Source organism: Rhododendron vialii, chromosome 12a, assembly GCF_030253575.1.
Source record: "Rhododendron vialii isolate Sample 1 chromosome 12a, ASM3025357v1".
Classification (NCBI taxonomy): Eukaryota; Viridiplantae; Streptophyta; class Magnoliopsida; order Ericales; family Ericaceae; genus Rhododendron; species Rhododendron vialii.
In genome coordinates, this window is record NC_080568.1 from 10312967 (window position 1) to 10383161 (window position 70195).

The 70195-nt window shown below is 39.4% G+C and overlaps 8 protein-coding genes across 8 annotated transcripts; 6 read left to right on the forward strand and 2 right to left on the reverse strand.

The window, feature by feature from the left end:
- The first annotated feature begins 1368 nt into the window (after nucleotides 1-1368).
- On the forward strand, nucleotides 1369-9382 carry LOC131310991 (serine/threonine-protein kinase VIK-like). The gene is made up of 11 exons (XM_058338292.1): nucleotides 1369-1909; nucleotides 4034-4108; nucleotides 4877-4993; nucleotides 5740-5834; nucleotides 6314-6434; nucleotides 6521-6600; nucleotides 6743-6802; nucleotides 6990-7111; nucleotides 7223-7308; nucleotides 7390-7505; nucleotides 8774-9382. The coding sequence occupies exons 1-11, from the start codon at nucleotides 1607-1609 to the stop codon at nucleotides 8898-8900; spliced, it is 1302 nt and encodes a 433-aa protein (XP_058194275.1). The 5' UTR covers nucleotides 1369-1606; the 3' UTR covers nucleotides 8901-9382.
- Nucleotides 9383-13019: 3637 nt separating this feature from the next.
- On the reverse strand, nucleotides 13020-22165 carry LOC131311217 (transmembrane emp24 domain-containing protein p24delta9-like). Its single transcript, XM_058338569.1, has 4 exons — nucleotides 21792-22165; nucleotides 20485-20694; nucleotides 13502-13578; nucleotides 13020-13414 (listed from the first exon to the last, which is right to left on the reverse strand). The coding sequence occupies exons 1-4, from the start codon at nucleotides 22002-22004 to the stop codon at nucleotides 13270-13272; spliced, it is 645 nt and encodes a 214-aa protein (XP_058194552.1). The 5' UTR covers nucleotides 22005-22165; the 3' UTR covers nucleotides 13020-13269.
- A 1199-nt stretch (nucleotides 22166-23364) lies between these two features.
- On the forward strand, nucleotides 23365-24172 carry LOC131311697 (uncharacterized). Its single transcript, XM_058339242.1, has 2 exons — nucleotides 23365-23567; nucleotides 23995-24172. Exons 1-2 carry the CDS (start codon nucleotides 23415-23417, stop codon nucleotides 24148-24150), a joined length of 309 nt encoding a protein of 102 aa, XP_058195225.1. The 5' UTR covers nucleotides 23365-23414; the 3' UTR covers nucleotides 24151-24172.
- Nucleotides 24173-24611: 439 nt separating this feature from the next.
- Nucleotides 24612-25552, reverse strand: LOC131311148 (glutamate receptor 2.7-like). The gene is made up of 2 exons (XM_058338482.1): nucleotides 25282-25552; nucleotides 24612-25157 (listed from the first exon to the last, which is right to left on the reverse strand). The coding sequence occupies exons 1-2, from the start codon at nucleotides 25480-25482 to the stop codon at nucleotides 24729-24731; spliced, it is 630 nt and encodes a 209-aa protein (XP_058194465.1). The 5' UTR covers nucleotides 25483-25552; the 3' UTR covers nucleotides 24612-24728.
- Nucleotides 25553-31969: 6417 nt separating this feature from the next.
- LOC131311149 (glutathione S-transferase U17-like) lies at nucleotides 31970-33235 on the forward strand. Its single transcript, XM_058338483.1, has 2 exons — nucleotides 31970-32365; nucleotides 32729-33235. The coding sequence occupies exons 1-2, from the start codon at nucleotides 32054-32056 to the stop codon at nucleotides 33092-33094; spliced, it is 678 nt and encodes a 225-aa protein (XP_058194466.1). The 5' UTR covers nucleotides 31970-32053; the 3' UTR covers nucleotides 33095-33235.
- Nucleotides 33236-35153: 1918 nt separating this feature from the next.
- LOC131310965 (glutathione S-transferase U17-like) lies at nucleotides 35154-36468 on the forward strand. Its single transcript, XM_058338246.1, has 2 exons — nucleotides 35154-35522; nucleotides 35912-36468. The coding sequence occupies exons 1-2, from the start codon at nucleotides 35211-35213 to the stop codon at nucleotides 36278-36280; spliced, it is 681 nt and encodes a 226-aa protein (XP_058194229.1). The 5' UTR covers nucleotides 35154-35210; the 3' UTR covers nucleotides 36281-36468.
- Nucleotides 36469-41172: 4704 nt separating this feature from the next.
- Nucleotides 41173-42022, forward strand: LOC131309409 (uncharacterized). Its single transcript, XM_058336051.1, has 2 exons — nucleotides 41173-41701; nucleotides 41744-42022. The coding sequence occupies exons 1-2, from the start codon at nucleotides 41459-41461 to the stop codon at nucleotides 42020-42022; spliced, it is 522 nt and encodes a 173-aa protein (XP_058192034.1). The 5' UTR covers nucleotides 41173-41458.
- Nucleotides 42023-52515: 10493 nt separating this feature from the next.
- Nucleotides 52516-54114, forward strand: LOC131309410 (probable disease resistance RPP8-like protein 2). The gene is made up of 3 exons (XM_058336052.1): nucleotides 52516-52632; nucleotides 52680-53834; nucleotides 54055-54114. The coding sequence occupies exons 1-3, from the start codon at nucleotides 52516-52518 to the stop codon at nucleotides 54112-54114; spliced, it is 1332 nt and encodes a 443-aa protein (XP_058192035.1).
- Nucleotides 54115-70195: the final 16081 nt, after the last annotated feature.

Consider the following 70195-nt stretch of genomic DNA (forward strand, 5'->3'; position numbering starts at 1 on the left):
AAGTCATACTTGAACAAGTCACGATCGCCCTCGTGCTATGCTAGTATGCTGGACTTTTCCCTACAAACATTTGTTGGTGAGTGAAACTGATTCACGAACTATAGTTGAGGGGTCTAAAAGCAGGCTTTCATAGTTGGGTTATTTTCAAGGACACCCCTTCAACTATCACGTTTTGTCATCATGACCCCTTCGCGTTTAAAACTCATCAACCTCACCCCTTCAACTTTCATTTTCCATCAACTTCACCCCCTCCGCTCACATCTGTTAAAATTTTGGACGGAAATGAATAAAAAGACTAAATTACCCCTTTTATGTTAAATAAAATTAGTTTTTGGACTTGAATTTTTTTTTAACCCAATCTCCTCTTCTCTCTCGCCGAACTGGAAACCTCCCTGGACCTGACAGCTACTAGCGCCAACAACTACAACACGATCGGCTGGAGCTTCAATTTGAGGGACTCATGGAAATCATCCATCTCTAGCCTAACCTCCCTCTCCAGCCTTCGTGAACAACTCCCTGAAATCGCCCACGTCTACGAGTTCTCTGAGATTCGGGCCACCACCAACGACTTCTTATCGAAAAAAGTTTTCTTTTCTTCTTTGTCTGCGTCGTGGCGCTGCACGATACACGGGAACGACGTCGTTATGTTCTAGTAGAAGTTTCGACGCCAGATCAGTGCCGCCGATCTCCGCGACCTGCTCTCCTTGATCTGTAAGAACCACCACTCGAGTTTAATCAAATTACATGGCGCTTCTATTTCCAGAAACTACATCTACCTCGTCTACGACTGCGTGCACGGCGCCATCCTCGCCGACTGCATTTGAAACCCTAAAAACTCTAACTTCACCGTCCTCTCGAATTGGATGTCTAGGATCCAGATCGCGACAAACATTGCCCATGGCCTTGACTACATCCACCACAGCACGGCCGTGGCGAGATCGACGTCTGCGAGGGAGCGGAGGGCGGCGAGGACGTCGGGTGGCGTACCAAATCCCAACCAAACCTATTTTCCCCAAATCATCTAAACAAAAAAAAAACCTACGTCGTTGCCGCTGCCGCTTCCAGCCACCACGTAGGAGATGAGTTGGGGGAGGAGAGGAGATGAAAGATGGCCAAGGATATTTTAGGGTTAAAGTTCTTTTTTCCGTCCAAGTTACTTATTTTCCGTCCAAAATATTAACATTGCTTAACAGAATTGGACGGAAGGGGTGTAGTTGATGAGTTTTAATAGATGAGGGAGTGAGATTGATGAGTTTTAAACGTGAGGGAATCGTGTTGACAAAACGTGATAATTGAAGGGGTGTCCTTGGAAATAACCCTTCATAGTTGAAGGAATATACAGTTGGAAAATTGTGCAAATATTATATATACTATCTCGCTCTAGAGAGCGAGAGCGAGAGAGAGAGAGAGAGAGAGAGATTTTTTATTTTTTTGATCCGCAGAGAGAGAGAGGTTGATTTAAGTTGAAACAGAATAACGGACGCCCATTCAACTGGAACCAAAAACTCTCTGATCCTCTGAATCTAACACACAGAAAGCAATCGATTCATTAGATCGCATTCGTTCGATCAAATCACTTGTAGTTGGAGAGCGCTGTGGGTCCGCAATGAGCGGCAGCGAAGGGAGCTCGGCGCATTCGGCCAGCTCCGGCGGGGGCGCGGCGGCAGAGGAGAAGAAGAAAGTGAAGGCTAGGGTTAGCAAGACGTCGATGATACTGTGGCACGCCCACCAAAACGACGCCGTGGCCGTGCGGAGGTTGTTGGAGGAGGATGGGTCGCTGGTGCACGCTAGGGATTACGACAGCCGGACACCGCTCCACGTGGCGGCGCTCCACGGCTGGATCGATATCGCCAAGTGTTTGGTGGAGTTTGGAGCTGATATCAACGCCCAAGATCGTTGGAAGAACACGGTAATCCATAGACACGTGCGCGCGCACACAAACACAAACACACACACATATTGGCCAGCTTATGCACACCTCCGCTAGTCATGGGAGCAGTCTACTAGCGGCCCCAATAGCTCTTAGGAATGTTAAACGAATTAACCTACTCGAGTTTTTATCTCATATTTGCTCCTTAAAAGTTTGTTCAAGATCGGTTTGTGAGGTAAAAAAATTAAGCTTGAACATTTCTTTTTAAGCTTGAACATTTCTTTTGAAGTTCTTAAAGTTTAAGACCTGTTTCGAAGAAGCTACTACTCGGCCTTTTCGGCTTATAAGGAGGATAAAAATTCAAGCAAATCGCGTTCGTTTTTGGGCTTGGTTTGAGATCGGCTCGTTCTATAATCTAGTTAATCTGTTAAGTTATCAAATTAAAGTTTGACTCGTCTATCACCCTTAATAGCACTTGCAATTGGGCGATACGGTCCGTTTCTCCTAAAATGCGGACTACTCAGCTGCCGTTGGATTGTGTTTTGAATAGTTAGGATTTGCGGACAATCTATTCACGCGAATAGATTGTCCGCGAATCCTAACCATTCAAAACACAATCCAACGGCTAGAACGGTAGTCCGCATTTAAAGCTAAAATGCGGTGGTCCTCATGTGAAACGCTCCGTGTATGCATATATCTGCGGTACGTATAAATGTACTTGTAAAAATGGGGGACTGTATTCTTGGATTAACAAATGCGACGACTCTGTATGAGGACACGTATCGAGAAGGTCTGGTTGTTAATTCAGAGCTAATTGGCTGTTTTATGCTTCTAAAAGTGATAGCTTTACTTTTTTTCGCTATGCCAATCTGTAGAAAATTACATTCAAGGAGTTAGCGTTACAAACTTACAATAACAGGACTAATTGAAGTTCACAATAACAAAACCAAGCCCAATACTGATTAATGACCAAAGAAATAGCGCCATTTATACGGGAAAGCAATAGATTTGCAATAAAAGACTCCTATGCAGGAGAACTAAGAATTAATTCTTATCTTCTGCAATATTTAACCCCTTGACCTCACAGTAGACAGTGTACAAAGGTGGCAATTCATAAACAATTTGGTGTTGCGAAGTTAGTGAGTGTAACTTTACACAGAATTCACCCACCCACCCACCCTCACACGACCATATGATTTTTGATTGATTTTTGACAATCTAGTTGTACCGATTGACAAGCAGCCAAAGAGTGTAGTGCTTTTGAGCACTGGCAATCACTTATTGGAAGAGCTACTCAATAATGGGATATGATGCAGGTAGCCCCTAGGGGCTTGAAAAAACCAGGATTTTTGTGCTCTTCCCTTGTTAAGAGGCCCTCACAAAGAATTATGTGGCAATGATAATTTTGTTTTGTTACAAAATGGTGATTTCCTGGTAAGTTAGTCCATACGGTAGTTGCAGAAATGTCAAATCTGAACATAACTAGAAAAACTGGCACCTTGTTTATGACGAGGGTGCATCCTTATGTAGAGTGAGCTTTAGCTTGTGAAGTGAAACTATGCATGAAATGTCATATTCGTTGAGTTTGGATGGAGGACGAATATATCGGCATTGTTGGGCTTTGGGGAATGGTAGTGGTCTATGAACTCAACATGAAATCTGTTATGATGCTAGGCATGATTGTTTTACATTGTTGGAACTGCAATGGTTTGGTTTATCTTATATCCAATCAATCAATGAAATTTGGAAATGTTGAAATTTGGACTCCCATAATCTTTAACAAACTCTTTTCATGCTAGTATTGTCTCCATGAACATGCAAGTGATGCATGGTTTACCTTAATCCCAGTTTGATGTTATAAGGAAGTGCTTGGTATTACAGGATTTCCAAGTGCCTGAACCATTTTCTGATTGTTATATGTTTTTTGTTCTTTGCACAGAAAAAAGAAGCATCTTAGTTGTCTATCTTACTTTGTTACCATTTTCTGCTTTGTCGGGTGAATAACATTCTGAGCTTACTAGGATCAACTTTGAATTCTCAGCTCAGCTTTTCCATTAACATTGCAACATTCTACTTTTTCTATCAGTATTATAGTCATCCGGCTTTGTTACTTAAATTACACTGCCGAGTTTGCTTTCTGAAGTCTGTATTAGCTCATGACAGCCTCTAGCTGATGCAGAAGGAGCTAAAAAAGATGCTATGATTGAGTTGTTAAAGTCACATGGTGGTCTGTCCTACGTAAGTTCAATGCTTTTCTTTGCACTCAATGTATTACTTTTGATTGCTATTGTTTGTCGTGTAGTGCTTGTATTGTGTTTCTAGATTTTGGTTTGATAATTCTTCTTCGTCTTCACATACGAACGTGTAAAGTTACAAGTCCTATGGTTTCAGTCGTTCTCCCCCTTGTTATTCTTGATATGGTCGAAATAGCTGTTGATTGGATGGGTGTGGTACTGGTGAGAACTAATGGCTTTTGGAGACTTGGGGATCCGCACCTCAAATTTTGACCAAATAAGTGAGTTGACTAGACAATGTGGTTGGGATTGTTGCACAATTAACATTTTTTTTGTGCCCTTGGTTTTTAGATGTTAGATGAGGTAATTTTAGTTCTCTGAATGACAGGTACAACATTATCAGCCTAATTACATTTAGAATGTTAATTACATTTAGAATGTTTCAAGTTAAGACTCACGTGATTTCCTATGGCACATAAAATTATAACAAGAATACAGTTTTAATTTTCACTGTTTGTGAAGTGGGTTGCAAGTAAACCACAAGGTTAAACCTGGGAAGTCCATGAGACTGAAGTCCATGCAGGGTTCAATCAACATTGACTGACTTAAGTTATCCCTAGATGCAAACATACCAGAGATACTGCTCCAGTGCTTCTTTGTTTTCGCCTTATTAATTGTATAATTCAAGGTTACTTCGTGAAGATGCTAATATACCTTCTTGATTTTGGAAGTAATGCTCTTGGTGGTCTCTAAAGTCATAGGTTATGTGCAGGGCCAAAATGGAAGCCATTTTGAGCAAAAGCCTGTTCCACCTCCTCTACCAAATAAATGTGATTGGGAGATTGAGCCTTCTGAGCTCGACTTCTCAACTTCAAATATTATTGGGAAGGTATGGTTTTATCTGGACAGTTATTTACTTATTTTCTATAACAGGAATTACACTGACTGTAGCCCTAGACCCAAAGAAGTTAAAATTTCTGAAGATCCTTTATTTATGGCATTTGAAATATAAAACATGGAAGAATGTGTCTGAACTGGCCAGATTGTTGAAGAAATACTTTGAAGAATTATAGCCGTTTATATACTTTATTCATGCATAGTTTTGGAGTCTTCTTATGGTAATCTAACTTTGCTGTATGTTTCTGGAATTTGTTATGTTATACATTGAGACATAAGCATCAAGACTTTGGAGTTCCCACAACACTCCTTGTCCAAATGTTTGTTTGCGATACTATATGGTATGGATATGGATGGATGTCCATGATGAAATGTCTGCAAAAGGCCACACATTTGAATACACAACCACCAAACTTCTGGGAATCAGAAATATAGAAAAATGGGCAGTCGAGTTAATGTTGGTTTTGAGACTGCCAAAAGGATAGGAAAGACATTAGATTCCCAAATAAACTCCCCACTTCATATTCTGGAAAAACTTCATGAAATGGCATGTCGTCTAATTTCTATTTTTTTTCAATGCCTCATGCATGTGGGGTTTTGCATTCCTTTCAGTTAAGTTTTGTTGCACCTAGTTATTTGAACGACATTTACACTTTGACTGTCAGTGTCAAGGCTTTTAGCATACATCGATTTTTATCTTCATTACCTACTCTTATTGAATGGTGCTGATGCTGGTAGGGATCTTTTGGTGAGATTTTAAAAGCATATTGGCGTGGGACACCAGTAGCTGTCAAACGCATTCTTCCCAGTCTTTCCGATGATAGATTGGTGATGTAAATTCCTTAATCTTGTTTACTCAGCTCTTATTATTGGGTTTGAATCTTCCGAGTTTTTCTTAATGCTAATGTTTATGTACATGATATACCTAAAAAAAATGTGTTTAATTACACGAGTTTCGAGATCTGTGTTTTATTTGTTTTCTTAGTTCAGATTACCAATATTGCCGGTGTACCTTATTGTTAAGCTCTGGTAATTGTAAATGGAACCTGAACCCGAGGTACATTGTAGGAGGTGATATTTAAATTGTTTCTTTTTCAAAATGGCTATGTGCTCTTCTTACTACTTATATCAAGAATTATTCGCCAGAGATTATGCTTGACATTATGTGTTAACAGTGGATGTCACAGATACATGTTTTGATTCCAATAGATCAATTAGTTGTCGTCAATCTGCAGTTCTCAATATTTCCTGCAACGCAATTATCTTTTTTCCTTCAAATTGATTCCTTATGTTTTTTGATTCTTTGATTCAGTCAGGACTTTAGGCATGAAGTGAATTTGCTGGTGAAGCTTCGCCATCCTAATATAGTGCAATTCCTTGGAGCTGTAACTGAAAGAAAGCCTCTGATGTTAATTACTGAGTACTTACGGGGGGTAAATGAATGCAATTTTGTTTTTCTTTTTGTTACTTTTGTTATCAAGGAGATTGTATATTTAGTGATAGCATATTTTTCTCAAAGGGTGACCTTCATCAGTATCTAAAGGAAAAGGGTGCACTTAGTCCATCAACAGCTATCAACTTCGCATTAGACATTGCCAGGTACTTAATGTTGTTTTCTAGCATCAACTCCCATTAGGCAAAGCAAATGCAAGACAGCCTTCTAATTCTGATCAACTTTGTAGCAAAGTTTTTATTGAATTGGAATCCCATACTAATGGATACTTTTTAATTTATGGGCCAGAGGCATGACATATCTTCATAATGAGCCAAATGTCATAATTCATAGAGACCTAAAGCCAAGGTGAGTACATCTTTTTTCCAGATCTGTTTAAATGTAATCACATTTTCATACTGAAAATCTACTTCAATGCCTTCCACCAGTGTTTTCAACCTATCAATAAATCTTATTTGTCGAAAATGGAAAGATTACAATATCTTTTTTCTCTCGGTTTTGGGTAAGTGATGACCAAATGTGGCAATAATTTCAGGAATGTCCTTCTAGTCAACACAAATGCAGACCATTTAAAAGTTGGGGACTTTGGACTAAGCAAACTCATCAGGGTGCAAAATTCTCATGACGTGTACAAAATGACAGGCGAAACTGGAAGTTGTAAGTTATATACAAATATATAATACGAAAATGTCTTTGTTTTCGATGACATAGATTTTTAGAATGTTTCAAGACTCAAATTTTCCTATTGTTCATTGGATAAAACAATAGATCGGTATATGGCTCCTGAGGTTTTCAAGCATAGGAAGTATGACAAGAAGGTTGATGTTTTTTCTTTTGCAATGATACTATATGAGGTAATTTTTTTCCCTTAGAATTGTGAACAAGGTTTAGACTGGTTAAACCAAGATAAAGTTGGTGATGTTTAACTGGTGCAGATGCTTGAAGGTGACCCACCATTGTCACACTATGAACCTTATGAAGCAGCCAAACTCGTGGCAGAAGGACGCAGGCCTGCATTCAGGGTCAAGGGTTATATTTCTGAGTTGAGGGAGTAAGTCAACTGCAATTCCTAGTCTTTGAATATCTAACTAGACCATATGTACGGACCAGAAGCCCAATGTGTTCAAGTGGAAATCTCTACTCTGTTTATACTCTAGGACACATGACACAAATTGAGGAAGAAGGTTGATTGGTCATTCCCGGTGCACTTCAGTATTTCCCTTAAGTGGATGATTGAGGACAAAAGGAGTGAACTCAAGAAAAGATTGTCTTTGCAGCTATATTTGACAGCCTAGGACTAAAGATTCTGCTGTTTCTGACTCCCTTGAAAACCGGGGGACACGGCGGGGAAACATACGGGACACGGCTGGGGTAGATTTGTAATAATAATTAATTTTCCATGCATAAACATGTTATTAATAAAAAAAAAAAGGGTTTCAGTGTAATTAAATCTATCTAGACTATGCTAAAACATCGATAACACATCTCGAATCCAAAAAAGAGGGAAAAAATACAGGAAACCCTAGATCGATCATCGATCGATTGAAGCTCTCTCTCTCTCTCTTTCTCTCTCTCGTTATGTATAGCTGTTCATATCAGCATATATATATATCGATCCAAACATTTTTTACATAGAATAGTTCTTGTCAAGCTTTATGAAAAACTGTTTGAATCAAGCGCTTCCCGGTCATATTCTGAGCTGATTTCTAGCGGGTACCCATAAAATCACGTTCTTAACACATTGAACGGTTCGGATCATCAAAATTCGATCGGAAAAGGGGAGATCCTTGACTTAACTCAATAAGGGATCCGTTATTGGTAGGGCTGTATATCTTAGTATTTACATATATAGCAGTGTATATATCTCTGTATATACATGGCTTAAATTTATAAAAAAGATATTTTTACGTTTTAGTTTTAGCAATCTAAGCATGGAAAATATATTGTCTGTCCCTCGCCATGTCTGTGTCCCCATTTTTTTAGAATTTCCATGTCCTGTGTCCGTGCTACATAGTCTTCTTCTCTTTTGCATTTGCATTTTCTTACCCAAATCCTTGATCCAAATACAGCCTTAAGGTTTGGGGGTTGATGGGTTTAATTAGCTGCTGAAACCATATTAGCTGATATTATCTCAACTTGGCCTTGATTAAGAGTAAACTTAACTTCCCATCAATGCTTGTTGTGCAACATTTTCGATGCTTCGATTAAATCCTATTTTTCTTAGCTTAATCCAACATCTGAGTGTCCTTTGTTGCGATATGTATGATTAGACTGGGGTATTTAAGATGCTAATGTCTGTTGCTTTGTCTAATTTTTTAGGTTAACAGAGCAATGCTGGGCTGCAGACATGAACCAAAGACCTTCTTTCTTGGAAATTCTCAAGAGGCTTGAAAAGATAAAAGATGCAATATCGTCGGATCATCCCTGGCATATCTTTACATCATGACACGATAGAGCCAATGCATACTTTCAGAGGTTGAGATGATCCCTATACCCTTACATCTTATTACACAGATTAGGCCATGAGTGTGCTCAGCTCATACCGACTATTACTAGGGATCTCTTTTCCAAAGCGTTTTGAGACTATTTTTCAAAAATTGTTCATTCTCTAACCTGAATTCCCGCTTTCCTTTTAACTGTCAAAGAGTTTTAAACAAATGCTGACAAACGTGGCCAAGCGATTCTGTACTACCACTTATTAACTTGGCCAAGCGAAATCTGTACTACCACCATGGTTTCTCCTTCCACACTAGAATGTTCCCTAGTCTTGTTCTTCCTCTCGTAAACACCAAATCTGTTTGTTTCACAAAACAAACTTGGCAGAATTGAGTTTGTTGAGGAAATTTAATTCATGTGGTTGCTGTAAGTTGATATCTATGAGTTATACTGTATTGATTGTGAAATTCCAATCAAGATATTTACACTAAATTTTGCCTCGTGTTTCTCATCATTTGTTTTATGATTCTTTCCTCCCTTTCTTTAGTTTTGATAGATGATATTTTATCATTCGGCCTAACCAAGTTGTCATTCCAATTATTTGCATTTGCTATAACCGATAGCGTAGAAATTAGATTGGGACTGAACTGCAGGCCAACCTCCTTGTCGTTTCGTCTTCGTACATCAGTATAAATAAATGTTAACCGCACGATCAAGTCATGATTTTCCTTTGAAGAAGCATCAAAGTGCAAGTTATAACAAAGGGTTGGCAAGTAGTATAATTTTCTTGTTAGGTCAGCCACATATATAATCGAACCGGATGGTTTTCACAATTTTGTGATTCACTTATTTCGACAATCACAATCCCCTTAATTGAGGTGCATGGTAGGAATTGTGAAACATCATTTGGTTTCTCTCAGAGTGCAAAGGGCCAATCTATACCTAGGGTGTGTTTGGATTGTGAATTTGTTGAGGAATTACTAGCGGGATAAGGAAAAACAGGAACATACAATAAGCTACAGTTATGTGTATATCTCTTTGGCCCTGTTTGATAGGAGGGATTGGGGGTGGGATTGGCCTATTAATCCCCTCCCCTCTCCTAATTCCATGTTTGCGTTGTTTTTAGTTCCGGGACTGTAAGTCCCGACCGGCCTCGTTATCATTTTTGCTTGGGACAAAATAATCCTAGGGGTAGGGGCGGGACTATTGGTCATGGGATTAAGGGGAGCTCCGGATTGGAGCTTAGATTATCAAAATGCCCCTAGATGGCTTAGGAATAATACGTAGGGCTATTCTATGTAATTAAAAAATAATTTTGTTATACTTCTAGTCGAAAAAAAATACCTTTTCTACCGAACTTGACAAAAAAAATCAAGGCCTAGGACCACTCATCTATAAAAAGTAGAATCAATTGAAAATCTATAACTCATCTATAAATGTAATCAATTGAAAATCAAGTGTTTTTGGTTTCAAATAGAATCACTCATTTATAAAAAATATTAGTATGTTACATTTTATTTTTTCATACCACTTTCTGTTTTTTAAGAAATAAGAAAAGAGAAATGATTAAAAACTTCAAAGTGCGGTGATGCTAGATCTGTTTCTTTTGTTTTCACATTTTAATTTACTACTATTGTTTTCCTATTGAGCTGCTTGAAGGAGGATAAACTTTTCTTTTTCTTTCCTTTTCGGTCATAAACTTTTCCTTTTTTTCCTTTTAATATTTTGGAATCAAATTAACTAAGGTGGTTGCAAAGAGAAATCGGGGTTAGAAGAATTTTTTGGGTTCAAATAGCATCACTCAACTATAAATCGCATTAAGGGCAATATGAACAATTGAGTCATTAATCATTGTCAAGAGGTATTCAAAACAAACATAGGACACACGGTATTGACTTTATCCGTTGTTGAATCTCATGCACAAACAAACGTGAGATATGAGAGACTATACTCCCAAACAGTCCCCTCACTAATAATCCCTTTGTTTTCCCTTCCCTTACTGGATTCTCCCTTCAAATACATTAGATCACGTTAGACCTGTTTCGAGGTCCCACGCTACAAATCGGAGCCGTTTAATTTGTTGAAAGTGCTTTTTAATCTCTCTTGCAAAAAATCAGCTTATTCAGACATCATTCGGATATTGTTAGGGGCCTGTTCATTCAATTTTTGTCCTCACGAATTCAGGGAAATTTTTGTTCTTTCAAATTCGGGAATGAAAAACCGATCACGCCCTTTGCAATTTCAGAATGAGCTGATATTTTACACGACTCATAAAAACATGTTCTACACAAATTGAATGAGGTGAGTCCCGCACAACACAATTGGTGTGTTGATGTAGGACAGAGTTTGGAATAGGACTAAGTGTGATCGAAGACGAGTGAAAGGGGCTGTTTTTAGGGCTGTGAACAGTAGACGTGAACAGTATTTTTAAGGAGAAAAGAGTAAGAGAAGGATAGATCTAGGCCTCACACCTAGGTTACTAAAGGCATCACAGCTAAGGCTTCTTTAGCATCACACCAAAGAATGAGATTGCATCACACAATCATAAAAGCTTAAAGCTAAATTTTCATTCAATCAATCATGATTTGCCATAAGGCTTACAATCTTATTTATAACCATTTCAACTTGACTCTAGAACTCGGATAAAAAAAAAAAAAAAAAAACTTGACTCTAGAACTTCCTAACATAAATAACCGTCAACTAACTTTAGACTTCCAAAGACACATTGAACATAGACTATTTGACTACATTAATGACATGGAAAAATTTAAGACTCTTAGATCAACTAATTGACTCTTTGACTACACTTAACATTAATGACATGGAAAAACCAAATGACTCTTTGATCAACTAATTAACTCTAAAGACTTTGAATAGAAATTAAATAGACATTGACTTGACTAAAACTCAAAAGACACTCCTTAAGAATCTAGCCCATGTCTAAGCCGATATTCCAAGTTGGATATGTGCCAAATTTGGGCCTTAGGCCATCCACAATGGTATAATCAAAAAATGATAACCAAAAGTTGACACATCAGCTTTTGATTATTCACTCAAGAGGTTGCTAAGCTTAACAATGTTAAGCTTCACTATGGTCACTTCTAGTCCATAATCAAAATATGGGGTCCACTACAATTTCATTCTCTCTCCCCCCTGTTTTCCGTCATTCACTTCCCTCAATTTACGTTTTTTATGAGTTAAAATATATCGATTCCCTTTCTTAATTTTGAAAAAAAATCGGTGACTTCCTTGCCTCATATTATGATTTTTTTCTTTTTCTTTTTTTTCCGGGAGTGGGTAGTAGAAACAGGAAAGAAGAGTGAAACACTTTAATCCGGCGACAATAGATTGAATTGTAGATAATCGAGAGATATGAGTTTCACTTTTAGAGGAAAAGAAAGATAAATAGTTTGTTGGCGAAGTGAAAAAAATATAGAGTAGCGAAAAAGCTTGGCTTTATTTTTTTAACCAAAAAAAAAAATAGTGGGCAAAGAAGGGAAGAAGAAAATACTAGTTGAAACACGTGTGTGTACAAATTTTGGAACTAGTTAACTTATGTGGTGTAAGATCCACAAATTTTGATTATTGAAAAAAGTTGTTAGTTTTGATTATCCAAAGCCCAAAATTTGATTATTTCTAAGGATGTTGTTAAGTTTGATTATACCATTGTGAGTAATCTTTTGCACCAACATTGTTAACTTTAAAAACAATTGACATTTGATTATACCACTGTGGATGGCCTTAGAACCATCCAGTCCAGAAGGCCATTACTTCCAACTATATGAAATTACCAAATACCCGTGACCTCTTTGTATGGTCCGCATCAGGTGTACCCATATTTTTTTTACTCAGAGAAATGATTCAAACACAACTCTAATGCATTCATGTTATCGGTCAAAAAGACAAGCTAAACCTGTTTCCTGAACTTGGTTTCAATTCACCATAGGCAAACAGGTGTTATTGCATTCTACATGGAAATCAACAGCCTGTTTGATTTAAGTCCATTTTTAAATAGGCATCGACATAGTTACGCAAACAAATTAAGAGACAAGAAGAGAATTTAGTGGCAATTTATCCTCATCTTTTGATAGCTCGAGCAGAATGAAGCTTTGCTAGTTAGAGGGGCATGAGAAGCAATATTTTTTTCCCAGTTTTATTCTCTCCAATTTCTTCTCATATCTTTACTAAGGGCATTTTTAGCACTCTCTAGGAGAAAAACCAAACCAAGGGCGAAATGGCATCCCAGTTCAATGTTCTTCGCTCATGTTTTACTATGTGTAACTCAAATCATCAGACTTAGACATAAAATGTTTGTTGTAAATGACAGCGACATAAAATTGTACATGACTAAAAACTGCAAAAGAAGACCGATGCTAGACTTATATAAGCTTCTTCTTTTCGAAAAAGGTCTTCAAGTGCCATAGTTGCAAGCCTGCCACCGATATGCAAACAAAAAACGAAAGGAAACTCAACCAACCCATTCTGGAATTGGTTGTTCTGTTAAGCTCCTGCATTTCTTCTTCCCTGCAACAAGCATGAAATATATGTTTGAAACGTCAGAAGAACACCCAATGTCATGAATCGTTGAAGAAAAAAATATTTTCCACTTGCCTTTCACGGAGATAATACATCTCATCATGAATCGATGAAACTGTTTCATATAATTTCTTCAGCTCTATTTCCATGGCCTGGTAGACAAAAAAAGCAAAGAGGTAGTAAAACTAAATTGGACAAAAGCATAGTTGATAGAAGAATAGATATGCATATAGCCTACACCACATATCCATCAGAGAGTATTGCCCTCAGCACCACCTAGTGATTTGCAAGGAACCCCACCACATCTATGTGGGGGCTTATGCTTAAACCCCACCAAGCAGTTGTGGAGACTTGAACCCAAACATTGAGCAAGGACACCAATCACTTACCCATAGAACCAAAAACCAACCACTTAGTGGTGGACAAAAGAATATAGCAAAGGGTTTAGTGCTACTATTAGATCAAGCAAACATTTTGGCTATTCTATCTAGAATCTAGAATGAACCACAGTTCAAGGTTGTGTTAAGCTTGGAATAGTGTAACTAGCAACTAGAAATTAAACACATGAGCATTTGTTCGTTTCACGAATTGTGGATGCACAAAGCAACCTAAGTTTGTTTATTAGGTTCTTCATTTATGGATTACAAGTTTCACCCCATGCATAGAACAACAACATTGAAAGGCCAACATCACATTGTAACAACCACACAGCCGCTACGCAGCAACAAATAAACAATCCAAAGTAACTATGTCCTATAAGAAATACTACTCCCTCCGTCCCAAAAAGAATGACGATTTTTGAAACTCGTATCATTTTTCATCGCTTATATCTTTTGATCTATAATATTTTTCATGAGTTTGAAAACTTTGTGTAATAGAACTAATCGAAAACTATCAAACAAGATCCATATTGCATATTTTTTGAGATCCACATTAAAAGATATAAGAAATTGAAATTGGCACAGATATCAAAAAATTGACATCCAATTTGGGACGGAGGGAGTAATCCAGAAGCTGCACGAAAAACAATAAAAAGAAAACAACCAGAACGACAACACGTGCAATTACCTAGGGAACTTAAAAAGAAGCACAGAGCAGTCAAATCTACTGGTAAGGGAAACAGTGAAAGAAAAATAGCATAAAAATTGTTGCATAAAAAAAAAAAACACATTGGCAGAGAATGAGCATTAAAATGGGATAATTGAAACAACCAGTTCATCAGATAGCAAATATTAAACGCAATATCTCATTCTGTTTTCTAATATAGCAAATGAAGTAGCAGCTCTCCACCTAATTGTTTCGGCGTTCAGCAGTTATAACCAGCTCTCCCCTCTAGAAGATGAATATTTTGTTGTGTTCTCGTGTCCTCAGACATTGGAACTAGACAAATCTGACACTTAAACATAGCCTCATCTGACACCCCAACCTGAGTCCAATATATACGGTGTATGCTTAAAACAGAGGTGGATGAGTTTTTGAATAACAAGGTATTTTTAGGTCATACCACTCAAACAAGCTTTGATTGGTCAGCATGAGTCATCCTTAGTGTGGAAAGGTTTCTGGGGTGGTAGGAATAACCTAAGGTGGCCCATTTCTGCACATATAGATTCTACCGGGAGAAGGCACTTGACTTTGAGTTGGTGTAACACGTGCATAAAAAAGTGACTTGGAAAATCTTCTTTTTTACATAGCCAGGATGCAAGAGAGCTCTGGACTTTGGTTCTTTCTTGGTTTTAGGTGAAGGAGTTTCCTTTAAGAGAGGCCAAATTGCTTCATGATTTTGGCAAGGGGCTCAAGCGCGGAAGATACTTAGGAGGAAAGATCAGTCATAGATTCTCTTGTGCATTGTGTAAGAAAAAAGGTGAATCAATGAATCAACTTCTATCCACTGCAATTTGCAAGAGATCCTTGGACTTTGGTTTTTTCTTGGACTAAAGAGGAGGTGTTCCTTGACAGAGTTGACAAGTTGCTTCATGGTTTTGGCAAGGGGCTCAAAGTGCGGAAGAGAATTGAGGAAGACGACTCGGTTGATTCTGTTGTGCACTAGTGATTATTTGGAAGGAGAACAATTGGTTACCTTCTGATGGAATAATGGGTCGTACATTGTATACTCTTGAAAGTTATTTGTTGTGTTTTCGTAGTCACAAAGAATCAGGGATTATTAAGCCCTTCTCTTGAACAATTCTTGGATTTTTGTAGACTTTACCTGCAAATGCTATCTATTTTACATATTTCATATACTGGTCACATTCCTTATTTTTTCTGAAAAGTAAAAATTTTATTCAAAAGGGGCATCAAGGGGATGCCACCCATGTACAAAAGAAAGCAAGAACAAAAGGCCAAAAAGCTGACAACCCCCCAAAACTTCTACTCAATCCACGGAGCCTATACTCCATTCTAAACACCAAAAATATCTAACATGTCACATCCCTTGTGCCGTCTTTTGGAATGAAATCTTGACTTATCAGAAACAAAACAACGGATGAACAATGAAAATAAATTACAAGGTGAGAGATGGCAGTGCAAGCGTTAGTCTTGTTCCTCAACATGGGTAATCTTAAGACATTGGTGGCCAGTCAGTTTTCTAATTTTATGGTTCCATTACAATAGTCTACAAACTGACGGCCTCTAGACTGAAAGTGGGACTTCCAACTAAGCATTTGTGGGATGCAGGATATGTACCTCATTCGCAAAACAAATGACTACATCAAACTCAGATGTATGGACGAATCACAACATGTGAAGGGACTATTTTCAAGTCCATTTAGTATAAAACCCGATCCATAGGGATCTTAATAGGTCAGAATAAGCAAGTTTCTTCACTATTTAGATAATTTCAGGCATCTTTGTCTACACATGCAACAAAAAGCAAGGAGCAGTAGGACCTAATAGGACTAGATACAGCTTGAACATAGTCATCGATAGCTTTAAGGCCTCAATATTTAATGCAAATCACTGAAAGTTGTTTTGTATAACTAAGTTCGAGAAAAACAAAGAACACAATAGGGAGAGTACAGAAAGAATATCACAACACAAGGAGTTCAAATGCAGAAGAACATTTACACAAACATGTAGATTTATGGAAGCAAGTTCAGACAGGCATTAGTGCTGCAAAATATTGGATTGATTCAACAAAAGAGATATAAAGCAGAAAAGGGATCATATAGATATTATCGGGAAAAAAACAGTGTTTTTAAAGACATGAGATAAGGCCTTAAGGTGTGTATATATAAATGTAAATGGGGAACGGACACGCTACGTGTATATATAAATGTAAATATACATATATATAGTCCGGTTCCTATCCACACCTCTTACTGTCCGCACCTCTCATTTCCCGATCGAATTTCGATGATCCGAGCTGCTCAATGTGTTCAGAACGTGATTTTAAGGGTACCCACGAGAAATTTGGCAAAAAAAAAGATCGCGAAGGGCTTGATTTGAGCAGTTATTTATTAAACCGTTCAATAAAAAATTGTTGGGACGAAACCCTTTCCGGTCATTTTTTTTTGCCGATTTCTCGCGAGTACCCTAAAAATCACGTTTTGATCACATTGAGCGGCTCAAATCATCGAAATTCGATCGGGTAAGGGAAGGTGCGGACCTAAGCTTAGGTCAGGGATCCGACTGGATGTGTGTGTGTATATATATAAACGGGACGGTTCCGGGGACCCCTAAAAAAACCCTCCAAATCTTAATCTCATAGTTTCCGATCAAATTCTGATGATCTGAGCCGTTCAATGTGTTTAGAACGTGATTTTAAGGGTGCTCGCGAGAAATTGACAAAAAAAATAACCCGGAAGGGCTTGATTTAGCAGTTTTGTATTGAACCGTTCAATAAAAAACTGTTCAGATGAAGCCCTTCCCTGTCATTTTTTTTGCTGATTTCTCGCGAGTGCCCTTAAAATCACATTTTGATTACGTTGAGCGGCTCGGATCATCAAAATTCGATCGGAAACTTGCGGGGTTTTTTAGGGATCCTCGGAACCGCCCCGTGTATATATATATATATATATATATATATAAAAGGGCGCTCTTACCGTATTACGGTAAGGATGCCCCTTTTCCGACCAATTTGCTATGATCTGAGCCGCTCAATGTGTTCAGAACGTGATTTTTTAAGAGTATTTGCGAGAAATTAGCAAAAAAAAGACCAAAAAGGGCTTGATTCGAGCAGTTTTTGTTTATATTTTATCGAATGGTTCAAATAAAAACTGCTCAAATCAAGCCCTTCCCGGTCTTTTTTTTTGCTGATTTCTCGCGGACACTCTTAAAATCACGTTCTGAATACATTGAGTGGCTTAGATCATAGCAAATTGGTCGGAAAAGGGACGTCCTTACCGTAATACGGTAAGGGCGCCCTTATAAGAAGTGGACTACACACACACAGACAGTCAAGTGAACACATTGAGCAGCTTGGATCATCAAAATTTGGTCGGAAAAGGGGACGCCGTTATCGTAATACGGTAAGGGCACCCTTATAAGAAGTGGACTATATATATATATATATATATATATATATATATATATAGGAGCGGTTCTGAGGACCCCTAAAAAACCTATAAAAAAAACTCCCCAAAGTTCCCAATCGAATTTTGATGATCCGAGCCGCCCAATATAATCAGAACGTGATTTTAAGAGCACCAGCGAGAAATCAGCAAAAAAAATGACTGGGAAGTGCTTCATCCGAATAGTTTTTTATTGAACTTTATTGAACGGTTCAATAAAAAACTGCTCAAGTCAAGCCCTTTCCGCTTATTTTTTTTTGTCAATTTCTCACGGGCACCCTTAAAGTCACGTTCTGAACACATTGAACAGCTCGAATCATCAAAATTTGATCGGAAACTATGAGATTAAGATTTGGGGGGTTTATTTAGGGGTCCACGGAATCGCCCCGATATAACGGGGCGGTTCCGAGGACCCCTAAAAAAGCCCCCCAAAGTTCCCGATCGAATTTTGATGATCCGAGCCGCTCAATGTAATTAGAATGTGATTTTAAGGGTACCCGCGAGCAATTAGCAAAAAAAATGACCGGAAAGGGCTTTATCCGAACAATTTTTTATTGAACTTAATCTCATAGTCTGTTCGGATGAAGCCCAATCAAAAATTTGATCGGAAACTTTATTTCTCCCAAGTTTAAATTGCAAAATGTAAACAAAACGAAATGGATGAGTACCAAACACCAATACCATTCAAACATAAGGAAGACATGTCCTAGATGAGTGAGATAATTAAATTGACACATACAAGCTATACCACACAATATAAGATATACAAGATATATAAACTACCAGTACATATACATTACTACCATAAGACTACCAATGTTATACATAACATATAAACCGATCCTTTTTTTGTATATGCATCTAAAGTTATATAATTATAAACTGTTATTGTGGTTAATGGTACATCAAATATACATATTTTTACATAACTACTGAGAGAGAACAGGTTGATCGTTGAGAGTAGTAGTCTGATGTTAGGGTTTCACCTGTTAAGGACTTGTTTTCATAGGTTTAATTACACTTAAACCAAAAACTTTTGAGTAATAACATAATTATCCCCCAAAAATTTTAAAAAATACATTTACACCCCCGCCGTGTCCCCTAATGTGTCCCCCTCAAAAAAATTAACTTAAATTATTGGTCAGACATGTTGGACACGTTTCTAGCCATGTCCATGTGTCCGACACGGCGATACGGCAACCATTAGAGGTGTCGGTGACTCGGTGCATCATAGAATTTGAGAAATCCGGCGAATGATCTTTGGATTGAAAAAAAGAGTGAAAATAATAATAAATCTCCTCTAAGCCTAGAAATAAACATGGCCATGAAAGGATGTAACCAAAGCTCATTCAAGGTAACAAGCTAAAGCTATATTTGTAGGCTGACATTATTTCGCACACCAATTTTTATCAAGCTAAGCCATGTTGTATGCTATTTGTGCTTGTTTTTCAGTCATCTCTCTTTCTCTCTCGCATAATTTATTTCTGTAACCTACCAATAGTTATTTTCTTTCTCTCAAATCAAATAAATATCTGCTGGTTGAGAGAGAGACCTTTAAAACTCAAAAGAACACCACTAGGTGATGACATACAAAAGCCAAAGACCTAAAGACCTTCAAAATGAATGTTTGAACTTTTAAGTCTTTTCTACAGGAAGGGCCACATTAGGATTCTCGAATCCATCTCTTGCAAGGTTCAAACAGTGCATTAGAAGCTACTCTTACCTATTAGACCACGTGATTATAAATTAATCATTTAAAACTAGATTTCTTCAAATCGGGGCAATGTACGATTTGATTCGATCTGCAACTTGTTAAAGGACCATTTCGATTCTCGATTTGACAGCTACGAGACATGTCCTGAATTTTCTTCCGTTTCTGAGGCCCACTAGCTTATTTTGATCCTGAACTTGCAGTGTCAAGAATTTCATGAACCCCAACGCACATTCTAAGCACATTGCTAATGGTTTAGGTCGAAAAGAAGAAAGAGACCAAGTGTTGGCCCACTGGTTGAGGTGCTCCTTTACAAAGTAGTCTCATTAGCTATGAGAGCAGAGGTGCAGTAACCCTTCCCTCTCCCGCAATTGATCCAATAGGCCATGTTCTTCCAATTACTAAAAAGAAAATTGCAAAAAGAAATATAAACACACGATACAGTTGTTTCGTAATCTAATTTCAACAGGATCATCAATCAATAATCTATTTATCACAACACTCATATATGTTTGATGTTTCTGTATGTTGAGCCCAAAAATTCTATCCTAGTCAGTCTCAGTCTCCCTCTCTCATTATTTGGGCTGTTTAAGGATTCCATCAAAAGAATCTCACATTTTTTCATGCAAATTTGGGTGCATAGTAAAAAAAATTCAACTAAATCCACATGAAAAGTCAATAAAGCAAGCTACAATCAAAATCCAAAACCAAACCTATCACCATGAAGATCCTTTCTTCCCACTTAAGTGTGCAACAAAAACTCATTGCCACCAAGTATACCAGTGAGCCAAACATTTATAGAACTTACAAACGTAAAAAATATGCAAAGAGGGACTCACATCGATTGAGCCTTTCTTAGCCACGTTGGTCCAATCCTTAGCAGCCACACCAGACTTCCAATCAAAGTCAACTGTGATTGTTGCTTGCGGCTTGTGATCAGCTGCCCAAAAGCAAGCCATGTAGTCCCCGGCCTCCGATGCCTGGAAAGCAAACTGTCCAGACGGCACATGGTCCGCATAATGATAGCTATTCCCGTACTGCGATGTCACCTAATATAAAAACAAAAGACCAATACGTTCAAAATGGAATCCATAAAAAGCCACCTTAGGACTTCTGAGAACGTGAAAATAAATAGAAATTCCCAATTTTCTTGTCTGTAAGCCACAAATTCCTCCAATTGGCAGCTAAGGAAGTTCAAGAAAACCAAATATACAAATTCCAACATAGACCAACAAAACCATCCTTTTGGCATCTGAAAAATGAAAGAAAATAAATGTTCACCAAATAAAAAAGAAGCCAATCTAAATAAAATACCCATAAAAACCTCCTTTCTAGCTGCTGAGAAAATGTAATGGAATGACAATTCCTATATTCTTACCTATGTCTACAAGTCACACAATCCAAACAAAACCTAACAAGTTCCTACCAGCCAAGAAGGTTCAAAAAAACCCATTTTTCTTTTGCAAACCACAAATTCAAATAACATCCCAAGTTCCTCCTTTTGGCAACTGAGGTGTTCAAGAAAACAAAAGAAACAAATTCCAATATAGACCCATAAAACTCTCCTTTTACAATCTGAAAAAACAGGAAGAAAACGAATGATCCCCTAATAACAAAAGGGAAAGAAGCAAATCCAGATTAATAAATACATTAAACCCTCCTTTCTAACTGCTGAGAAAACGCAATAGAATGACAATTCCATATGTAACCTATATCTACAAGCCAGAAATCCAAACAAAACCCAAGAAACCACTCCAATTACCGGCCAAGAAACTTCAACAAAATGAAAATCCTCCCATAAACTTGAGTACAAGAAAACCCCATAAAACCCTCCTTTCTAACTGCTGAGAAAATGCAATAGAATGACAATTCCAAATCTCACCTGTGTCTACAAGCCATAAATAAAAAATAAAAAAACCCAAGAAATCACTCCAATTGCCAGCCAAGAAACTTCAACAAAATGAAAATCCTCTCACAAACTGAAGTACAAGAAAAACCCACAAAAACCCTTCTCACGAATTCCCGTTCCCATATCTCTTACACCCTAACCCACAAATTGCAAGAAAATCCAAGAAAACTAGATTTCAAGAAAAAACCACAAAAACCTTTCTTTTAAATTCCAAGAAAACTGAGAGTCGTGGCATACCCTAACGGTGATCTTGTGAGAATCGGGCAAGGGATGGCCTTCGCTGGGGTTGACAATTGTGTACTTTCCAACAGTCATGGCATTGGTCTTGATGTCTTCAGATATGCACTTGGTGTGGCCCGATTGGAGATCGAACCGGAGTGATTGGGCGGTGTTTGATATAAACCCTAGGATCAAAAGAAGAGACACGAGTATAAATCTGTGGATCGCCATAGGGTTTGAAGAGAGAGAGAATTGGAGAGAGAGTTGTTAGATTATGGGTTAGCTCCAATGGCGGAGGGGATATAGGGTATTACTGATTTCTTTCTACGCTGCAGATAATTTGGATTTGGTCTAACTTAAATTTTTTTTTTTTAAATGAGTAGGATTACTATGGGCCGACCGTAATTTTGCGCAGACATTACTTTTTTTTTTTTTTTTGAGTAGGATTACTATGGGCTTGATTTGTTTTAAGGTGAAATACGAGTACGTGAATATAGAATTAAAAGATTTTTTTTTTTGTAATTAAAAAATTGATACGAAAGCGGATATAATAATGTTGTGGGAGAGAGATGGTGTTACCACATTCGGTCTCAAGCAATGATATTATATTCATCATTTATATTCGAGTGACAAATATCGTATATACTATCTGAGATGATTGTATAGTTGTCCTCTATCTTGTCGACAAACAGGCCGTTAATGTCAAATGATTTGTTTTCTCGTTAGTTTTTTGTTTAATTTTTTTAGTATAATTTATCACTTATTTGAGAAGAATTTAAACAATATAAAAAATCAGCTTTAGTGAGTTTTCTGGGCTTTTAATAAATTTTCTGTAGATTCGACTTGTAAACAAATATGATTGAATCCAAAAAGTAAATTCGGATCCGATACCCGTAAAAGTTTTAATAAAACGACCACAATGACGATGACAACAATATTAGAAAAACAAGAAGTCTAAAACCAAACTCAAAATACACACACTCGCATAAATGTGACCTGTCCCATGCATTTTCTGTGAACACTAGACGTAATGCCACTAACTATTTTTTTTGTCTTGCAGTGTGTTTGCTTGGAAAGGGTTCCAGAATAAAGGGTCCGAAGCCTTGGATCTCATCTTAGAAATCAACAATTGAGAGTCGTTCATTATCGAGATGAGATTCGAACCGTCGGATGTACGATTCGAAGACTCAGAGGTGCGCAGCATTGAAGGCTTAGAGGTGCGCAGCACAATGCTACACACACCACTGCACAACACCACCATCTCCCAGTTCCTTAATATTGGATGCTGCAGCGGGAGTAATAGTAATATTAGGAGGGCGCCGCTATTCGCAGCGTAGTTCTTGCTACTCTCAGCCGATTAAAACTTTTATCAATTACGGACAAAAATGCCCTCGTGCAATTTGACCATTATACCCCTAAGACCTCATGTTATTTGACCATTTTACCCTTTAAGAATATTACATAACCCATTACATACAACCACATACTCTCATCTCCCTGATTTCCCTCCCTCCCTCCCAGAATGTCTCCTCCCTCCCCCATTCAAACTCCTACATTTTCATCCCTACCCAGCTGTCACCACCCACCACCAGCAGCCAAGTCTGCCTATCTTCCTCCCCTCCTCTTCCTCCTAAATTGTCAATGAAAATCTCGATTGCTTCCTCTCCCTCCATTGATAAACAAGAAATAGTTGACCTATCAATACACCACGATTTGGAGTCGGAAGATCACACAATGAAAGTTCAGAAACAAGTCACAAATGTTGTAGTAACGGAGCAAAAATCGCAGCAAGAGGTAAGCCTGCCCTCCATTTTCAATTTCAGTTCTGGCCCAACACAGTTGGACACACAGTGCAAAAACTTTATTAACTTTTCGAACTCTAATGTCTGAATTATGTAGCACTATTCGGATATTAATATCCGAATATTGTCAACATTGTTGAACTCTTATATCCGAATTTAGTGCCAGTTTTCAGATATTAATATCTGAATGAAACTGTAGAGAATCCTGCACTTACAGTTGGACACACAGTGCCAAAACTTTGCTAACTTTTCGGACTCTAATGTCTGAATTATGTATAACTATTCGGATGTTAATATCCGAATATTGTTAACATTGTTCGACTCTTATATCCTAATTTAGTGCCAGTTTTCAGATATTAATATGTGAATGAAACTGCAGAAAATCTTGTACTTACCTGGTTTGTCTTTGGGTGTTACAGGGTGACACTTCAACACTTGGTAGTTATGTAGGGCCATCGACTATACCTACTTCCACTCGTCCTCTGTACAATTATACGGAGCATTTTACAACGGAGACGGTGAGTGTTTTTTTGATAAAGCATTTATTATGTGCAATCTTATATTACGGGCTATAATTTTTTTTTTTTTATGTGTGTAGGTTTTCCATCCGATGAAGCGTTGGTAGATTGGATAAGATGCACCGGTAAATAACACGGGTTTATCATTGTGATTAAGGGTTCTGAGAAATGTATTAAGAATCACACACCTATAGGATGAGGTTTTCATGTGAAAGGAGCGGTAAGTATAGGCCGTTTGTGAAGAAGGTTGATGGGAAGGAGGTAGCTGTGAAGAAGAAAGTGCGGTCCACAGGCACCAAAAAATGTGAATGCCCATTTGAATTGAAAGCTGTAAAGAGTAATGATGGTTGGACTGTCTCTGTCCCAATGGCACTCACAACCATCAAAATCTTCACAGGGAAATCCACTCTAGCTGCAGAACATTTATAACCAGGATAATATTTGCTACTTGATTTCCAACAGCCAAGTAAAAAGGAATTTCAGTGCAAATGGTGTTCCTCATGTAGTCAATCCTAGTGTGGACACAAAATATTGATGTCTACTATAACAGCTTTGTAGTCTTTGAGATGACATACAGTTATTGTTACATTAATTACAAAGGTTACAGTACTATCCACCGAACACAATCCAAGTTTTTAGCTAATTTCAATTTCAGGCACTACCCGACGAGAGGATGGAGATCTCCATGGACTTCTAATCTCGGCATTCATCAAGTAACGTGCAACTCTAACCGTCTTGACCGAAACGCTCTCATTACTTACATTCACGTCAGCCACTTGAGACGACTGATGACGACAGTAGTTCCTTAGTAAGTGCCCAAGGAATAGGAGAAAACAAACAAAGGAAGTGCCAACAGAGAAGAGGAATAGGCCCCAGAAGCTTTGGATGCTCAAGCTATTAACGTTCTCCTCCGTCATACTCTCTGTCATATTCTGATAAAATTTTGAACACACTTTGTTGGGAGTTAACCACGCCTCTTCTAGCCCTTTTAGAGTCTCGTCCTCTGAGAGTAAGAGAATGGCTTCCAAGACACTGGCAACTAGTGAAGAACCTTTTTGGAATACCTGCATAGGAACATCAATATATGAAGACATCTTTGTACATGCTTTGTAGTCATCAAGTACTATGAAATAAAAGGAAAAGAAACGCCTAAAAAAAAAGAAAATATTTTGAATGTTCAGTACTCACAAAGCCAAATCCACGAAATCTGTATGTGGTTCCAATGATGGTAAATTTCCTGCAATTTCTATTGACAAAAACTTTGGCATAAGGGATCTCAAGAAATGCTGTCAAGATATTGCCAGCATCGAACTCCTGTAGATACTCACCCCCGTCGTTGATGAGACTTACATTCTTGTAGTTAAGCACATCTCGGACGTAATTATGCATGAATGTATAATTATCACAACCGACTTTTGATGGAGACCAGTGTTTCGGTTGGAGTCGTGAGATTGTGAGCATAGACAAAACAGGATTAACACATGATTTGTTCTTAATTCGTATTCCTTCTCCTGAGAAAATAATTTTTAGCACCTACTACATGACTTTCAGCACTTATGTAGTGCTCTACATACAGCTGGTACATGGTAACATAACTAACTACCATATTAAATGCTTTTTGGTTCCAAATGATATGCACTCATAGGTCATCTAAGACTCTTTCACTATTTGACTAACAAAGAAATCTAAAGGTTACTGGCACAAATACAATAAAACTAAAAACCGAAATAAAGGGGACTAATCGGACTGTAATGTCCGAATGGGGTATAAAGATTTGGTTATTAAAATCCAAACGAGACAATAAATTTTGGATATTAAATTCTGAATGAGCTAATAATTCAACTTTTATAATATTCGACTAGGGGGCCAATCGAAAATTAAAATCCGAATGAGGCAATCAATTTCAGATATTAAAGTCCGAATAGGGGGCAAACAATCATCTATCCGAAACTGTGAAAAACAATCGGACTCTAATGTCCGATTTAATTTTAAATACACAAAATAGCGTGCTGTGAGTTTCTCAGGAAAAAAACAAAAAACAAACGGAAAAAAATCCGCATAATAACAAGATTCAAAATTTTACCGATGTTCAACTTCGAAATCATTGGTGATGCCGGCGAGGTGTGTTTTCTTCTCACACCTCGCTTGAAAGTTGCGCTAATGTGGTGGGAGTGGTGCTGTGGTGGGGACTGTATAGAAGAAGAAACGGGGAAGAGAGAGAGACACAGACGGGGTGGGGAGGCGGGGGAGAGAGAGAGAGATAGGGTGGCGTGGGGGTGGGTGGGTGGGTGGTGGCGCTGTGGGGTGGGGAGGCAGAGATTTACAGCAGAACGAGGGAAAAAAGAGAGAAGAGAGAGAAAAGGAACGAACATGAGAAGAGAAGGACATAGGTGTTGGGATTCTTTTGTTGGGTTGTATGTATAATGTATACAAGGGCAAAAAGGAGAGTTCAAGGATATTCTTTTGGCTGCAAGTAGCAAATCCTTATAATGTGGCGGTTTGTAGGTAGCAATTGGCTGCGGGTAGTAGAAACTATGCTGCGAATAGCAGTGGCCTATTAGGATGTATTTGTGTGTGTGGGCCACATTGTTGTTTAATAAGTTTAATAGTATTAGGAGGTATTTTTGATCGGCAAGTAGCCAGGATTGATGGTGTATGTAGTTTTTATTCTCATGTAATTAAATTTCTTTTGGTTAGCTCATTGCTAACCATATGTATTTTTTTAATAGCAAAAAATTTTTTTATTAATTTTTAAAATTGTTAAAAAGATTAAGAGGACAATGGGAACGGTAACAAAGTGCCCAGTTTGAGACGTAATCTCTTGATTGGCAAGATGCCAACCAAGAAAACATCCAAATAAATAGGTTCATAAAACATATGAGACGCAGCACAAAGCCACAAACACCTAAAGGCCAAAAAGTCCAGATAACAAGGGATATATAAAACCATATGTGTTTCATTTTGTGTTCCTTTTTGGGTTCAGGATTGGTATATGATTGTCGAGCATAAGATTGTCAACATTGTTGTGATACTTTCTCCTCATTTTGATGCCATCGTGCTCCCCATCCTTTTAATTTTTGTAAATACTAATTACATTCAAAGATTAATTAAATTTCTTTTTTTACTGTTCAAAGAAAAAAAATAAGTGCTAGTCATTGAATATTGTCTTCCAAGCAGGAAGTCGAAGAGATTCATATCATAATAGGAGGGGGGAGGGGGCTGACGCCTCCTCCGATTCCACCTCCCCTTTCCCTTTCTCTCCCTCTTCTCTCCCTTCCCCTCTTTTACGGTCCTGATTCAACTTCTCTTTGGTTTGGGTGTTGTTCGTGGGTGTTGAGATCTGGCGTCTAGGTTCCCGGCGGTGACTCGTGTTTCTGGTCTAACTAGCTACTCCTTGGTCTCCCAGATCTGGTAATGGAGCCGATGGGTTTAGCGAGCGGTGGTTGTGGTGGTGGATTAATAATGGTGAGTTGAGGTTAGGGTTTTTTTTTTTCTTTTGGTTTTTTCACTTACTGGCTTAGTTCGAGTGTTTTCCGATCTAGGTCCTCCTAGATTCGGCCTATGCTAGTTTTGGTTTCCCCCAAGTTTGGCGGTTGGGTTGTGAGCGAAATAAGTTAGTTAAGGTTTGGTAGGTGGTCGGAATGAGGTCTACGGTGGTGGTCGGTTGTGTCGGTGGTGCTTCTTGTGGGTTTCCGGCAGTGGTAGCTATGGCGCTGTTGTTGGGGTGTTTCGGTAGCAGCTCAGGTCCAGTCTGTAAGGCTGCATTTTGTCCTGGTTCTAGGCTTGGTTTGTTCGGCTTCAACGACTCGATTCGACAGAGGAGGCGTGCAGTTCTTCGAGAGCCATGGGTGAATCAATCGGTCGGTGTTTACTCCGGTAGGAGAGAGCTGTTCTCTTCTTTAGTTGTTTCTTAGTTGTTTTTTTTTTTTTTTTACAGATTTTGTGGGCAACGTGTCCTTAAAAGGATTCCGTTCCTTTTAGACACCTGATCAAAAGAGCGCTAATCGGAACGAGCGCTCGTAATTCAGAGAGTCACTACTTGGGTTTGAAGGTCCGACACCTAAGGAACCAAATTCGAAGTGTCTGCCGCGTTGTTTGATTTGAAAAAGTGAAAGCACCAGTCCGTCATAATTATATCTGGGTTCGGGAGCTAGGTTACAACAGGGGAGGGGTTTTACGGCACCCCTCTCACCTAATCCGAAGATCGGTCTCTACTTAGGCATTTGCGAAAACATTTGCAATTCTATTTGATTAGTCAATTCTTTAGTCAATTAGGGGCGATGAGCAGTTTAATGAGAGTTAAAGCTGTAACACGATTTGCAGGATGTGATTGAATAGCATTGATGCGAAAGCAGTAAACAGGATAAAGGCCAGGTTCTGTTTAACAGAGCAAACCCGACACACTGTATTGAATTGACGTGGAGAAAAAAGAATCTACATGCACTGATCCAGTTCACGAGGATCATTGCATGTGATTCAAACCTGCGCGTGTAAATTCCACACATGTGCGCGCATGTTTGCTCTACTCACAGTCTTTGTTTTTACCCTTTTCTGGGCTCTGGAAAGACCAGTGCACACTCAGGACAAACCAAACAGTTCAAGCAGTTATAATATACAGTTTAAAGGTTGAAAAACCCCTATAAATTAACAAAAACACCCCATAAACAGTGTGGGGATAAAACAGAGACTAATGGCCTAGTTACCCATGCAAGGACAACCATTGGTTAGAGACGGACCAGTGTGCGTGGGTAGTCCACAAGTGCGCGCGCGGTCTGATCCACTTAACTAGTTCTTGGTTTACAAGTTTCTAGGTTTTGGTACATGTCCAGAAAGATCCCAGAGGTACTCCATAACAGGAGTTATGAATTTTGAACTAAAACTAACAGTTTTAAACTAAGGAAAGCAGTAAACTAGTTATTAACATGCTTAACAATGATCTATATGTAAGCAAATACATAAAACAACAAGACACCAATCCCCATGCGGACCTGCGCGCGCAGCCACAAAGTGGCGCGTGTGTACAGACGACCTGCGCGCGCTAGTTCCTACCATGATGGTTTTTGAAACCTTGCCAGCTTTAGGGCCAGGACTGGTATTGATTACCAGCCTTGGTCCTGCCAGCCCCCCTCAAGGATCAGAATAGAAATCAGTAGGTATGCTAGACCTTTGGTTTTAGGTTTGAAAGAGTATTTGAGTTTTGATGTTTGAATGCTTGATTGAGGGGTTGGATGATTGATGATTGAAGAACAAGGTGGTTGTGCTTGATTGAGGTGTTTGAACAAGCTATGTTCTTGAGAGTGTATCTCTTTTTTTTGGAAAGAAGAAACAAAGTTAGTGTAACCCTTTTGAATTTTGTATATCTTTTTTTTGGAACCCTTTTAATGGAAGAACCATGGGGGCTATATATAGGAAGAGAGGAAGGCAGTTATGGTGTAAAGAGAGGAGCTCAGCCAGTCCATGAGGTTGGTTGAGGGTTACTTGGTGGTTAAGCTTACCAACCCATAAAGGTGATGTGGACGAGTTTGGACCGGCGTGCGCGTGTCATACCAACACGTACGTGGGTCAACGGTCAAGTTTTGACTGTTGACCACCATTTGTCCGTTTGACCTGCGGGCGCGGGTTTGGGTGAAGCGCGCGTATGTACCACCTACTCATGCGTTGGTCAATGGTCAAAGCTTGACCATTGACCAACACCTGTCAAGTTGATCTGCGCGCACAGGCTTTAAACCGTCACGTTCTGGTAGGGTTTTTGGCTAAGGTTAGAGGTTCAAGGGTTTTTTAAACACTCAAAACTCAAATACTTATCATTTCCGGAGTGTTCTTGATCCGTTTCATCATTGGTGAATCAAATAGCGTAAGTATATTAATCTGGAAGCCCAGTCTGGGGTGTCTACAGATTTCAGCTGTGTTTATTGCTTATTGCGGGTTTGACCTGGGAGTCCATTGAGATTATCTATTACCTGGACCTAGATTGGTTCCTAATCTAGCCGTTTCGTCGGTCCTGCTTCTTGTGGGGGTGTTTGTGTTGACGTCTTGGTAGTTTTCGTTTATGCTTGTATTATTGATGAAATTTGTATTGCCTTCGGGCTTTTGATATGAAATTGACATGCAGTTTAAAAAAAAAAAAAATCATAATAGGAGACTTAAGCCCGACCTCCACACTGAGCATAATGCCAAGATCTTCCCGCCTATTACCCGAAATATTACCATAGTCATAGATAAGGTTTGTTTGATAATTCAAATTCATTACTTAAAATTGATTGAATCAAGTAATAAGTCATTAAGTATTTTCATAACCACATTTTATACTACTTAAAAAATTAAGTTCCTCTTAAAATTAATGTAGGCTTAAAATTTGATAAAAATTATTTAGTTTTGAGCGACTTAATTCTAACTGAATTTTTGCATTCAACTCTTTCCTCCTTTACCACTACCCTCCAAACCACCGCCACAATTATTGTCGTCACCACTAGTCCACCACTCTAGCCACCACTACGGCACTATCACCACCACTGCTTGCACCACTACCATCACTCCCACCACCGTCGCCACTACCATCATGACTCCACCACTACCACAAACACGTTGCCGCCGCCGCCACTACTACCACCACCACTCCAACTCTAGTACCACTACCACACTCCACCACCACCGCCACGCCCACCACCACTCCAACCCCATCACCATCACTACCACCTAGTCACCACCACCATCACCACTTCACCTAGACCACCACCACCACCACCACAAGAACCACTCCACCATTGCCATCACAATTACCACTACCATAAATACATGGTGACCACTAGTAAAATTAAAAGTGCAACACTATAGATAATGGAACTTAAACTATTTCATCATTTGTTTTAATTGAGTGCTTAATATATATATATATATATCAAACAGTTTTTTAGTTTAAAAAATTCAGCATTCAATTTTTAATACTTAATTTTTCATCTTTTAACTTTCACTTTTATCAAACACCAGTCTTAAACCTGGTACGACTATGTTATCTATCTCAGTCGATAATATAATTTATCCTAACATTATATAGCTCCTAAAAAAATTAATGGAGCTGCTCAAATAGTCAAAGTACTATCTGCAATTTTTCTATTTTTTAAACAACTAAGGAAAAAACAGAGTACTTTTGTAAAAATAAAATGAAAAAAACTAGTACAAAAAGAAGTAAACCTTTTTTTTTTGATCCGAAAAGAAGTAAACCTTGCAGTCTCATTCTCATAGTACCCTTTTTTTTAAATTAGTTTTATAATCTTGTTCTCATAGTACTTGGAAATTACTTTTCAATTATGTAGTGACATCTTGGGTGACGCACATTGCTCCTAAGCCATCACCTTTGAATTGTTTCCTTTCCGGTCAATGCATGTATTTTTGTGTTTTCCCTCCCCCAAGAAATGTCAATATATATATATATATATATATACACACACACACACATACAGTCAGTCTCCCATGAGGGGGTCCTCATTTTAGTTAAAATGCGGACCTCCTCATTTCTTCCATTTTTCGATCGAATTTTGATGATTCGAGCCGCTCAATGTGTTCAGAACATGATTTTAAAGGTGTTCGCGAGAAATCAGCAAAAAAAAAGAAAAGGGAAGAGCTTCATCCGAGCAGTTTTTATTTGAACCGTTAGATAAAAAATAAACAAAAACTGCTCGGATGAAGCCCTTCCTGGTCTTTTTTTTTTACTGATTTCTTGTGGGTACCCTTAAAATCACGTTCTGAACACATTGAGCGGCTCGGATCATCGAAATTCAATCGGAAAATGGAAGGTCCGCATTTTATTAAAATGAGATGGTTCTTACGGGAGACGGACTAATATATATATATATCCAAACTACTAACCTCATCTCACAATCTACATCAAAAGATTTAACAATTCTTAACTCTTCATTCAACCAATACTCAGTCCCATTCCCATAGTGCTATAGTTTTAGCCATGGCCGGTGTAAAGCTTATAGGAGCCCGTCCAAGCCCGTTCGTGATCCGGGTTGAAATTGCCCTCAACCTAAAATCGATCGACTATGAGTTTTCTGAAGAGATATACGGTTGCTTTAGCAAGCTTCTCCTGAAATCGAACCCCGTTCACAAAAAAATACCGGTTCTCATTCATGATGACAAGGCTATTTGTGAGTCCCTTATCATTGTCCAATACATTGATGAGGTATGGACGTCTGGTCACTCTATACTTCCTTCTGATCCGTATGATCGTGCCACTGCACGATTCTGGGCAGCGTATATTGATGAGAAGGTGCGAGTTTTTCGATTTGGCTAACATTCTTGAATTGAAGAGATTTAATTTATTTATTTTATCACCCTCTAATTAATTGATCAGCAAATTGTTCGTTTTCAATCTACCGAGCTATCGGCAAGACAATGGAATTCAGAATTACTATGAATATAGGATTTCCTACAAAAAGATGTGTAATTTTTGGATAAAAAATAAAGTACTTTCGTGCATAACTCAATTGTGCACACAAATACTTTATTTTATAATCCGTTAATTGCACGTGTTTTTGTGGGGTACGCTTAAACTGGGTTGGAGGGAGAGTATGATTTTTGTTTACCAGATAGAAATTAAATATTACTGCCTTCTATATTCAAATGGTTGCAGTGTTTTTCATCCCTAAGCGAACTTCGGCTGGCGAAAGGAGAAAACGAGAAATTAGCAGCAGCAAATCGCCTTTTTGAAATGTTGGTCTTGTTAGAAGAAGTCTTTGTCGACAATTGCAGTACTGAAGGGGGAAAAGGTTTCTTTGGTGGGGATAAAATTGGGTACCTTGATATAGCACTTGGGGGCTTCTTGGGGTGGCTGAAGGCGGCGGAGAAGCTCGTCAGCATGAAGCTGCTAGATGAAAAACGGACGCCGGAGCTGATGGGGTGGGCTGAGAGATTTATTGCAGATAATGCAGTGAAGGGTGTTATTCCAGAGACTGAGGAGCTTTTGGAATTCGCCAAGAAGTATCTGCCAAAAGCATAGGCATTTTATTGTCGAAATAATCATTCTCAGAATTTCTCTATGTTTATCTTGTTCAAAAAAAAAAAATTAAAAGAATTGCTGTATTTTTTTTTACTAAGAATTTCCAAAGTACCAAAAAAAATGTTGGTTTTAATAAATTATTCTGTCTTAAGCCATATTTACAGACAAGCTAACCAAAGTGCAGACCACTTAGCAAGCATGGGAGTGAAGCAAGTATGGAGGACTTGATGGTTACGAAGGAACCTCCACAATCTATTTGGCATTTTGTCTTAGAAGATGGCCTAGCTAGGAATTGGCTGGTTCAGGGATTAGACTAGTCCACTTTTATTGTGTGTTTTATGCGTTGGACAATTAATTAATGGTTGTACTGAACTATATATCATTTTTCGCTGTTTTGAATGTTTAATTTTAGAAGTACCAAAAAAGTATGTTGGTTTTAATAGATTACTAACTTTGGCGGATTTGCTGAACTCGAATACTTCATTTGATTTGGATGTGTTAGCTGTCTCCCTGTGTGTAATAATAGGTCTATGTAACAGCTGTATTAGTTGAACACAGTAGCTTGTACTCTTTATATTCAGTCATTTATGAATTTCTTACTGATTTCTCCAAAACAAGTTCGATCAAGACTGTTTATTAAGTCGTCAAGCTTTACCTTTTCTCTATTTTTTTTGGTAAATTTCTTTTCCATTGAAAAACCAAACAACATACAAGGGAGAGTCCCTACGTCCCAACACCAAAACAGAACCTGCCTAAACAAGTACAACTTAAACAAACATACAAAGACTAGTCAAACTAGCTAGCTAGGCACAAGAAAGTACAATTGATGAGGGAATAATATGCCAAGCCAAACAAAACAGCCCGCCTATTCTCATCTGACTTCTTCTCACATGACGCCAGGAAAAGATGCAAGCTCTCAATTACGTGGTCCGTTCTGCTAAGGTTTTAATTTTTTATGCTTTGTTTGGTTTGCTTTTTGAAAGAAAAAAAAATTCAACTCAAAAAATACTTATTACCTCTACTTTCAATTATTACTCTTATTTCTCTTTCCACTTATTATCCCGATCTCCAATTATTATTCTCATTCTCCCTCTATCTCTCTCCACTCATTACCTCAATCTCCAATTATTACTCTAATTTCTCTCTTCACTCGGTACTCCAAAAATCAAACTCAAAAATTCTCAAATATCCATCCAAACACAGCATTAAGTACTTATTTTTTATTTTACGAGACATGTCATTTTTCACAATACATCACATTTAATTCAAAAATAAGTACTTGTTTGAAAAAACGGGACTGTAGGTGACTTTAGCAATGAGATCTGAGGAACTGAGAGTTTGTATTTGAAAAATCCTCCTATTACGTTCCAGAGACTGTTCGGTTTGTGGCCAAGGCTAAGTGGTTTTTGGTGAACTGGCCTCAGCTCAACCGGTTCAGCTTTGCCCGGCCTTTGCCTTGGCCATCCGAGATTCACTTGACCTTCCGCGAGCCAACTGGCCGCCTTTGGTTCTTGGCCACCCAGTCGTGCTTCTGGATCAAGTCCGGCCTTGACCACTCGGCCCAGGCCACACCCGACTTCTTGGGCACCCGGCTTTGACATGCTCGGGTTCAAGCAACCGGATTTGGTACACCCGTGCTCGGGCAACCAGTCCTGGCCGCATCCGGCCTCGGCTACTTGGTTTTGGGCACACCCAATTTTAGGCAGAAATTCTTGCCCTCTACTCATTTTATAACAAGTTGGTAAAATTTGTGAGTCAATGATAGACAAACATCTACTTAACTAGACTATTTACTTCTTAATAAAATCTTTTTTTTTTTTTTGAAAGGTTAATAAAATCTAAGTCAAACAAGAATTGGGCATTTCTTTATGGGTGCCTTTCTTTATACGTATTATTATTATGGTGTGACATCATGGGTTACGCATGCATATATATATATATATATATATATATATATATATATATATATATATATATATATATATATATATATATATATATTCTCCTAGAAGCCGTCCCCCCCAAGTCTTATACACCTATATATAAACAATCACAATCTTAAGTTTCTCTCAATCCAAATCAAAAGAATCCTACATTCATAGTTCTACTTTTGGCCATGGCCAGTGTAAGGCTTATAGGAGGGCGTGCAAGCCCATTTGTGAACCGGGTTCAAATTGCTCTCAACTTAAAATCGATTGACTATGAGTTCTTGCAAGAGAAATTTGGTTCCAAAAGCGAGCTTCTCCTCAAATCGAACCCGATTCACAAAAAAATACCGGTTCTTATTCACGAAGACAGAGCTATTTGCGAGTCCCTCATCATTGTTCAGTACATCGACGAGACATGGACGTCAGGACCTTCTATTTTGCCTTCTGATTCCTATGATCGTGCTACTGCACAATTCTGGGCGGCCTATATTGACGAGAAGGTATGGTTTTTTTCAATTTGACTAAATGTGCTTAAAAGGGTAGAGAAAGAAACAATTCTCATACGTAAAGGATTCAAATGACAGTTTTTTTGTATGATGAAGCATTATCGATTGGAGAGTTGGACTAAAATCTTATTATGAGAATAAATTATATACACTGGCGGTATAAATATTTATTTTTTCCAAATCAATTACATTGCGACACATCGTCAAAACAGTGGTCCCAAAACAGTTTAGTAGTAACGAAACTGTTATTTGGGCCCAAAATCTGCCTAAAAATATTGAGTCCTGTTTCTACTTGTCACCAGGCTAATGCAGTGATTCATTTCAGTAGCCTCCACTAAGTAAGTAGTTGACTTTCGAACACGTTCCTTTTCAAATTGTTGCAGTGTACACCAAACTTGAGGGCTCTTCGAGCGGCGAAAGGAGAAGAAGAGAAATCGGAAGCGTCAAATCGGCTTTTCGAAATGTGGATCTTGTTAGAAGAAGTTCTTGTCAAGCGCAGTGAAGGGGGAAAAGGCTTCTTTGGTGGCGACAAAATCGGGTACGTTGACATAGCACTTGGGTGTTCCTTGGGGTGGCTGAAGGCGATGGAGAAGCTATTGGGTGTGAAGCTGCTCAACGCTGAAAAGACGCCGGAGCTAGTGCGGTGGGCCGAGAGGTTCTGTGCAGATGATGCAGTGAAGGGTGTTATTCCAGAAACTGAGGAGCTTTTAGAATTCTCCAAGAATTTTATACCAAAAGTCTTAGTCTCCTAATCGACATGGTTGAAATTTCGGTCACTTGGAAAGTCTGGAATATAGGAAGCTTTTTATTGTGACAGATGAACTTCTTCGTTCTTTTGGTGTTTTCAATTTCGTTCTACGTACTATGAATGAAAGCATTGAAGTACGAGTCGAGTATAATTATTAATACTCCGTAACTGCGCCAAAAATAGCGGGGAGGCTTAATTATCCATCCTCAAATATCATCAAACTTAAGTATTCATCCTCCATATTTTGAACAGTTATGATTTCATCCTTGTTTTTTTTTTATACCAAAAGTGCCCCTAATATATATATATATATATATATATATATATATATATATATACCAGAAAATGAGACCAAAACATAATCTTTCCCATCCCATCCCACGATTTCCGTTCAATCTCTAAAATTATGGATCCCAAAAATTCGGGTGGGATTATATATAAGTAAGCATCTCTCTCTCTCTCTCTCTCCAAAGTCCTCCATTCGTCCTCCATAAACAGCCGCCGCCATTCACACGTCCTCCGATGGGCGGCGATCTACTCATCGTCCGATGTCTTCCGCTCTATCACCGCCATTTCCCTCCTCCCTCTCGTCGATCAATCATCCTCCGTTGTCATCAATGAAGCCGACACTATTGCTGCCGTTTCCCTCCTCCCTCTCGTCGATCAATCATCCTCCGTCGTCATCAATGAAGCCGACAGAAATCTTCCTTCGGTACCGTTGCTGTCGACCGATTCCCTCCTCCCTTTCGCCAATCAATCATCTTCTATCGTCAATGAAGTTTAACGGAGAAGTGGGCGTTATCGTTGTCGCCGGAGCAAATCTTCAAGATGTAGTGATTTGAAGTTTTTTTTTGTTTATATGGTTTGGGTATTCATGGTTTATTAACCATGAATCGGCGATTGAATATTCATGTTTTTTTTCTTGTCTTGTTTGTTGATTTTTTATATTTATGGCTTGTTTGGGTATTCTTACCATGATTATTAATGAAGGTTTCCATGACAATACACAGATTGAATGGTTTTTTGTTTATTTGAACCATTTACCATGAAATATTTGTTCGAATCATGGGATATTAATCGTGTTCACGTAGTAATCGTCATGGTAATTTAACCATGTAATGTCATGGTAATTTAACCATGTAACGGTTAGAATATGTCATGTTATATATTTTTTTACGGTAATTTAGCCATGTTCCATGTAATAAGATCAATGAAAAATATGACTTTCTGTTATCTGGTTGGCCAACTCGAAGAATGAAGAAAAAATACAAATATGTGGTCAACTTATCGTGTTATATTCCTAAAAATAAGTAATCAATCATATTGAATTTATAGGAAAATAATCCAATCCAATCCCACTAAATTGGGAAAACAATCAAATCCAATCCCACTAAATTAGGAAAGCAATATAACATTGAATTAGGAAAATAATCCAATCCAATCCCACTAAATTAGAAAAGCAATATAACATAATATATGTATATCATAGTGAAAAGGGTAAGAAATGTAATTCACACACTAAAAGGATGAAAACATAAGTATGAAAAAAGGACGGGATGAATTCTTACATGACATGAATAAAGAGGATGAATATTTAAATATTCAAAAATAGCGTTTACCGGAGGTAACAAAAGCGTAGGTAAAGAGTGTTGTTACCGGCGGTAATAAAAAACTGCCGCAAAAGGTAATTATTAATGGCGGTAATGTGGAAAACTGCCGCTAATAATGGCGGTATATAATTCAAATATTATTATTTTGTCATTGTAGTGCCAAATTGGATTCACAATAACCAATCTTCAAATAAAATACTCGTAAACAGACTCAGATTCAAATGCAATTTTAACAATTCAAACTTGCCTCGTAGAATTTGGAGGCGAGGTGGTGAATGAGGGAGATTTTTCCAACTCTTTTCCAAAACTTGATTCATTAATGCCTTGATGAATCAGGTACAATGCTTGTTTACGTATTCCACATGCTTCTTTGAGCATCTAAGCATCAGTGTATGTATCTTCTTCTTCTTGGGAGGCCATTTCCGAATAAGATAGCTCCGTCATGTCTCACAAATCTTCCGAGTCAACTAATACTTTCATTGGAATACTCTAATTTCCATAGTTTCTTTATAAACGAGAAACTCGAGGCATGTAAAAATTGCTTGGGTTGACTATTTTGTGGTCTAAGACTCTTATTGCCATAGGCTAGGGATAAAAACATTTATTTTTTCCCGAGCAAAATTGCTAAAAATGGAAATCGCGGTTGAATGCGAGAAACGGTTAATTTAGTTAGGAGCTAAGTTTATAGCTAGGGACCAAAGTGAAAACATGGTAACTATTGTCAGTGAACGGAATAACTTGAATGTACAAGGGCTTGACAGTTATTACACCTTTTATTGCTACTACAGTAATACTTGTTACCTTTTAGTACTACTACTTATACCTGGATTTGCCTTCGTAACTGAAGAGACGAATTAGATACCTTGATTTGCGTTAGGCTTTCCCGCGGCTTCTATATAATCTTCGGAGAAAACTCTTTTTCAAATTACTCGCGGCGTCTTGAGGTGGTGCGTACAGCATCACCGCAGGGTTAGATTGGTTCGTTCTTGCTGGCTCCGATTTCTTTGGAGACTGAGAGGACTCGGATTATCGCATCGAAAGAGTGAGCTTCGATCACTTCTCTTCTCCAGAAGAATAAACAGAGCGAGGTTAGGAAATTTTTACACTCTTTAAGAACTTGTGTTTTTCTCCCGGTACTTCGGAAAATCTACTCTAGAATCACTTTTGGTGAATCACGAACATATTTTTTTTTGGGAGACAAATTAATCAAAGTACTAATCTTTACTGAATCAAACTCGAGATACATTTCAAAAAGAACTCTCAAATTCTCTCACTGGTTTCTTCTCGCTTTCTCACTCTTCGCTTTCCCATGATTTATACAATACATAAATCATATATTTGTCAGTGGAGCTTCTCACAGTGCATATGTTTTCATCATTTCTAAGCCATTTTGGCCCAGAAATGGAAAGCAGAAGCTGTGCTGTGCCATACACTCGGGTAGCCTGGCAACAGGTGTGGAACTATCAAGGAGTGAATGTCATGTAGCACGTGCCACCTTCGTTTCAAAAATATCAAAAATAAAATAAAAAAAATTTACATCGAAAACAATAAATATCTCAAAATATAAAAAATCTACGCATAAGCGTACTTTGGCTGAGTGGTTAATGCGTGTTCCATGTGCAAGGAACTTTTCCACCAGAGTTCAAATTTCTGTGTCACCATTTCTGTTCCTGTTTTCATAGCTCTCTCTCTCTCTCTCTCTCTCTCTCTCTCTCTCTCTCTCTCTCTCATTTTTTAATTTTTTACATAAAATCCCATAAGGTTCGTAATTTTTCTCCACTAATTGGAGAGGGCGTAACCCATTTGGGTATTAAATTCTTTTTCACAAGTTTTAGCATTTTTATAGCATGTTTCTTTACATACGTATTATGGTGGATGAGAATAGAGACAAATAAAGTGAATTCACAAACATGTCGAGAATAGATTACGGTGCCATCCGTATCCGAATCCGTATTTCGCCCCTACTTGGCAAACCATCTGAGGTGAAAATTAGCCATAAAGGTAGCCGAAAGTAGCTTCTTGAGAGCATCTCCAGCTCATCTCTCATTCTTTCTCCATTTTCGAGATCCAAAAATATATATCTTACTCAAAAAGCAAGTTCGGATAATTTGACTATTCACAAGTCTAAGCCCAATTCTCCATTTTCATCTCCAAAATTTCGGTCAAATATTTTTTCCTAATTCTTTCTTATTCTCTCCGCCATTTTATTTTTTAATCTATTACTCCCTCCGTCCCTTTTTAAGTGTCCTGCTTCGTAACTCCAACTTATTAAAAAAACATCATCATTACACCTTTCACATCAACTTTTTCCTCCACTTTTCCTACTTACCCATCGTCATTACACTTTTATTCACTAACTTTTCAAAATAAAATCTATTTTTAGGGACAAAATGGACAATGCACCAACTTTTACCCCCCTAACTTTACAAAATGGACACTTATTAAGGGACAGCCCAAAATGAAATACTGGACACAAAAAAATGGACGGAGGGAGTACTAGCATTTTTCTTTTCCAACCCACTGTTTCAATAATGACCTCCAATATGGTTCGAGAAACATATGATGTTATTTCAACACATAAATTAGACATATTCGATATTAGGCTCATTTTAAACGTATCATTAGTGTTTCTCTATGATACAATATTTTAATAAAAATCAGATATATGAAGTTAAAGTTATTTGTATCTGATTGAAATCTTGAACAAAGTGTATAGGACATATATTGGTAATATAGGACGTTGGATGGGGATTTTAAGAAAAGGGGAGAAATGGAAATGAGTCTCCGTTTGAACTTCGATGGGAGGGTCTCCAAATATCGAGAATGAGAATTGAAAGTATCTCCAATCCATCTCCAAAACTCTAAAATTGAGAATGGATATGACGTATTGAGGAGAGATTTTGTAATTTACTCTATCATTTCTTCAAATTTTGTATGATGGATCCCTCCAATATTTTCACTTAAAGTATGAAAAGTTGAAAATTTGAATAAATTATAAAATATTCATTCAATATATCACATCTATTCTCCATTTTGGAGTTTTGAACATTAGTTGGAGATGCTCTAAGTTCCAAATTTTGGAGACCCCTAGTAGAGACGGGTTGGAGCCTCGGAGGGCTTGAATTCTTCACAATAGAGTTTTGAAGTTGGGTCGGAGATGCTCTTAAGGATTTATAACGTTTTTCTGCATATATTTTGCTTTTCATTTTATCCCTCGGTAACGTTGGAGACACTAAAATCTGCAGGGATGACATTCTTTTTTCTTTTTTTCTTTTTTGTGGTAAATCAGGGATTGAAAACTTTGATATCAAAACAGAAGGGGAAGGTTGATGCCGAATTTCCTACAGGCCGCGGTGACATACTTTTTCAACGAATGGCAGATCCGAGTAGCAGTTCTACTCAGTCTGCTGCTGCAAACCGTCCTAATTCCTGCCGGTAACAGGAGAAAGTACGCGACAGCAACTTGAATCAGATTCATTCTCTGGCTTTCCTATCTAACAGCAAATTCGGTTGCGACAGTTTCACTTAGCATCCTTTCTAAATATGATAAACCTCATGACTCAAACTATGTAATGGCTGCTTTCTGGGCGCCATTTCTTCTGGTCCACCTTGGTGGTCCGGACACAATCACGGCCTTTGCGCTGGAAGACAATGAGCTATGGCTAAGGTACTTGCTTGGGCTGTTTGTTCAGTTTGGGGTACCACTTAATGTCTTCATTAGGTCCTGGGACGGATCTCCTCTCATCTATTTATCCATTCCGATTTTTGTTGCCGGAGTGGTCAAGTATGGTGAGAGGACTTGGGTTCTAAGATCCGCAAAGCAGGGATCATTTTAGAGACGCAATGCTTCCTCCCCCGGACCGAGGTCTAATTATTCAAAATTCATGGAAGAATACAGTTCAAAACAAGCTGAGGGATACAAAATTTCAACGGGAACGGTAACCCAAGGTTCGAAAGTTGTGGGCCGGTCTCAATCAGCTGTAACAGGATCTGATGATTTGGATGATGTATATTACTTCTTCAAGACTTTCAAGCGTCTCTTTGCAGATCTCATCCTCAGCTTTCAGGACCGAGAGCAGAGCCAATCGATCTTCACTCGACAGCCATGGAGCAAAGTGCTAGAATTAAGGATATGATTTAGTCAATATTTGATTTGGTCAATATCCTTAATTGTGTAATCTTATTTTATGCCATAAGTGTAGAATATTTCCATGTAATCTTGTATTCTTTCCTTGTTAATGTTTGTACTATATATATTGTACAACTACGATGAATGGAATTATCAGAAAATTACTCCACAATTGTGTTTATTTTCATGGTATCAGAGCCACCTTCAATCTCCTTTTCTTAAACTCTAGGAATTGAAGTAGGTCTTGTATTCACAATTGTTGGTGTTTCTGTTCATATCATTCCGCTGCAAAATTTTCTTCTAGTGCTGTCATGGCTGAAGTAAGTGGTGCTAAATCACCAAAGAAGAACGAATCTTCGACTATTGTGTCTGGTCTCCATATGCAGGAAACATCCTCTCTCATCACTCCGGAACGGCTGGACGGTACCAATTATGATCCAAAAGCAAATTTAGCCACAACCCTTGCATTCACTGCTAAGTCTGGTATGTCTTTTACTGGAAATAGTAATTGGATAATTGACTCTGGCGCAACAGACCATATGACTTGTGATCGTTATAAGTTTAGTCATTTATCTCCTAAATGTTCCAAAGCCACTATCACCACTGCTAATGATGTATCATCTCCGGTTATTGGAGTTGGTACAGTTCCATTATCTTCCACGTTAAAAATCCATGATGTCTTATTTGTGCCGTCGTTAAATTGTAATATTCTCTCTGTGAATCAATTAGCCAAATCTCATGATTGTGTTGCTCTATTTTTTCCTACTCACTGTGTCTTTCAGAACATCCATACTCGGGAGAAGATTGGCAGTGGTAGACAAATGGGCGGATTGTACTATCTTGAAGATGGATTCCAACAATCCAATAAAAAAGGGCACGCTCTTGTGGTAAATGGAGATTCGATGAATAAAAAAAAGGAGGAAATTTGGTTATGGCATAGGAGATTGGGACATCCTTCCTTTGGCTATCTTAGGAAATTATTTCCATCATTGTTTCATGGATGTAATCTTTCAGATTTTGTTTGCGAAACTTGTGTGAAAGCAAAAAGCCATCATACTAAATTTCATTTGAGTGATCATAAAACAGATTTACCTTTTTCATTAGTTCATTCAGATGTTTGGGGACCGGCCCCAATTTCTACTCTTAATGGGATGAGGTGGTTTATAACTTTTGTTGATGATTGCACTCGCATGACTTGGGTTTATCAAATGAAGCACAAGAGTGATGTTTGTTCAATTTTTCGCATGTTCCATCAAATGATAACTACTCAGTTTGGTGTTCCAATAAAAATCTTTCGTTCTGATAATGGTGGTGAGTACGAAAAGAAAGAATTTATGGAATTTATGCACTCTGAAGGGATTATTCACCAAACATCTTGCACAGATTCTCCTCAACAAAATGGTGTCGCAGAGCGAAAAAATCGACATTTATTGGAAATTACTCGGTCTCTTTTAATTGGGGGTCATGTTCCTATTTACTTGTGGGGTGAAGCTTTGAATTCGGCGGTCTATTTAATGAACCGTACGCCATCCAGTGTTCTTAATTTTCGAAGACCATTGGATGTCCTTTCTGACCATTGCACTCTCCCACCGGTAGTACTTCTGGCTCCACGAATTTTTGGGTGTGTGGTTTATGTTCATTTGCATCCTCGCCAACGGACTAAGCTTGAATCTCGTGCTTTGAAGTGTGTTTTTGTGGGATATGGGAACAATAAAAAAGGCTACAAGTGTTTTGATCCAAAAACTCGAAAGCTTTATGTTTCTATGGATATTACCTTCCACGAGACCGAACTTTTTTACAGGGCGCCAATTCCTAATTTACCATTTCCAGGGGAGAATTCAGACGAAGTAATAAATTATGCAGAACTGGAAGCATTTTTTACCTCAGAAAATATTTCTTCGTCCGGAGATTCTTCAGGACAGGGTGAATTTTCAGATGAAAGGGAAGAGTTATCGGTTGTTGAACCAGAGACGTCTCATACTGAAGATAATGCTCTTCATGATAGTACAATGCCTCCCAACAATTCAACACAACCACTGAGCCAGTCTTCTTCTGAGATTCCTCCAGAGGTATCCACTAACCCTAACTCCACTGGTAGTGATGATCTTTTTTCTGAGTCTCAAGTGTCTCAATATCGTCTTCCGCCTCGTTCTAATCGTGGTGTACCACCTGTTAAATATGAGCCTGATCCTAAATCCAACGTTAGATACCCCATTAGTAAGTCTTGTCAAAAACTGTCCAAGTCATATGCGTCTTATGTGCTACAGTTATCATCTGTTCCTATTCCTAGTAAAATGCAGGAGGCTCTAGCAGATGATAGATGGACTCAAGCCATGGCAGAAGAAATGGCAGCGCTTGAGAAAAATGATACTTGGGAGCTTGTGACTCTACCGAAAGGAAAAAAGACCGTGGGATGTAGATGGGTCTTTGCGGTCAAGCATAAAGCAGATGGGACAATTGAGAGGTATAAAGCTCGATTGGTTGCGAAAGGATATACGTAATCTTATGGGGTTGACTATCAGGAAACTTTTGCACCTGTTGCCAAACTTAATACAGTTAGAGTGCTCCTGTCTTTGGCGGTGAACCGAGATTGGCCACTTCTTCAGTTTGATGTAAAAAATGCTTTTTTACATGGAGATCTTACAGAGGAAGTGTATATGGATCCCCCTCCAGGTGTGGAAAAATACTCAGATATTACAATGGTATGCAAACTTAAAAAGGCGTTGTATGGGTTAAAACAGTCTCCAAGAGCTTGGTTCGGTAGATTTACCAAGTCTATGAAGAGCTTCGGATATAAACAAAGCAACTCAGACCATACGTTGTTTTTAAAGCATCGAATGGGTAAAATTACTGCTTTGATTATATATGTTGATGACATGGTGGTGACAGGAGATGATCAAGAAGAAATTGAGAGCTTACAACGACACTTGGTCTTAGAGTTTGAAATGAAACAACTTGGAGATTTAAAATACTTTCTCGGAATCGAGGTAGCCCGCTCAAAGAATGGTATTTTCTTGTCTCAACGAAAATACGTTCTTGACTTGTTAACTGAAACAGGTATGCTTGGATGTAAGCATACAAATACCCCTATTGAACAAAATCACAAGTTGTTTAATTGTTTACATGCAACTTCTACTGATAAAGCAAGATACCAGAGACTTGTGGGAAAATTAATTTACTTGTCCCATACTAGGCCAGATATTGCTTATTCAGTATGCGTAGTAAGCCAGTTTATGCATGATCCTCGTAAACCTCACATGGATGCTGTGGAACGCATATTGCGATATTTAAAGTCTGCTCCGGGTAAAGGGTTATTGTTCAGCAAGAATAATCACTTGAAGGTAGAAGGTTACACTGATGCAGATTGGGCTGGTTCATCTGACGACAGAAAATCTACATCAGGATACTTTACTTTTGTAGGGGGCAACCTTGTGACTTGGAGGAGTAAAAAACAACAAGTGGTAGCAAGGTCAAGTGCAGAAGCTAAATATAGAGGCATGGCTTTTGGAGTATGTGAGTTACTATGGTTGAGGAACTTGCTTAAGGATTTGGGTATTCACTCTCAGGAGACAATGAAGCTGTATTGTGACAACACTTCTGCTATAGAGATTGCTCATAATCCAGTCCAACACGATCGGACGAAGCATGTGGAAATTGATAGGCACTTCATTAAAGAAAAACTTGAAGCCGGAATCATTGCTTTCCCGTTTGTGAAGTCTGCAGACCAACTAGCCGATGTCCTTACCAAAGCTGTTGCCAGCAGTGTTTTTAGTCACTCTTTAGACAAGTTAGGCATGTGCGATATACATGCTCCAACTTGAGGGGGAGTGCTAGAATTAAGGATATGATTTAGTCAATATTTGATTTGGTCAATATCCTTAATTGTGTAATCTTATTTTATGCCATAAGTGTAGAATATTTTCATGTAATCTTGTATTCTTTCCTTATTAATGTTTGTACTATATATATTGTACAACTACGATGAATGGAATTATCAGAAAATTACTCCACAATTGTGTTTATTTTCACAAAGCTTTCGCTGTTATTGAGATTGAGTTGGTTTTATGTACGATTTGCTCTCTACGAAGGCTTCTCTCACTTTCTCTCGTTTGGGCATGTTTCTCCGGTTCATCAGTTTCTCTTCAACCGTCTCTGCCTTTATTGCTTTCATAATCATAGATAAGCATAAGTACGCCACTGTTCAGGTTTCGATCACTTATGTGCTGGTGATTGGTGCTATTGCTCTGGAGTTCTATGCCATTATTATGTTACTCTCGGCAGATTGGACAATGGTTTGGTTAAGTGGTAAACGCATGAATCGGTTTGCAGATTTCATTCGTAAAGGGAACTTAATTCTGCAATTCTGCAATATGGTGCCTGGAAACAAGAGATGGTCTAATTTAATGGCCCCGTACAATCTAATTAGTTTTTGCCTCAAAGATAGGCCGGCGAAATTCCCTAAAGTCTAAAAGTGCTTTCGGATTTACGACCGGTTGGAAAAGCATCGTTACGTCTATAGGGAAGGTGCCTTTGATGGCTTGAAGGAATCGATCTTTAAACAGATTCTAGAGAAAGCAAACAAAGAGAGAATTACCCCAACAGGAACTGAGGGTTACGTCTATAGGGAAGGTGCCTTTGATGGCCTGAAGGAATTGATCTTTAAACAGATTCTAGAGAAAGCAAACAAAGCGAGAAGTACCCCAACAGGAACCGAGGGTTTCATGCAATTAGATTCTGCACATACTGTTGATCAGGTACTAAAAGATACAGTAATGCTACACACACAGCATATATGCATAGATGTTATACACAGATTTGTTGTGGGGCCCACTACGGGTCCCACACAAATAATCCGAGCCGTTCATTAAATGTAAAACATTTTTTCAAGGGCCTCCGCAAAAAATCAGCTCAATCCGATACTTACAGATGCTCGATTCAATCATTTAACTTTTCATTCGAATTTCAGGATAATGAAAAGTTAGATGATTAAATCAAGCACTTATAGATATCGGATTGAGCTAATTTTTCGCGAAGGCTCTTGAAAAAATGTTTTAAATTTAATGAACGGCTCGGATTATTTGTGTGGGACCCGTAATAGGCCCCACAACAAATCTGTGCACAAAATCTGTGCATAAATGCTGTGTGTGTAGCATTACTGTAAATATGAGATGTTTTGACGAAATCAATGTCAAATTTGACCAATGTATTCTTCTGTGGCACGTCGCAACAACCCCTTGCTATAATGCTGACTGGAGAGATGAATCAGACTCTCGCAAAGTAAGCGAGATGCTGTCAAATTACATGCTCTATCTATTGGTCATGCACCCCTATATGTTGCCCAACGGAATTGGGAAGATTCGATTTCAAGACACGTGTGCCGAAGCCACTGATTTTTTCCAGGAGAGCAAATCAGGAAGAGATGGATACCGAGCTTGCGTGAAGCTACTTGAAGTAAACACCGACATTTTGCCATCTCAAGTGAAGGGGGACAGGAGCAAGTCGGTGCTGTTCGATGCATGTAGGCTTGCTAAAGCTTTGCGCTCCCTTCAGGTTCTGGGAGTTGACAAATAGGAGGTTATGAGCTGCGTTTGGGTGGAGTTGCTGTGCTATACCGCTGGTCAATGTCGGTCGAACTACCATGCCCAACAGCTCAGACGAGGTGGGGAGTTGCTCACTCATGTCTGGTTTCCGATGGCCCATTTGGGTGTAACGGATCATTTCCAGATTGCGGAAGGCCACGCACGGGCTAAATTGCTGGTGAGTTAGTTATTTACTCCATTCGTGAAGATGGTCGGCTATTATGTTCTCTTTCTTTTGATAGGGCCGGCGGCTATTATGTTGTGGTGAAGCCGAGAAAGGCCATGCATTGGTTTGTTCGTCGTGGTTCGAGGTTGGGGTGGGTGGGTTGGCGGGCGGGGTGTTCTTTTTATTTTTACTTTTTAGTAGTTTCTGTTTCAATAATGACAGTCGCGATTACAGTATTTGCTTTTTTTTGAAACGTGTTAATAAACCCAAAGCCTTGCTAGTACTACAAACACGGTCATTACTCTTGACATAGAACACGTGGCAGCACGATTCCATGCTCAGTAGGACCGTGCCAAGCAGTGATTTAAATATGCGAGGGGAAAAAGGTCTAATTGAAGCACGGCGAGCGTTTAAAAAAAAAGAAATATAAACTACATAAATGATCAATATTCACTTCTACCATAAAAAGAAGAATAAATATCACCATATTGCATAATAACCAACAATTCAACATACAGAATACTAGCAAAATACGCTCATAAAATAAGATCGGTTCTATTCGACATCTACAATATATACACAAACAAAGGAGATAAAATATGATCAACAAATATATACAAACTGATTAATCATTACTGCATAATATATATATATATATATATATATATATACATATATATATTATGTGTGTATGTGTGAAAAAAAGAAGAAGACCCAGCATGTGTGGAAAATAAAACCCCAGCATATACGTGCGTATGTGTGCACTGTGTGCAGCGACTGTAGCCCACTGATGACTAACCAAGACCAACAGCAGAAGGGTGAGAGAGAGAGAGAGAGGTGCGTGTCTATATGTATACACACACACCTTGTCGGCAAAAGAAGATGAATAGGAGAAGAAAATAAGGAGAGAGAGAGGTTCGAGAGAGAGAGAAGGGCGAGGGAGAGAGAGATATCTGATCTTACCTCTGAGATTTGAAGATCTGAATGCCTTTGACGCCGCAGAGGAGAGAAGCAGAGAGGTATGTTCTGATCGCGTTTTTGGAATATTAGACGTCTTTAGTTTGTATTTTGCCCTAACGACGCCAAGGCGCAATTTTTTAGTCACCTCACGCCTTGCAACTATTCGTTCGACTCACGCCTGGTCGCCTGCCTCACCCAACCTCGCCTCGCCTTGCCTCACACCTGTGAGGCGTCACAAGCTCGCCTCGCCTAGGTGAGCGCCTATGCACGCTTTTTCAATTACTGGTGCCAAGCCTTGGAAGTTCAAACGATGTCTGATTTCCAATTAACCGATTTGGCATAATTGTGACGAGCTCGGAATAAAACAACTACTGCAAAGGACCCAAACGCGTGAGTAAATACAAAAAAACTAGACCCAAATACGAAACGCCACACAAAGCCAGCCACGGTATTTAAACCCATTAATCTGCTCATGGAGGTAGGTGGAGAAATCATCATCTACATCAAGTTAAAACTCGTATTGATGTAGCCACGTTATTTGAAAGCCCAAAAATCCATCTCCATAACTGATGAATCCAAGAGTCAAAAACCCAAATATGGGAAACCCGATCTAGGCCACTTGAGTTTAGCGTATAATTCTTCTCATTGACCAGTTAATTTTTTTTTTATTTTTATCGGCAATTTTCAAACAACATTGACCAGTTGAATGCAACAACAATAACAGAATCCGTCTAATTCCTGAGAATTTATCAGTTGAATCTTCTTGCATATAATCACTCTAACATCGAAACTTCGAACACCACCTAGAGTGTTTGTGAGATCTTTGAATCTCTTATAAACCCAATGACTACACCTTAGGATGTTTGTGAGATCTTTGAATCTCTTGTAAACCCATTTGTAAACCATTGTTGATGGTGGAATCGGACTCCGGTCCCGTAAATGTACCTCAATTTTGTGGGAAATTCCGCATATTTTTCCCAACATAGACAAGAATTGTCGACATAATCGATAGTGTTTTACCATTTGACATACTCGACCGTTTTGTCTTTTCAAGTGTAATTTGAAGTTTATCTACTTACTCCGTACAATATTGGCAAGTGCAGAAGACTTAAGCTAAAAACTTACTATATATACCATCATCAAATGAAGGAGACAACTCAACGCCCATTTTATGCATGGAACATAGCATCATGTGGATGGATTCCTTCCCCCTATGCTTTAAGCAATGAAGGAGTCTAGCATGAGTACATACAACTGTTCGAAATTATGAGCCACTCCCTCAGACAAAAATATTTAATTGTGTAAAAGTGTATTGATTTTCTTAGAATAAGTGAATGTCTTAATGGAATCACATTGCTTATTTAGACTTGCTTGAGTTTTTTGCTTCAATTCAAGTGAGTTATCAAAATCCACCAACCACTTGAGATCTCGCCCTTTAGATCGCAATCTCACCCTTTAGATCGCAAACAATCGCTCTCATGTAGAAGTTAGACAAGGGCTCTCGGTCCTTTAACATTAAACATCAATAAGTCCTCGCACGCCCGCATTTCACACCTCATGACTTGCGGATTTTCGCTTGGCACGAAAAGTGCTAAAACCCAAAGCAATGTGCCGAAGAAAACTTTCTTTTTTTCTTTCAAAAAGTCTAAGAAAACTACAGACACAAGTTTTGTTTGGAGTCGTTTGATGTACTTGGAACCACGTGCATCGAACAACTATGGACACAATTGTGTCCGAAGTCGTGTTTTGAAGTTCTGTTCGAAAAAGCATTGTGCTTTTCCTTCTGCCCAATTTCAGAAAAGAACAAATGCTCTATTCTTTACTTGAAAGTCGTTTCCCCAATTTCAGAAAAGAAGAAATGGTATTCTCTATTCTTTATTTCCCCAATTTCAAAAAGAAGAAATGAGATGCTCTGTTCTTTAATTGAAATCCGTTTCCCCAATTTCGGAAAAGAAGAAATGAGACATTCTTTACTTGAAATTCGTTTTTCAAGTGTTCTTTACTTGGTTCAACAGGTCTTTGTCGCACATTATGCTTTGTTTGGAACTTTTGGAAGATAAGGGAGAATTAAAAATTTCCCTCTTCTCTTGTTTGGATTTTTCATAAACAATGATGGAAAAATAACAAAATGAATTCGACTTTCCTTCTAGTTTCTCTCCAATTTTCCTTCTATTTTCTCTCTTAATTAGTCTCTCTTCCTTTCTTTTCCTTTCCACAAGTTGCAAACAGAGTCCAAAGCAATGCTGGAATTTACCAAAGGATTGTTGATTCCAGAGATTGAGTAAAATGTAGTGAACTCCAACTCACCACAGCAGTGCCAGAGATCCGTAGCCTCTCCGACTAATTATGAGGCAAATAATCAGGGAAGAAAAAAAAGTCAATGGCGGAAGCTGTGTGGAACGCTCCTTTACAAAGTCTTAGTGAATGGCTGGCTGAAGGAGCAAATCTAGTGACGGGAGAGAAGAACTTGCAGTTGGAATGGCTGGAAGAAGAATTGGTTTTAATTTATGCTTTTCTAGACCATGTCAAAAACGTAGAAAGACTAGGTCACGCGGAGGCAGATGTGGCTAAAGCGATAAGTGATATCGTTGCACAAGCACAGCAAGTCTTCGACACCTTCATTCAAAATTCACTGCAAGAAAGAAGAAGAGGTGGTCTCAAGCGATGCGTTCTTGTTTGCAAAACGTGGAAGGATAAATATAAAATCGCGAGGAAAACGAGAATGATAAAACTTGGAATCTCGGATCTCTTCCGGATAATTGAACTTCATCCGGTTGGTGAGGGGAAAGAAGAAAAATCAGGTGATGAAGTTCAAGGAAGAGATAATGTTGGAGTTTTGATTGATCAGTGCCCAGTGAGAAAAACCGTTGGTTCGTCTTCGGATTCAATTTCCAGTACTGGCCGAAAAGGAAAGTTTGATGAAGAAATATGGAACATTCGAAGTTCTGTTAGCCTTATGGAAGCAGCCGCACGAGAGGAACTAAGTGCAAGGGACATAGTTTTGATGGCCCAAATGAGGGAAATCATAAGCTTTGCAGGTGTTGCTGTTAACCAGAGAAGATGGCTCTCTAAGACGGAGCAAGTAGGGGTTTTGATTGAGGGTCTCCGAGAAAGAATGGATGCTTATTGTAGCCGGAATGCCAACTTGATTATGATGTCGAGCAGAAAGCCTCGACTTCTACTGGGAAAGGAAGTTGGAACATTGGATGCCAAAGTTAATCGAATCAAAAGATATCTGGAAATGATGCACGCATTGTTTGAAGATGTTGGACCAGTGGAAGAACTGGATGGAAAAACAAGGGTTTGGGTGGGGGAAGTAATGGGTGTTGCTCAAAACATAGAGTTTGTCCTTCCCAACGATGATAATATTAGTCCCTTTTCAATCTTTGACTTGAAAAGTCGATCAAAATTTGAGAAACAGGTCAATCAGATTCTCGATCGGATTCAGAACCTATCTAGAAGAAGGAAATTGTACAGAATCAATCTAACCACGAGAAGACCACAAGATTCAAGGCCTGAAGAGGAAGCACCGCCATTGCCACTAACCTACACCGCTAATCTGGAGTCGGATGAATGTATGCATGCCATCATGGATTGGATTCTTGCGGATTGAAAAGTCGATCAAAATTTGAGAAACAGGTCAATCAGATTCTCGATCGGATTCAGAACTTATCTAGAAGAAGGAAATTGTACAGAATCAATCTAACCACGAGAAGACCACAAGATTCAAGTCCTGAAGAGGAAGCACCGCCATTGCCACTAACCTACACCGCTAATCTGGAGTCGGATGAATGTATGCATGCCATCATGGATTGGATTCTTGCGGATGATCATCAGCTCATTGTCTCAATTGTGGGTGTAAAAGGCACTGGTAAGTCCACCCTTGCTCGATTAGTTTATAACCATCAGACTGTACAAAATCATTTCGTTTATGGTGTTTGGGTGGATCTATGTCAAAGTTGTCAACACGCAGAGCCAATGAAATTTTGCGAGAGATACAGGAAAAAGTTAGGTCTGTGGAACTAGTCCCATGTAATGAGATCACTGAAGAAACAATACAGGGGGGCACTGTACACTCAACTGAAGGGAGATACATCATTGTCTTTAACGGTGTCTATTCGATAGAATTCCGAGATTTAATGGAAATGGCATTTCCAGACACATCACAAGGTAGTAGAATTATTGTAACTACTAACAATATTTGTGCTGCCCCTCGTGCTGGCCCAAATAAATTTACTCTCAAACTGGCTCTACTGACTGATGATCACAGTTGGGAATTGTTTACCTGCACTTTGGGAATGTGTGTTCTACCCAAATCAGATTTGATGAAGCTAAGAAGAAAGATATTGAGGACTTGTGGGGGTTTGCCACTATCTATAATGGAACTGGGACGTCAACTTTCAAGTGCTGAGCCAACTTCTGAGGCGCGGTCAAGGGTGATTGAAAGCTTCAATGGACAGCAGAAACCCTGGTTAGATTTGTCTGTGATTTCAGATTTCCCCCTGAACTTGAGGCGATGTCTACAGTATTTTGAAAAATTCCTGGCAGAGTTTGAGATCCCTGTGAGGAGATTGATTACATTGTGGGTTGCAGAGGGTTTGGTCCGTGGTGGTCGAGATCATCCAAAATATATTGCAAAAAGGATCTTGGCAGAGTTGACAGATCGGAACATGGTTCAAGTGATAGAAAGGAAGCTTACTGGGGAAGTTAAAACATGTTGCATGCCACCTGCTCTGAGAAAACTCAATTTAAAAGATGAAATACGTAGTTCCAACAGGCCCCGGGTCACTTGTCTTGCAGACCATCTTGATGACCAGGATTCCAGTTATAAGCACATTCATGGCGACTCTTCAAATCTCTCTGATTTAGAACTCCGTGATCATTATGAGCATACTTCTTCCTTTCTCTCGTTCGATACTCGAGAAGGAAGTAAGCCTGGAGAAGAAATAGGAAACTTTCTTGATCGATGTGTCTCCTCTGGTTGCTTCCTATTGCTTCGGGTGCTCGATCTTGAACGCGTATTTAGACCCAGGTTGCCCAAGGAAGTAGGTGAGCTAATTTTGTTGCACTACCTTGGCTTGCGATGGACTTTTCTTGAGACGCTTCCATCAAATGTAAGCCAACTGCTTGGTCTACAAACTCTAGACGTAAAACAAACTTACATAAGCAAACTCCCTAGTTGTTTACACCATAATTTGGTATTTAGTCTAATATGATCGATTGGGTCAAAACGTTACACGTGTTAGACTGATTAAACAAAATGTAGTATGAAGCCTGTTAAGGAAAAATCAAGTGGACTGATCGACGGTTGATATTCGACTGAACACGTTTCAGAATATGCATCACACACAAATCGTGGGCATGACAATTAATGCAAGCAGGCAGTTGGAGTAATTACCACATTGGGAACATGTGAGATCGTGGAGAAGTAACCGCCTCGTGCAGACAGTGGAGCAAGAATAGGGAGCATGGAGCCACTTAATTCAAATCGGAGGAGGGAATTCCATATGATTTGAATTTCAAGTCGATGACAGCCTATAAATACAAGAATAGAAGACATTTAGAACCCCCAATCAATTGCCCAAAGGTTTCTACTTTTATCTGTACTCTACATTTCTTGCTCTAGGAGTAGCTTGTAATTTAACCGTCTGTTCGATTGTGTTCTCATAGTCGATTGACTTCTACACCGAGGAATAATAAAGTCCATTTTGTTGTTCTTCTTTCATCTCCATTTCACTTCATTCAGTTTGCTTCCAGAGAAGTCTTGAAATACGGCAAGGAACCAAACTCCACCATCACAAACACCCACATTTCCAGCACACTCAACAACTCTTAATCGATTCGTCGATTGCAAGTAAAAATAGACAAACAATTTTGGCGCTAGAAGGAGGGCTCTTACTAATTTGGAAGTAATGGCACCGGCAACAAGAAAGCAAGGCGACCGACCAACAGAGCCTCAGAATGAAGGCTTGGAAACCCAAAACGATGTGATGCATCCTGAACAAAGGATGCCCGAGAATAGCCAAGGAAATGGCTTGAGTGCGCCAATGGATATACAGAGCCTTTCCAGGCAGTTGGCACAGGTTTTGTCTAACCCAGAAGACGAAGCGGCACAGGAATTGATTACCCTAATGAGAAGGGTAGTTACACCTCCATCTATCATAGATGTTGATGCAAATGGTGTAGTTCATGAACAGTTGCAATCCGGTGATTTGCCTAGACAGGCCCCTCAACAGGTATATTCAAATCCGGTATTTGACTCAAATATGAATATGCATAGTCGACCATATGTAGCTCCAACTGCTTTACGGTCCGCAAGGCCAACCAGTTTTTATTAGAATGTTCCATCTATATATGAAGCTGGAAACAATAGTGGGAATGGTCAAACTAATGGTATCAATCCTAGCCAGAATCCTCAAAATGGTTTCACAGGGGTCCATGTTATGAACAATGGTCAGCACATGTACAGTTCTGCACAAACCGTGCCAAATCATGGCAATTACACGTACCATACTATGCCAGCTGTGTCAAATAATGGAAATAATGGTCAGTACGTTCACAATTTGCCAAATAATGGCAATGGAAACGGTCAGAATGTCCCTTTCATACAACCTCACATACCAAATGTTCTTAGAGCCCCAGATCCCATGAATATTAACATGGCACAAATATTAGAAGTCATTCAAGATGTATACGGACCAGGGCTACGCAGGGTAGAGAAACCTATGTTTAGGAAGCCTTACCCACATTGGGTTGACAGTGTGCCTTTACCAAGGGGATATAAAATACCTGAGTTATCACTTTTTAGTGGTATGGAAAACCAATCAACAATCGAACATGTGGGCCGGTTTTGCCTGCAGTTAGGCGAACTAGGCTTAGTTGATGTTTTTAAATTGAAGTTGTTCCCGCATTCTTTAACTAAAACGGCATTCACGTGGTTCATAAGTTTACCTGCAAATTCCATTCATACGTGGCAAGATATGGAAGAACAATTTCATGCTCAATACTTTAGGCACGAACCAGAGGTTTCGATTGCTGATTTGGCTAAGTTAAAACAAAGGCCAAATGAAACAGCAGAACAGTTCTTAACTAGGTTTAAGAGATTGAGAAACCAGTGCCACTGTAATGTGCCAGAGACCGAGATAGTTCGAATAGCTCAGGATGGTCTCGAGTTTAACTTTAAAAAGCAGTTTAATGGATTTAATTTCAAAGATCTATTTGAGCTTTCTATGAGAGCATCCCAATTTGAAGCTATCCTACAGGAAGAAGAGCAATTAAAAAATACATCTCTAGGAACGTATTACCAAGATGTAGAAGGAGATATTGAAATCGATGTAGCACAAGTTGTGGGAAAGACTCCCATAATTTGTGACACTCTGGTTAAAGCAGAAAAACCAATGAAAATGCCCTCATCCCAGCCCAATAGGCGTGGGGGGCAAGCAAATTATAGACAGTATTCATTTGATTTAGCACAAGCTGACCAAATATTTGATGAGCTGTTAAAACAAAAGTTTATCACCCTCAGTCCTGGGCATATTATTCCTTCTGACAAAGATAGAAAAGGAAAAGAATACTGCAAATGGCACAATTCATTTAGGCATAATACTAACAATTGTGTTACATTTCGAAATTGTGTACAGGATTTGATCCAGAAGGGGTTACTGCAATATGCTAAAGGTGACAAGGACCAGATGGGTATTGAATCCAATCCGTTTCCAAAGATTGAAGTGAACATGGTAACGGCCGGCCTAGCTAAAAGGTTGGGTTCTAATATTGAGAAACAAAAGCAGAGGGATGAGGATCAAATGCAGACTGAAGAAGAGTCAGCAAAGTCTCATACTTCCAGATTCCCAAATGATTACCTCTGTATCAGGTGTGGACATGAGGTCCAGTATGGAGAAGCAATCATAGCAGAAAAGGAGCAGAAAAGTGCATTCTCCAAGTCCAGACTGAGGTTCAACACAATGGGGGGAAACGATCTTCAAATATATGTTGGAGCCAAATTGATTTATGAAGGCATAGATCCAGGGCTTTTTAACAGAATAGAGTCAGAGCATTGCTATGGGCCAGATGATGGACCATTCTTATTTAGAGGACACCCAGTGGTGCCTGCAAGGCCCGGGGTACCTTCTTGCCAAGACCTTGAAGCAGTAGGGTATCAATTTCCTAATCGAGGGAGATACCCTAATCAAAGGGGTGTTGGTTCCAGAAGAGGTTTTGGGCCATGAGGAAGAGGACTTTATGGACGTGGGTTGCACCAGCCCAGGATGATAATGCCGCCTAATCATGATCATGAGGATTGGAGCACGCTTAACCACCCAAAATTCCCAGCAGAGGGTTGGTATACCAAAGTATCCAGTTCACAGAAGAGGAGGCTTCAAAGGAAATTTGCAGCCAGGGCTTATGGTGATCCATGGGACCATGTTTTCGAACCACGAGAAAGAGTGGAACCATCGAAGGTTTTGAACATGGTGTGGACCCGAGAGCAAGGAGAGGCCAGTGCGCAGAGAAAACCAACTCTCAAGCATGGGGGCAAAAAAGTGATGCTGCAATTTCTCCCCAGTCGACTGCCCAACCGAAGGGTAGGAAAGAGTTGAAGCAGAGCTTAAAGAAGAAAATGGAGGAATTCCAGAAGCTCATGGAAGCAGATGATGATGATCTCTTTGACGAGGGTTCAGAACAAGAAGACCTGATCAAAGATGCTTCCCCATCTCCGCAGAGATCTGCAACCTTTGGTGAAAGTCTGGCCGCAATCCAATTCTGGTCAGTACCTATAAATTATCAATGTAATATGATTTTAGTTCTGCCAAAGCAGTTCAAGGCAAAACCAAATCAGCCTATGAACTTGGCAGGTGACGTCGAAGATACCACCCAATCGATTGTAAAAATAATGGATAAAGAGAAGTATTCTCAATCACAGCCCATTGACGTCGAGACGAATGAACACGGGAACAGTATTGTGGTTCTTAGAACACCTGATGATGCCTCCATAAGGCATTTGAGACCATTATATATTAAACTGCATATGAATGGCCAGCCTATTTCAAAAGTGTTGGTCGATAATGGGGCAGTAGTCAATATATTACCCTCTAGGATGTTGAAAGTCTTGAACAAAACTGATGACGATTTGATCCCAACAGAAGTCACAGTGGGCAACTTCGCTGGAGGATGTTCTCCTGCTAAGGGGGTTATATCTTTACAACTGCAAATTGGAACTAGGAAGATGAATGCAACGTTTTTTGTAATCGATTCTTCATCTAATTACAATGCCTTACTAGGCAGGGATTGGATCCATATAAATAGTTGTGTACCATCTTCTTTGCATCAGGCTTTGATCTTTCTGAAGCAAGAGGAAGCAACAGGAATGGAGGTCTTTTGGGCAGACCGACATCCATTTAAAGCAGAGACCAATAATATCGAAGCAGATCTCTACAACGAACATTTATGGCCAACAAGGATAGAAGACTCAGAAGTCAGATCTAACCAAGTTAGGGTAACTGAGAGTCAATTCCTCACATACATTAAAGAAGGATTCCAAGAGCTAAGCAAGGATTTCACCAGGCCTAACATTATATCAAGGCCTGTCAAAAGCGACCAAAAAGTTTTTAATGTTTAGAAATTTATTCAATACAGGAAATGAAGAGTTGGCTACTGTTAAAGCCACTTTTAGGAGGTTGTTTTCTTTTCTTGTTGACAGAAAGTTGCAGGCAGATGAGCCTATTTCTTGTAATTGGGTTGAATGTGTTTTTGATGATAGCCCATTAAACATGAAAGAATTAGGTCTAGCAGACTTGAAACCAGCACCAGTTAAGCTGGATGATGATGGGGCCCAAGTGAAAGATCCCACGGAAGAAGTAAATCTAGGAACTCCAGAAGATTCTAAGATCACGTATGTTAATGCCACTTTGCCTGATGAAATAAAGGAGAAGTTCAAGTATTTGTTGCGTAAATTTAAAGATTGCTTTGCTTGGAGTTATGATGAAATGCCAGGTTTAGATAGATCTTTAGTCGAGCACAAAATACCTATAAAAGAGAATTATGTACCTTTTAAATAAGCACCCAGGAGAATGAAAGATGACGTTCTTCCCCAAGTAAAAAAAGAAATGGAACGTTTATTCGAGGCAAAGTTCATTCGACCGGTCAAATATGCTGAATGGGTCTCAAATGTGGTCCCAGTTTTAAAGAAAAATGGGAAAGTTAGGGTTTGTGTTGATTTCAGAGACCTAAATACCGCATCACCAAAGGATGAGTATCCAATGCCTGTTGCTGATTTGCTAGTCGATGCAACGGTAGGTTACCAAATGCTGTCCTTCATGGATGGTAATGCTGGCTATAATCAAGTATATGTAGCAGAAGAAGATACACATAAAACAGCATTTAGATGTCCTGGATACATAGGGACGTTCGAGTGGGTGGTTATGGCCTTCGGATTAAAAAACGCAGGAGCAACCTATCAAAGAGTTATGAATTTGATTTTTCATGATTTTCTACATAAATTCTTGGAAGTTTATATAGATGATGTTGTCGTAAAGTCAAATTCAGTTGATGAGCACTTGCATCATCTTGAACAGACTCTGGAAAGGATGAGACTTTACAATTTAAAAATGAATCCTTTGAAATGTGCATTTGGTGTTACAGCAAGAAATTTTTTGGGATTCCTGGTGCATTAAAAAGGAATTGAGATTGATAAAACTAAGGCTGATGCTATCTTGAAAGCACAAGCCCCAACCAATAAAGAAGAGCTCCAACAGTTCTTGGGAAAGATTAATTTCCTTCGAAGATTTATTGCCAATTTATCTGAAAAAACAATGGCATTCTCCCCATTATTAAAATTGAAGTCAGAAAAGGATTTCAAATGGGAACAAGAGCATCAGAAAGCTTTTGATATTTTAAAACAATCATCGGTAACGCCTCCTATTCTGATGCCTCCAATAAATGGCAAACCATTGAAGCTATATATATCAGCAACACACCATTCGATTGCAAGTCTGTTAGCCCAAGATAATGAACAAGGCCGAGAGCAATCAATTTATTACCTAAGCAGAAGGTTAAATGATTGTGAAGGAAGGTATTCATGTGTTGAAAAGATTTGTTTGGCATTATATTTTTCAGCAATTAAGTTAAGGCATTACCTTTTGCCAGCTAGGGTAAAGATCATTTCCCAAACCGATATAATAAAGTATATCTTGTCTAGGCCTATTTTAAGGGGTAGACAAGGGAAATGGATATTAGCTCTAATCGAGTACGACTTTGAATACATGCCTCAAAAGGCAGTAAAGGGACAAGCATTGGCAGATTTCCTATCTGAGCATCCAAATTTACCCCTGGAAGAGGATACCTTTGAGGTGCATTTTTTGGAACTCAGACCTTGGAAATTGTCTTTTGATGGTTCGAAAACAGACAATGGAGTTGGGGCAGGTGTTGTTTTGACATCTCCAAAAGGAGAAATGTTGCAATTCTCCTTCCAACTTGATGAGAGTAGAGTTTTGACGAATAATCAAGCAGAATATGAGGCCTTAATCATAGGCTTGGAAATAGCAAAAGATTTGAATATACGATATCTGAAAGTCTCTGGGGATTCACAATTGATCATTCGACAAGTTACGGGGCATTATAAGTGCAATCACCCATTATTGAATTTGCAGCTTGAAAAAGTTCGACGTCTTACTCAAAACTTTGACGAGGTATGTTTTCAGCATATCTTGAGACTTCAAAATAGTGAAGCCAATCAAATGGCCCAAGCAGCTTCGGGAGTTAAAATTCCTGAAGGAGACACGGAAAGAGTGATCAGAATCCAAAAAAGGTTTTTACCCTTCTCAGAGGAAAGGGAAAAAGATCGATTGGATGTATTGGTAATCGACGTTTCTGATGATTGGATGGATCCAATAAAGAATTATCTTCTGAATCCTAATGAGAAGGTAGAAAGGATTGTCAAATGCAGATCCATCAATTATGTTCTGTTAGGACAGGATTTGTATAGAAGAATTTCTGATGGTCTACTACTGTACTGTTGTGTGTTAGCAAAGACCAATCGATGAGGATCATGGGAGAGGTTCATGAAGGAACCTGTGGTGCCCATCAAGCTGGTGATAAAATGAGATGGTTAATTAAGAGACACGGGTATTATTGGCCAAACATCCGAGCTGATTGTATTCAGTATGCTAAAGGTTGCCAACAGTGTCAAAAGCATGGACCTATCCAAAGGATACCTGCTTATAGTTGCAATCGATTATCAAACCTTGGCCGTTCAGAGGTTGGGCAATCGATATGATAGGAGAAATCCACCCAGCGTCTTCATTACAGCACCAATTTGTGGAAGTAGCAACTGATTATTTTACAAAATGGACGGAGGCAATACCTTTAAAAGGTGTTTCACAAAAAACAAGTGATTGATTTTATTGAGGAATATCTTTTGTGTAGATTTGGAATTCCTGAAACTATTACTGTTGATCAAGCATCTGTATTCAATGGTAGAGAAGTTATTGAGTATGCACAAAAATATGGAATACAGATTTTAAATTCTACTTCGTATTATGCCCAAGCCAATGGGCAAGTCGAATCGACAAACAAAATTATAAAGAACACCTTAGCAAAGGTAATCGATGATAACCCAAGAGAATGGCATGATCTGTTGCCCAGAGTATTGTGGGCATATAGAACGTCACAAAGAGATAGTACTAGGGTAACTCCGTTCGAATTAGTCTACGGGCACGCAGCGGTTTTGCCAGTCGAAATTAATGTTCAATCTCTAAGGGTGGCACGTCATTATGATCCAGAGTTGCAATATGAGGAAGCAATGTTTTTGGACATCGACGGATTGGAAGAAAAAAGGTTACATGCTCTAAACCAAATTCAAGCCCAAAAGAAAAGAGTAGAAAGGGCTTACAACAAAAGAGTGAAACAAAAATCTTTCGCAGTTGGAGACTTAGTGTGGAAAACAATCCTCCCAATCGATTCAAAAAGGAAGAAGGGAAGATTTGGGAAATGGTCTCCAAATTGGGAAGGTCCTTTCCGTATTGCCCAAGTCTTACGGGGAGGTGCATATCATTTGGCATCAATCGAAGGGGTCCTCCATGAAAGGACCATTAATGGAAAATATTTGAAGCATTATTTTCCGTCTATGTGGGAGAACATGAGTTAAAACAAAATCTTCCATTGCATAATCAAAAGCTGCCCATGAGTAGGGCAGCATTACAAGAGAGAGTCCAAACAAAAGCAAAAGATCCCAAGAAGGATCTAACAGAAAAGGAAAAGATCCCAAGAAGGATCTAACAAAAAAAAAACCCCTAACCAACCTACAAAAAGGAAAAGATCTCAAGTGAGATCTAACAAAGAAAACCACACCATGACTTCCCCACAAAAAGAAGGCCTATTCTTTAGGCCATTCTTTCCACTGACCAGAGGTACCAGCCATGGAGGACCTGATGTCAGCAGGATCAATCGAAGGAGGCTTGTAGTCGATGGTGTCCCAGTTGGCCACCACAAGCTTGATGGCAGACTCCATCTTTTCCAGTCGAAGCGCCATACCCTCCACTCGATCGTGGATAGCCTGAATCCTTCGTTTGCACTCATTATGATCTTCCATGAGTGCCTACGAGAGTTCGGTGGCCAATTGCTTGATGTGAGCAGGGGTGATTTGTGTAGAAAGAGGAGTAGAGGAGACGTTGGTGGCCATAATGTAGAAGCACAAGTGTTTGAACTTGTCCTCAGTGTTAGTATTTATAGACCAGGAAGATCTGAAGACGTGGGTCATGGACGGTTACCCCGAGGGAAATTAAGAGACGTGGCAGCTGATAGGATTAGTGGGCTCTCAATTGTAGTTTCCCAAAGTAAGGCGGCTGAAATGCTGCAGCACGACATTATTTGTTGTACTTAACCATCATTTATTACTGTGCGTGTTCCCTAAAAGTGAAGGGAAACGTCACCATAATCATAACGTGGTATTACCATGATTATAGGTGCCCACGATCTGGATATGTAGGGATCAAGGGTTCTGATTGTATGGTTTGCTCACATCACATTTGTAAGTAAAGGAATACGAACCAATTATGTAAGGTTATTCCTATTCATTCCTATTTATTCTTATGTGAACGTTTATGTGAGTTTAGTCCTTAATTCAAACATGTGAGTATTTCCTTGATCCAATCCAAACATTAGTGTAAGAAAAATCATCCCAAACAATAAGTACGAGAAGGGCCATGGAAGGCCTAACACCCGTTCCGAGTTGCCATTCATAAGTTCTGGCATGCCACCTGCTGATAGGTAGAAAATAAACAGCAAACAAAAGTACTTATAATTTTGTACTAACAAGACTAGTCGACTGACTGCAAAATTAAAGTCAATCATGCAGAAAAGAGGACTTAAAAGCCTCCCATTTAACTACAAGTTCATCACATTTAACTCTGTTTCTCTGCAAGTCCTCACGGGCAACAGAGACATGTACTGAGACTCCTTTGCCTTCCTCTGCTAAGTGTTTGAAGTCTTTGTCAAGTTGGCCTACTGTTACCAGAAGATTTCCTTTCTCAGTCTGCAGTTGACTCAATCGGTGTAACAATTCCTTTTCTTCCTGATCAATAGCCACGAGTCTCGACTTTAAAGTCGAAGCATCGGCGTGCATATTCGATAACTTCACTGTCAAGTTGGAAAGGTTACCAATCAAGTCCTGCTTTTGACTTATTTCCTGCTGGTAATATCGAAAGAGGCTGATGTTGTCACCTAATGATGATGCATAATTTTCCAGGATGATTTGTTCCCTGAGGGGGAAAACATGCCTTTGTGACAGGGATTCAACATAGGCACTAAAATCTGCGGACTTTACTGTCATTAACTCCTCAAAAGGAAGCTTTAGGAAGTCAAAGAATACTTGGATTTCTTTCTGGGTCTCTGCACTGAATTGAAGAAAGAAGAAAGAGCTACTGGATTCTGAAAGTTCAGTGAGGGATCGAAAGACTTGAGAAGTCGACTCTATCTCCTCCATCAGATGGTCCAGTGAATCACTAGAAGATTTAACGTGAGCAGAATCCTCAACACCTACAGGATTTGTTGCCGTTTTGTTCACTGAGCGAGGAGATGTGTTTAGAGCAAGGATCTTTGGAAAACTTGCAGGGATCATACCTGCTGGTGATAGGACTTGATTCCCAGAGGGATTGCCAGAAGGACTAGAGGCCACATCCTCTGCCCCTTGTCCACCTCCTTGGTTAGGACTAGTTTGGGCAATGGGGGCAATCTGAACAGGACCCTCAACTGGTCCTTTCTTTTCCAAATCCCTTTCGATTGGTGCTGATGGAACCTCCAAATTAGGTACATTTGCCACCCGTGGAGAAATCATTTCCTCCCTACCGTCGCCCTGTTGGTTTAGATCAATCTTCTGAGTTTGTTGGGGATTGGGGTCAACAGTGGTCTTCCGTCCTGGTACAGCATTGACCACATCTGTTGCAGGCTGAGTTGTTGTGACAATGGGTTGTCGAATGCATTGTACACCAAGCTCAGCAACATTTGGCATCAGAACCGAGCCCTCACAAACCTGCATAAAAGGACTGTCATCCTGCAGCAAGGGATTTTCTTGGTGTAACAGTTGTTCCTGTAACTCTGGCAACCAATCAGCCTGACCCAAAGGGTCTGATACTGCTGTATCAAAAGATTCATATTGATCGATTGCCAATTCGGTGTCAATTGTCTCTCCTGCTGAAAAGGAGGATTTCTGAACTTGAGAGGATTTTGAAGAATGTTCTTCTTCTTTTTCCATTTCTTCAAAGGCATCAACAATTTTGGTTCCCTTGCCTTTCTGTAAAAGAAAGAAAATGAGAATAGAAAGGCTTTTGAAAAGACAATAAGGGAAAAGAGAAGATAAGAATGTACCCTTGGAGCCAACTCTTTGTCACTCGAGCTTTATTTTTTGGTGGGTTTTCTTGTTGATTGCTTTGTGGGGGTAGATACTTCACCAACTTGTCTTTTAGATCTATCAATAGTAGGACTTTTAGAAACCTTTTGGCTCACACCTGATGTGATTTTGAGAGTCCGCGTCCGTGGTCTGGTTTCGGAGTCCTTAATCGATTCAGCTTTCCTTTTCCTAGTATTCCCACTTGGCACAGATGATATGGGAACTGCTCCTGCATGAGGCACAATGGCCTTAGAAGGTTCATCAGGCAGTCGAGCTGTTATCTCTGTCAAGGAAACAATATCTCAATGATTAGTAGAAGCATGACTAATTGAATTGCAATCAATGAATAGTTGTGCTTACCAGCCTTATCCTGGAGGTATTTGTATTCAGGATCAAGCCTGTATAGGCAATCTGAAAGTGGAGCACTGAAATAAAGGGCTCTCATAGTCGACCACCATTCATCAAAAGCAGGCAGGGTTACATTATTGGTCTTAAAGTCGATGAACTGAAAGGCTTTCACGCGATATTGAAAATTGCTGACCATCAAGGATATCATTTGCGAGTCCTTGGCCTTAATCGTTGGAATGCCTTGTGCGAAGGGGTGAACAAAGGGCATTGGAATGCCTTGTGCGAGGCCAAATTGTCTGGCACATTGACAAGGAGAATAATTTTCAAAACCATAGTTCCCAAAAGGAGTGTTATTTAGGGCAAAGCCAACCGGGATAAGTCTTGGAAGAAGGATGCTGGCCCAGAATAACCGTTTAGATTGAGTCATTTTCTCTGCAAGCTGGGGAGAGGCTGGAGGAATATCCTCAAAACATGGCCTTAATCGTTCGGATGCGTATTCGAATTTATCGAAGGGATAGAAAACAGGCCAATTCTTTTTGTTATCTTCATAGAAGAAGGTGAAGTACCTTTGAAAGTATGACTCCTCTGTCTGAGTCAGAAAACCTAAGAAGTATTCAGCATAACTACGGCATGCTTGTAAGGCTTCATCCGATCGAAGAGGATTATTTAGCTTCGGTTTTAGTTGGGGAAAGTATGCATACAACCAAGCTTGGAAAATCCAAAAAGGGCCACCACAAGAATCTGCTATCTTCTTATCAACAAAGGTGAATAAACCCTTATACAGGGATCCTAGAACAAATGGGGCAAGGGCCAATCTTTTTACTTGAGCCATAAAGATGGCCAAGTTAAGGTATTCTTTGGTAACCCTAAGCCCAGGAACTGCCATAAGAAATCGGCAAATCCAAAACAGATAAAATGCAACCTTCTCATGAAAACAGGGTCCAGATGCTTTGGCTTTGAAATGAATCTTAAGCCATTTCGAATAACTAACCCCAGCTGATGGAACAATGAATGGGGGATCATATGGATCAGGAGAAAGTAGGGCATTTACCTCACGGCCTAAGGAAGGGAGGCCAGTCAAATGAGAGATATCCAAAATTGTCGGAGACAATAAGCCACAATGTAGAACTAGGGCATTGGATGATTTGGACCAGAAACAGGCGGCAGCAGCTAAGAGTTCAGGATTCATGTCCAAAGGGAATTGTGAGAGCTCGATTGTCTCACAAATCCCCATTGTTTTCCAATCCTCAAAAAGAAACTTCATCATGCGCCTTACCCAGTCTACCCATCCCATTTCGACGGTATAAGGCCAAGAACGAAGGCAGGTGTTCTTATCCCAGCCTGACCATTCCAGCGATGGAAGCTGTAGGAGGAGTGGGTCACGTTCTCCCACTGGATAAACTTCTGGAAAGCCATCCGGAAGAGCTGACGAGAAAACTGGACCCAATTTACAGTGAGAACTGACGTTATCGTCAGGAATCAGGACTTGGGTGCTCTGATTAACCCCATTTCGGTACGACTCAGGGAATCGGAAGGAATCCTCCACCGCTGACTCGGTAGCCGGATCTTCAACTGGGTCACTGACAATCTGTAGTTTGGATTTCGGTGCCATTTGAGAGCTACTCTAGGGTTTGAAAGTTGTTTCAGAATTTTATGCGAAAAGAAGCTCGAAATCGTGCCCTAAAATTTGAAGCGTTCTGCCTTATATAGGTGGTAAGTTACTAACAGAAATATTTACCAAAGTTAATATTTAACTCAGGTAAATAGGGGGGCATTGTTTACACCATAATTTGGTATTTAGTCTAATATGATCGATTGGGTCAAAACGTTACACGTGTTAGACTGATTAAACAAAATGTAGTATGAAGCCTGTTAAGGAAAAATCAAGTGGACTGATCGACGGTTGATATTCGACTGAACACGTTTCAGAATATGCATCACACACAGATCGTGGGCATGACAATTAATGCAAGCAGGCAGTTGGAGTAATTACCACATTGGGAACATGTGAGATCGTGGAGAAGTAACCGCCTCGTGCAGATAGTGGAGCAAGAATAGGGAGCATGGAGCCACTTAATTCAAATCGGAGGAGGGAATTCCATATGATTTGAATTTCAAGTTGATGACAGCCTATAAATACAAGAATAGAAGACATTTAGAACCCCCAATCAATCGCCAAAAGGCTTCTACTTTTATCTGTACTTTACATTTCTTGCTCTAGGAGTAGCTTGTAATTTAACCGTCTGTTCGATTGTGTTTTCATAGTCGATTGACTTCTACACCGAGGAATAATAAAGTCCATTTTGTTGTTCTTCTTTCATCTCCATTTCACTTCATTCAGTTTGCTTCCAGAGAAGTCTTGAAATACGGCAAGGAACCAAACTCCACCATCACAAACACCCACATTTCCAGCACACTCAACAACTCTTAATCGATTCGTCGACTGCAAGTAAAAATAGACAAACACTAGTTCAATCTGGAAGATGGAAAACCTGCGGCACTTGTACTTGAACGAGAGTTATCGATGTAGATTTCCAGCTCAACCTTCTCACACTTATTTAAAGAACCTCCAGACATTATGGGGAGTCTTTATAGATGAGGAGAGTCCGGTTAAGGATGGACTACACACTTTGACCAATCTCAAAAAATTGGGGTTGGCAAGTCGGTTAATGTCATCTGACAAACTGGAAATGCAGTCACAACTGGAAGCAGTGGTTGACTGGGTTCAGAAACTGGACGAACTTGAGTCCTTGAGGCTCAAATCATACAATGAAGAAGGGAAGCCTTGGGATCTACCCTTGAAGTCTTTGGCAAGCCTCTCTAATCTCTCCAGTATGTACTTGCTAGGGAGGATAGAAAACAAATTCATTTCGTCCGGATTGCCTCAAGGTCTAACGTACTTTACCTTGTCTGGTTCAGGTTTAACGAGTGACCCAATGCACGTATTAAGAAGCCTTTGTAACCTTAAATTTCTCCGATTACTCTCTGGATCTTTTGAAGGGAAGATAATGCTTTGCTCTTCAGGAGGCTTCCTTCAGCTTCAGGTACTTAAGCTTTGGAAGCTGGAGGAACTCGAGGAAAAGGTGGTGGAGGAAGGAGCACTGCCGGAACTTAGAGACTTGGAGATCAGATCCTGTGTAAGTTGTAAGGCCATTCCCAAGGGATTGCAAAACGTGAGCACTCTCACGGAATTGAAGCTGTCAAAGATGTCCGATGAGTTCATGAACAATGTCGATCGTGCGCAAGTCCATTACGCTATCAAGGAAGATTGATTATGCTTTTGTATGCCCAACAAGACTCTAGCTTTATTATAAGTTTAGACACCCTAATCTGGACTTCCAGATTAGTTTACTTCCAGTATTTGATTCCCCCGATGATGAATTGGATCAAGAACACCCCTGGAATGATAAGTATTTGAGTTTTGAGTGTTTGACACCCTTTTAAAACCCTTGAACCTAGCCTAAGCAACTTCAAAAGCCTTCACTGGCGCGCGAGGGTCTCAAACCCGCGCGCACCGGTCAAACTGCCAGGTGGTGGTCAACAGTCAAAGCTTGACCGTTGACCATCGCACGCCACGGCGCAACCATCGCGCGCCAGACTGACTCCCACACGCGACGGACCAAGCCTGTCCCTATCACCTTTATTGGTTGGTAAGCTTAACCACCAAGTAAACCTCAGCCAGCCTCGTGGACTGGTTGAGCCCCTCTTTTTGCACCAGATTCACCTCCATCTCCTCCTATATATATCCCCCCATGGTTGTTCTTTCAAAGGGTTACCAAATTTTAGGTCCAAAGAAGGATTACACACTCCATCCTCCATACAAACTCTAATTCCAAGCACCAAGCTTCTTGTTCTTTACTTCTACAGATCAAAAGGCTTCCATCTTCCAAACCTCAAACACATCAAAGCTCAACTTTGTTTCAAACTCAATTTAGGTATAGCATATCTACTGTTTTCTGTTCTGATCCTTGAGGGGGGCTGGCGGGGCCAAGACTGGTAATCAATACCTGTCCTGATTCTAAAGCTGGCAGGGTTTCAAAAACTGTTGTGGTAGGAACCAGCGCGCAATGGTCCCAGTCTCGCGCGCGACACTTTGTGGCCGCACGCGCAGGACCGCGTGGGGATTGGTTTTCTACTATTTTATGTTTTTTTGTTTATATAGATCACTCTGCAATCATGATAAAACCAGTTTACTGCTTTCCTTAGATCAAACTGCTAGTTTGTAGTGCATTTCTGTTGTTATGGAATGCCCCTGGGACCTTTCTGAATATGTCTCAGAACCCAAAAACGTGTAAATCAAGCACTGGTGTGGTTTAGACCCTCGCGCACCAAAGCGCATCCCTCGCGCGCCAAAGCGCCATACCCGCGCGCTAGTCTGCCTCTGACTAGTGGCTGGCCTTGCACGGGTAGCTTGGCTTTAGGCCATTATTTTTGTCCCTACACTGTTTATGGGTTATTTTGTTAATCTGTAGGGTTTTTTCAGCCTTTAAACTGCTTAGAATTGCCTATCAACTGCAATATAGACTGTTTTATTTGTCCTGGGTGTGCACTGGTCCTTCCAGAGCCCAGAAGGTTTGAGAATAAGAGCTGTGGATCTGAGCTCACTGGCGCGCACGTGTCTTGGAGTTGTGCGCGCAGGAGTGAACAACATGCAGTGACTTGTTCAGTGCGTGCTGGTTTCTTCCTGCGCACGTCACTCCAAAATAAGGGCTTCTCAGTTTGTTTAAACTCCCACAACAGTCTGTTCTCATCCTATACTAACTGCTCATCCACGCTATCATTCACATCTTGTAAGTTGTTACAGCTTTAATCCCCATTAAATTGTTCCCCGCCCCTAATTGGCTAAAGAATTGATTAATCAAACAAAATCGCAAATATTTTCGCAAATGCCTAAGTAGAGACCGATCTCCGAATTGGGCGAGAGGGGTGCCTTAAAATCCTTCCCCTCTCGTAACCTGGCTCCCGAACCTAGATATGGTTATGACAGATTGGTGTCTTCACCTTTTTCAAAAATCAAACAGCGCAGCGAGAGTTTCAAGTTCGGTTCCTTGGGTGTCGGACCTTTAAACCCAAGTGGCGACTATGAATTGAGCGCTTGTCTGTCAAAAAGCGCGCTCATCGATCCGCCTTTCTTAGGGCACGCTGCCCACAATGAGTAAGTTCTCCTATTTTTATTTCAGCATAATTCCGTAGTCTTTTACTCAGTTGGAAGTAATTATTTGCTGAATTCAAGCATAGAGTTGGCTT

Excerpts from the sequence above, each read along its gene's own strand:
- LOC131311148 (XM_058338482.1), bottom strand. The coding sequence starts at position 25,482 with ATGCATAATTACGTCCGAGATGTGCTTAACTACAAGAATGTAAGTCTC. Across the intron at positions 25,158-25,281 it reads GATTTCGTGGATTTGGCTTT|GTATTCCAAAAAGGTTCTTC; the intron begins GTGAGTACTGAA and ends GTTCCTATGCAG.
- LOC131309410 (XM_058336052.1), top strand. The coding sequence starts at position 52,516 with ATGCATGCCATCATGGATTGGATTCTTGCGGATGATCATCAGCTCATT. Across the intron at positions 52,633-52,679 it reads TAGTTTATAACCATCAGACT|TTGTCAACACGCAGAGCCAA; the intron begins GTACAAAATCAT and ends TCTATGTCAAAG. Across the intron at positions 53,835-54,054 it reads TTGAGACGCTTCCATCAAAT|AATATGCATCACACACAAAT; the intron begins GTAAGCCAACTG and ends AACACGTTTCAG.
- LOC131311697 (XM_058339242.1), top strand. The coding sequence starts at position 23,415 with ATGAAAATCTCGATTGCTTCCTCTCCCTCCATTGATAAACAAGAAATA. Across the intron at positions 23,568-23,994 it reads AGCAAAAATCGCAGCAAGAG|GGTGACACTTCAACACTTGG; the intron begins GTAAGCCTGCCC and ends TGGGTGTTACAG.
- LOC131310965 (XM_058338246.1), top strand. The coding sequence starts at position 35,211 with ATGGCCAGTGTAAGGCTTATAGGAGGGCGTGCAAGCCCATTTGTGAAC. Across the intron at positions 35,523-35,911 it reads CGGCCTATATTGACGAGAAG|TGTACACCAAACTTGAGGGC; the intron begins GTATGGTTTTTT and ends AAATTGTTGCAG.
- LOC131310991 (XM_058338292.1), top strand. The coding sequence starts at position 1,607 with ATGAGCGGCAGCGAAGGGAGCTCGGCGCATTCGGCCAGCTCCGGCGGG. Across the intron at positions 5,835-6,313 it reads TCCGATGATAGATTGGTGAT|TCAGGACTTTAGGCATGAAG; the intron begins GTAAATTCCTTA and ends TCTTTGATTCAG. Across the intron at positions 7,506-8,773 it reads TATATTTCTGAGTTGAGGGA|GTTAACAGAGCAATGCTGGG; the intron begins GTAAGTCAACTG and ends CTAATTTTTTAG.
- LOC131309409 (XM_058336051.1), top strand. The coding sequence starts at position 41,459 with ATGGCTGCTTTCTGGGCGCCATTTCTTCTGGTCCACCTTGGTGGTCCG. Across the intron at positions 41,702-41,743 it reads GGACTTGGGTTCTAAGATCC|GGACCGAGGTCTAATTATTC; the intron begins GCAAAGCAGGGA and ends GCTTCCTCCCCC.
- LOC131311149 (XM_058338483.1), top strand. The coding sequence starts at position 32,054 with ATGGCCGGTGTAAAGCTTATAGGAGCCCGTCCAAGCCCGTTCGTGATC. Across the intron at positions 32,366-32,728 it reads CAGCGTATATTGATGAGAAG|TGTTTTTCATCCCTAAGCGA; the intron begins GTGCGAGTTTTT and ends AAATGGTTGCAG.
- LOC131311217 (XM_058338569.1), bottom strand. The coding sequence starts at position 22,004 with ATGGCGATCCACAGATTTATACTCGTGTCTCTTCTTTTGATCCTAGGG. Across the intron at positions 20,695-21,791 it reads CTCACAAGATCACCGTTAGG|GTGACATCGCAGTACGGGAA; the intron begins GTATGCCACGAC and ends TTTTTATATTAG. Across the intron at positions 13,579-20,484 it reads CTAAGAAAGGCTCAATCGAT|GCCATGGAAATAGAGCTGAA; the intron begins GTGAGTCCCTCT and ends TTTGTCTACCAG.